General features: G+C 41.9%; 1 protein-coding gene across 1 annotated transcript; it reads left to right on the top strand.

The window, feature by feature from the left end:
• The first annotated feature begins 23,309 nt into the window (after positions 1-23,309).
• On the top strand, positions 23,310-54,321 carry LOC140492178 (alpha-1A adrenergic receptor-like). Its single transcript, XM_072591035.1, has 2 exons — positions 23,310-24,554; positions 53,050-54,321. Exons 1-2 carry the CDS (start codon positions 23,594-23,596, stop codon positions 53,607-53,609), a joined length of 1,521 nt encoding a protein of 506 aa, XP_072447136.1. The 5' UTR covers positions 23,310-23,593; the 3' UTR covers positions 53,610-54,321.
• The last annotated feature ends 17,768 nt before the right edge of the window (positions 54,322-72,089 follow it).

Below are 72,089 nucleotides of genomic sequence, written 5' to 3'. Positions count from 1 at the left end.
CTGCAGCCCTGCCATGTTTTTACCATCCCACCCAGATCTCTCCTTCACTGAGGATGAATGATCAGTCCTCCATAAAGGCCTTACCTTCATCCCCGAATCCTCCCAGATCAATGAATTCAATACGCGTTGCAACCTCAAACTTTGATCAACAATGTCCTCTAGGGCATCTCCTCCACTTCCCACACCTGTGCCCTTGAACCCCACCCCTTCAATTATAACAAAGACAGAACCCCCCGGTCCTCAACTTCTATTTCACCAACCTCCAGATACAACGCATCATTTTCTAACATTTACACCACCTGCAAACAGACCCCACCACCAGAGATATATTCACCTTCCCCCCCATCCGCATTCTGGAGGGACCATTCCCTCCACAACTCCCTTGTTAGGTCTACAACCCCCACCAACCCACCCTCCACTCCTGGCACCTTCCCCTGCCACTTCAAGAAGTGCAAAACCTGCACTCACATCTTGCCCTGTACCTCAGTGCAGGGCCCCAAAGGTTCCTTCCACATCTGACAGAGATTTACCTGTATTTCCACACACATTATCTACTGTGTCCGTTGCTCTCCTCTGCATCAGGGAGACAGGATGCCAACTTGTGGAAAGTTTCAGAGAAAATCTCTAAAACACCACATGAGGCAATCCCACCGCCCTGTGGCCGAACACTTTCACTCTCCCTCCAACTCTGCCATGGACATGCAAGTCCTGGGCCTCTTCCACCGCCGAACTCTAGTCTGGAGGAAGAAATACTGGATTAGTGGTGCTGAAAGAGCACAGCAGTTCAGGCACCATCCAACGAGCAGCGAAATCGACATTTCGGGCAAAAGCCCTTCATCAGGAATAAAAAAAGCCTCTGGAGGCTTTTACCTCTGGAGGAAGAAAGCTTCATCTTCCACCTTGGGACCCTCCAACCAAATGGGATCAATGTGGATTTCACCAGTTTCCTCATTGCCCCTTCTCCCACCTTATCCCAGATCCAACCTTTCAATTTGGCACCACCCACTTGAACTGTCCTATCTGTCCATTTTCCTTCCCACCTATCCATGCCACCCTCCTCTCCAACTTATCACCTTTACTCCTATCTTCATCTACCTATCACATTCCCAGCTACGTTCCCCCCAGCCCCACCCCCTCTCATTTATCTCTCATCACCCTCTTGGGTCACCCACTCATTCCTGATGAAGAGCTCATGCGGGATGCTCCCAGACTGGCTATGCTTTTCCAGCACCCACACTCTTTACCTCATGGTCTGATATTGTCAGCCATGACTGGAAGTCTTTCCAGGAAATTTAAAACCTTTGTGGCTCTTCCAGTGGCAGGTGTATCTGCCAGCGGAAGATGGCTCAAGCCATCTACATTTGCTACTTGATCTCCCTAACGGTGTCCCAAACTGTAATCATACGAACTTAGTATATTGGACCCCACCACTAAATTCAGCCTGAAGCTATGGGCAGCACTGCATTGTCCTCTTTAAGTATACCTAACAGGTTTATGGTCCATTATTATTACAAATTTACATCCATAAAGGTATTGGTGGAGCTTCCAAACTCCAAATATGAAGGCCAAACCTTCCTTCTCTATCTGAGCTCCACATTAGCATACGCTATTGTGCACTCCTCTCTGGTGGACCGCCTGTGAACTAATCCGACCTGATGCCATACAGAAAGGCATTGCATATCAATAGCAGAACCCGGCTGCAATCATCGTATGCCAACACCCAAGAGATGATGGCTGTTTCTTCACTTCCATGAAAGCTATAGCTTGGCTACACAACTGTTTCCAAAGCTTACCCTTTTTTAGGATTTAATGCAAAGGTGCCAGGATGGGAGGCCAGATTCTGTATGAACATTCCATAATAGTTCATCAGCCCAAAGAAAGACCTAAACTTCAGTACAGATGTGGGAGCCAGGTATACTTTGATCACCCTGACATTATCTTCCAATGCATGTAATCTGTTCTTGTTGATTCTAGCCCATGTATGTCACTTAAGGAGCCTGGGACACACAGTTTTCCCTTCTTATGTGAATGTCTGACTGGAAGGACTGACTAAGGTTATGTCCAAGTTCTCTAAGTGCTCCTTATTGGTCTTCCCTGTAATTAGTATGTAATCTGGATAAATGGCAACCTGGAGTAGACGTTGTAAAATGTTCTCCATCGTCTGCTGAAAAATTGCACATGCTGATGATACCCCAAATGGCGGACTCATATATTGGTGAAAAAACCTTATGGGTATTAATTGTAACATACTTCTGTGAATCTTCATCTAACTGCAATTGCAAGTATGTATGGCTCAAGACAAGCTTCATGAAGAACAGACCCCTGCCAGATATGCACATAAATTCTCTATGCAAAAGATTGGGTATTTATCCAACTGAGAAAGGCAGTTTACCATTTAATCCATCAAGCTTCATAACCAGTACTGTCCATTTCACAAACTGGGCTGGTTTGATGATTCCTTCACTATCCAGCCTTCTCATTTCTGCCTCTACTTTTGCTCATAATGCAAATGACACTGAGCAGACCTTGCAGAATTGTGGAATTGCTTCCTGGTCAACTTGCAACATGAATTTGTCTCCTGTGATAGTTCCTCAACTTTGTTGAAAAATTTCCAGGTATTTACTTAGGACCAGCTATTCCTCATAGGAAACCAAAACTGAAGTTCTACACTTAATCTGTAAAGATTTCCCAGTATAGGTTCTCAGTCCAGCCAAGGTCTTAAGCAAACTTAAGGATAGGAGTCCAGAGCAAATTCTGTTCAAGAGCGGTTCTATGATGACTGAAAAGGCTTGTTGACCTCCATTTGAACAAGGTGACCATTTAACCAGATTGGTTCTGAATTGGCTGTTGCTAAACAATTCAACTGTTCTAAATCAGATGTGGGTGAACTTTCAAGAGCGTCAGCCTATAAGTTCTCTTGTTCAATTTAGGTCCAGTGGGACTCTTTCGCTAACTCAAGTCCACACACCAACAGCAACTACAATGGTTTACTGGACAGATCCTGAAGAAAATGTTAACAATTTATTTTGGGGTTTTGCTGTGGGCTGACTTAAAGTCCCTCTGTCCAGGATATGTCCTGAGTGAGGCTGTGTAATTGCCTTCACTCAAGTGGTGTTCTCCAAGCTCAGTCAGACTGGCAAGTGTGCACTTCTATTGGAACTCACATGCCCCACTGCCACGTTTACCAATTACAAAGCCAGTTTTAGTGCCTGCTTGAAGTCCAGTTGGGCTTCAGCTAGTGGGCACTTTTGCATGGTTACATCATTAATCCCACATTCCAAACTGTCTCTCAGCATCTCATTAAGATTGAAAGCAAAATCACATGCTTCTGCCAGTCATCCTAACCTTGCCAAAAATCCAAAAAACAAATTGCCCTGGTTCTTCAATTGCTGAATAAAGCTGGTGGGCGGCGCGGTGGCACAGTGGTTAGCACTGCTGCCTCACACCGCCAGAGACCCAGGTTCAATTCCTGACTCAGGCGACTGACTGTGTGGAGTTTGCACATTCTCCCTGTGTCTGCGTGGGTTTCCTTTGGGTGCTCCGGTTTCCTCCCACAGTCCAAAGATGTGTACGTCAGGTGAATTGGCCATGCTAAATTGCCCGTAGTGTTAGGTAAAGGGTAAATGTACAGGAACGGGTGGGTTACGGGTCGGTGTGGACTTTTTGGGCCGAAGGGCCTGTTTCCACACTGTAAGTAATCTAATCTCAGAATTAGTGGAGACTTAGGGTCATAATATTCCTCAAGTAAATCTGTCACCTCTTGAAATGTTCTAGTATCTGGTGCCTCAGGGAAAATTTGGTTTCGAATAACTGAAAGGCTGTGGGTCCACAAGCTCTCAGAGGAATTACTTGTTGCTTTTCATCTACTCCAATGTCATTTGCCCAGAAAGAAATACACATAGCTTCCACGTATTGGGCCCAGTCTTCAGTGGCAGGATTCAACAAGTCAAGTTCCTAAGTAACGGCATAATGCCAGAAATGCTTACCCCAACTCAAAGACAAATGTTGTGAGCGAATTTCTTCAGGAACATACTTTTCTCTTGTCATCACTGAAATAACTCCATGGAGGTTGGTATCCCATCACCCCTTATTTATACTCCCGAACGCTCTCGGTCAGATCCACCGACGTCAAGCCAGTGTTTTTCTCTGACCACTGCCTCCTGCTGGCCGACTGTCACCTACAGGACGAACAGCGGGCGGGCAAGGGAACGTGGAAACTGAACACTAAGCTGTTGACCCCGGGAAACATCGAAGAGCTCAAGAGGGATTACGCAGGTTGGAGAACCGTGAAGCCCCTCTTTGAGTCTCCAGCAGACTGGTGGGAAACGGTAAAAGGGAACATCGAGAGGTTCTTTATCCTCAAAGGTGTTCAGGAGGTGAGAGAGAGGCAGGGAAAACTGTCCCAGCTCCAGGAATGTATGCAGAACCTGCTCCTGCTGCAGACGATGGGGGTCAATGTCACGGAGGACCTCAAGGAGGTGAAGGGCCAGCAAGCCTCACTCTTTTTCTCGGAGGCCTCCAAGATAATCTTCCAGTCCAGGGTCCGCTCGGTGGAGCAGGACGAAACGTGCTCATGTTTCTTCTTCCAGAAGGTGCACAAAGAGAGCTCCGTGCTCAGCAGCCTGAAGAAAGAAGATGGCTCGGTAACGTCATCTCAGGCTGACATCATGAGAATCAGCAAATCCTTCTATGCCAGCCTGTATGACTCAAAGCCAACTGACAGCGCGGCCTCCCAGTCGTTCCTGTCCTCTATCACGGAGGTCCTAGATGACGGAACACGAGAGAGGCTGGACCAGCCGCTATCTCTGGATGAGCTGACCAAGGCCCTCGAGTCCTTCGAAAAGAATAAAACTCCCGGAAGCGACGGCTTACAGGTCGAGATTTATTCCGCTCTTTGGGACTTGATCGGCCAGGACCTGCTGGAGGTGTATGTCAGTATGCTTCGGGCAGGTACCATGAGTGAGTCCATGAGGAAAGGCACCATCACCCTCATCTACAAGCGGAAGGGGGAGAGGGAGGAAATTAGATATTGGAGACCGATCTCACTGTTAAATACAGACTACAAAATCTTGTCAAATGTCATCGCCAACCGGGTCAGGTCTGCTCTGGGATCGGTGATCCACCCGGACCAAACCTGTGCTGTACCGGGCAGGAAGATCTCTGAGAGTCTTGCACTCCTCAGGGATACGATCGCCTACGTGCAGGACAGGGGGGTGGACACCTGCCTCATCAGCCTGGACCAGGAGAAAGCCTTTGACAGGATATCGCACACATATATGAGGGATGTCCTCTCCAAAATGGGCTTTGGGGAGGGAATCGGAAATTGGATCAGACTGCTCTACACCAACATTGTCAGTGCAGTCTCAATCAATGGGTGGGAATCAGATAGCTTCCCTGTAAGACCTGGAGTCAGGCAGGGATGCCCCCTCTCACCCGCCTTGTTTGTGTGTTGCATAGAGCCATTTGCCGAATCCATCAGGAAGGATGGGAGCCTGAGAGGGGTGACTATTCCTGGCAGCGGGGGCCTGCAGGTTAAGGCCTCCCTGTACATGGATGACGTCGCTGTTTTCTGCTCGGATCCGCTGTCCGTGCACAGACTCGTGTGCATCTGTGACCAGTTCGAACGGGCCTCGGGGGCCAAGGTAAACCGAGGCAAGAGCGAGGCCATGCTCTTCGGGAACTGGGCCGACCAATCCTCTATGCCCTTCACCGTCAGGACTGACCACCTGAAGGTGCTGGGTATTTGGTTCGGGGGGGCTGGGGCGTGCGCCAAGACCTGGGCGGAGCGGATCAGGAAGGTGAGACAGAAACTAGGCAGATGGGGGCAACGGTCGCTCTCCATCGCGGGAAAAAAACTGGTCATCAGGTGTGAGGTACTTTCAGTATTGCTATATGTGGCACATGTCTGGCCTATCCCCAGGACCTGTGCCGCCGCAGTCACCCGGGCCATCTTCCAATTCATTTGGAGATCAAAGATGGACCGGGTCCGAAGAGACACAATGTACAAAGACCAGTGCAATGGGGGAAAAAACACGCCCAATGCCACCCTCACCCTGATGGCCACCTTTGTGTGTGGCTGCATCAAGCTGTGCGTGGATCCCCGGTACGTAAACACCAAGTGTCACTACGTACTGAGGTTCTACCTGTCCCAGGTGTTGCGAAGGATGGGCCTGGCCTCGCTGCCGCGGAACACTCCGAGTAGTTGGACCGTTCCGTATCACCTGTCCTTCGTGGAGACATTTATTAGGAAAAACACCTTTGACCACAAGTCCATCAGGAAGTGGTCAGCACGTAGTGTCCTTGAGACCCTTCGGGAAAAGGAGAGGGCGGATCCTGTCGAGCGGTTCCCTGAGCAGACTGACAAAGCCATTTGGCAGAATGCCTCATCGCCAGAACTTTCCAACAAGCACCAAGACGTGGCTTGGCTGGTGGTGAGAAGGGAGATCTCCTGTGAGATCCTTCATGCACGCCGGACTCTCTGCCGCACCGCAAGCTGCCCTTGAAGTGGCTGCGGGGGGGACGAGACTGTCACACACCTCCTTCTGGAATGTGCCTGTGCAGAGGAAGTCTGGAGAGGAATGCAGTGGTGTCTGTCGACGTTCGTCCCGAGCAGCGCCGTGACGCGGGACTCTGTGCTGTACGGCCTGTTCCCCGGGACTCACACCGAGACAAACATTAACTGCGCCTGGAGGATCATCAACTCGGTGAAGGACGCTCTCTGGGCAGTCCGAAACCTGTTGATCTTCCAGCTGGAGGAGTTGAACCCGACTGAGTGTTGCAGACTGGCACATTCCAAGGTCCAAGACTACGTGTTGAGGGACGCGCTGAAGCTTGGGGCAGCTGCCGCCAAGGCGCGGTGGGGAAAGACCACCGTGTAAGATCAGCCTGCCTAAAGAAGAACAGGGGGCCCATGCGGACATTTTTTGGGCTCTGCTGATGCCTCAGCCAAATATATGTATAAGATTGAGACATGCACAGACCTGTATATGACATTGATAAATTCGAATCTGTGTTTGTAAATGTGGACATATGTATGGCATGACCAAATGTACAGACCATCAAATCATTTTATGAATAAAGTATATTTTTGAAATATAAAAAAAAATCACCCCTTATTTATACTTGCACAGTACTTGACACTGATCCAGCTTCTCAGAGCCAGCTCTCAGGTTGAACAGAACCTCTGACACTCCTGTTTTGTTTTGTGGACAGAAAAACAGGCAAGAGAGTGTACAACCTCAAAACTGGAGTCAAATCTTTAACTAAATTGCCCCAATAGAATTGCATGATAACCACATGGAAAGAGGGCACAACAGTGGGATGATATCCTGACATTGTATAGCCCTGAGGTACTGAAATAACTCCACAAAAGCATCACTGAGTCCGCTTTATTTATATATAAATAGTATTTAACACTGGTCTGCTCCCTCAGAGCCAGCTCTCAGAGTGAACAGAACCCTTGACACTCCTTTTTTAAGGTGTACAAATCTTTATTCAAGACACTCCTGTTTATATCTGTAAGCCACGGCTCTCTGATTGGACCAGATTAACAGCTTCTATCTGGAAACTCATATTCAATGAGATCTGTCTCGCTAACCTGGTTACGAACACTTTCAGGAGGATTCCTTGTCTCTATTTGGCCAGATGTCATGAAATTTCATGAACAATGCATTTCCAGAAATAAAGTTGAGGACTGTCAGGGCAACTTACTTTTCACCATTATGTCACCATCTGTAAGTCAGTTCTGCCAAAGGGGCAGGACACAAGAAGGGAAAGTGATGTTTATATCTCGGCCACAATTTGTAAGGTATACTTTGAGAGTATGACTATGTCAGGGTGTTGCTTGTCACATCTGCTCTCTCAATTTTGTTGGTAGAGAATGGTTGATATGGCCAGGTGTACCATTGCTGTTTCCAGTGTCTATGTCAAGTAGGCTGTCTGATACAATTTTCATTTTAACATTCCTTACTAGCTTAATACAATTGAAAAGCTTATGTTTCAGACGGTATTTAGAATTCACCTTTTTTGCTGAAGATTTGGAATCACATTTTGGTCCTATTAGGTAAGGATGACAAATTTCCTTCTTTAAGAAAAAGTGTAGTAAATGAGATGAGCTTTTACAACAATCATGGTCATCATTAGTCTCAATTTAAATTCCAGATGCTTTATTAATTAAATTCAAATTCAATGATTTGCCATTTGAACTCATCCTGTTACCCACAAAGCATTAGCACGGGCCTTGGAATGTTTGTTTAGTGGCATTCCCACTATGTCACTGCCTCCTCCTCCTTTCCCAGGATTGATTCTCGATTAATACATATTGTGCCAATTTTTTGGTGTTGAATTGTACACCTTTTTTTGTATCAAACTAATAGACTAAACAACTAATGGACTGTTAATAATGATCCTGCTTGCTGGTTTAAATTTGGAATTTCACATTAGATATAGAAGCTTACAGGAAATTATTATTTTTAAAACATATTTGTTCATTGTTCATTCCAACTGAATTTTTTTTCAATTATCTGTTGGGATCTCAAGAAGCTGTATTCATATTTTATGATGCCATTCTACCATCTGGAATATATTCTAGCAAGGAGCCATGTGAATTAGAGTATGTTTACATCAACATTCTGAGGTTATTATATATCCAGTTGTACGCATACACACACACATCTTAGAAGTATGTACATTCCTAACTATGGTTCATGAAGTCATTGCACATCCTGGTTTGCATGCTGCTTGTGAGAGAAATGTATCTTGACATTCAGACTTCTTGGCATGAGTGTGTTTGTGTTGGGAGTGATACAGGTCAGAGCCAAGGCAGCTTGTTTGGCCTTAGTTTCTGGGAGTTTGTTGCACTTTGGGGTAATGACTCTAGTTTTCCTATCCATTATTTGCTGAATGTTGTTTTATTTTATCAGCTGTGGCATGTTACAAACAGTAGAATTATATTGCTGAAGAATATTTGGAGTGGTTAAATGGGTATAAATATAAACAGGGGTTAACCAGTTCTTCAATCTAATGAAGGAACTAATTTAAGAAATGTTATTCCACAATACTATGCCTCTTATACACTGAAAACAAATCAGTATATATAACCCAGTTTGTTGTAATTAGGAATCATTCCAGAGAATGTCCCTTCATTGATTCTGCAATGTTGTTTTGCTTAACTAAGTCCTGAATTCTTTGTTTAAAGTAAAGCAATCACTGGCACACAAATTTTACTGATTCAATCTGTTAATTATTTTTGTATGTCATGAAGTTCTAAAAGCAGAAAGCTAGAAGGAGCAGCAGAAATTGATGTGCAATGATAAAAATGAATTAATGACATTCTGCAGAGGATTACAGCTGTTACGGCACTGAGATTCCAGAAGATCACCTTGATTATGAATCTTAAATGAAGCATTTCAATGTTTCTTTGGTCTTGAAATCTGATGAAAAAAACTTACCTATGCCACCAACAATAATTTTAATATGCATAATTTGTCAATGAAATTGAGTGAACTCAACAAAATGTTTGAAATTGGAAATGTGTATCAACTTGATGGTTACAGATTTCAATATTGTTGAGTACAATATTTTGTGTACATTTTGTGGTTTTGATCAGAAAATGAACATTGCAGAAAGAATGCATTCAACTCTTGACAGATGGTCACAAGACAATATTTAAACTCACCACAGTCTTACCAGATCATTGGGTTACTTACTTATTAGACAAGGGTAACTGATGGTGGTTTAACCTGAGGACCACCACACCTTAACTGAGGGGAGAGATTGAGAAAGAGAGCTCTTCCTGGCAACCTCAGCTGGTGTGGGATTTAAACCCATGTTGTTGGCATCATTCTGCATTTCAAAGCAACTGCCCAGCCAATTGAGTTATCAAGCTTACTGCACTTTCTAAATTCATAGAACATTAAATCAAAATGCCAACTGAAACACAAATGACTGATGTGGATTCTGTTTAACTGAACATCTCTGGCGGGTTTATTTCTGGCTAAACTGTTGCAGCCATTACTGGGTGATCTCTAGATTCTGTATCCAGGATATTACAATGTAAAATGATAATGACCTTTTGCTTCATGATAACATCCAGCATCAGGCTCATTTGCATGTGCATCACTTAAAGGGACATCACACCTTAAGTAATAATACAATAACTAATTTCAATTTTCTCTGAGATTGCGCTTGTATGCTAAAAGTGACAGGACATAAGCATTGGTTAATAAAAATGAGTTTTACAAAACCAAGATCATAAAATTTACAAGTACAGAAGTCTAAGAGTGCGTACATTGTTCAGTGGCTTAACAACTCTTCCAGATCTTCTTATTGTCTAACTGTATGGAAGTATAGATTTCCATCTTGGCTGTCTTTAGATGTCAGAAGTGTCATCAATCTTTTGATGATGCCCTGGTGTTCCATTCTACTGTCAGTGTCTATATGTATTCATTCATGTTTATTATGTACAGTTGGTGTGTTGTATATTTCCATGACTTGCTTCTGCTACTTCACAATACGACTCTGTTAGATGTTGTGACTTCATAAGACCTGGGCTCACTGTGCATTTTGGAAGCATCTCTGAATTACCATGTTCCCATTGTGGAGCCTGTGACTCCAATCTACTGGCCTCCATGTACTTCAGGTAATTCCACACCTGCATGCCAGTTATGCATCATTTTCAATCTCCCTTATTTGTTGAGAAGTATGTCCTGCACCTTGCAGAATGTGGATTGGTGGTGGCTTGGCAAGGTTCTCACTTACCTTCTGAATTTGATTAGCAACCAAATATCCAGAGGTTTTGCTCTGAGACATAATATGATGACTTGTAATATGAGACATATGAACTTTGTTTTGTCCTACAGAATGAGAAATTTAATGGTGCAAACTATTTATTCAGTGAGACTATTTGATCTGAGGTATTATGGTTCACACCCTATTTGACACACATCCCTGGAAGGTCTGTCTGTTGACTACAATCTATTGTCAAAAATGATTTAATCAGATGCATCGAACAAACTGAATATAGCACTCATGGTGTCTGTTATGGACACACTTGAAATGTTTTTTACCTGACAATTTACAAGAAAATAGATAATGGTGATCTTGGACTAATGGACTGATGGAATCTCATGCAGGTCTCCATGTTGTTGAGACTGAAATGCCTTACCCATCATCACTAAGTTTTTTGATGTCACTGTCCAATAGACTGTGTCACGTGCTAATCGTTTCATCTGCTTTCTGCACATATGTTCCTGGTTTCATCGCAACAGTGTATCCTGACAAATGGCTTCAAACATGATATTTCTTTTCCTTTGAACTTAACACCTCTTGCTGTGCCGAGATCACCTCTGTGAGGTCGAAAGCAGTTGACTGTGCCTGGCACTTTTCTCATCATGTGACACCAACTTTCAACGATAACCTTTCACAGTGCCTTTACATGCAAGTAATTTGCCATTTCCAATTGAACACAGTCACATTTATGCTGACCAAATGCAATAGAGTGATTTTGAGATTATCTCAGTGTCTTTGCAGCTGATTTGTAAATCCAGTGGAACGTTTTTAGCCCTAATTGAGCTTGACAATCTGCTTAGAATATTCAATGTTTCTGTGTGATGATGTATACACATCTAGAGGCTACAGCAGGGAACAATAAAACATAACACAGAAAAAATATGGCAAGAATAGCAAAGTGCATGGCAGAGTCATAGAGTCATAGAGATGTACAGCACAGAAACAGATCCTTCAGTCCAACCTGTCCATGCCGACCAAATATCCCAACCCAATCTAGTCCCACCTGCCAGCACCCAGCCCATATCCCTCCAAACCCTTCCTATTCATATACCCATCAAAATGCCTCTTAAATGTTGCAATTGTACCAGTCTCCACCGCATCCTCTGGCAGCTCATTCCATACATGTACCACCATCTGTGTGAAAAGGTTGCCCCGTAGGTCTCTTTTATATCTTTCCCCTCTCACCCTGAACCTATGCCCTCTAGTTCTGGACTCCCCGATCCCAGGGATATGACTTTGCCTATTTACCCTATCCATGCCCCTCACAATTTTGTAAATCTCTATAAGGTCACCCCTCAGCCTCCGACGGTCCAGGGAAAACAGCCCCAGCCTGTTCAGTCTCTCCCTGTAGCTCAAATCCTCCAACCCTGGCAACATCCTTGTAAATCTTTTATGAACCCCTTCAAGTTTCACAACATCTATCTGATAGGAAGGAGACCAGAATTGCATGCAATATTCCAACAGTGGCCTAACCAATGTCCTGTACAGCTACTACATGACCTCCCAACTCCTGTACTCAATACTCTGACCAATAAAAGAAAGCATACCAAATGCCTTCTTCACTATCCTATCCACCTGCGACACCACTTTCAAGGAGCTATGAACCTGCACTCCAAGGTCTCTGTTCAGCAACACTCCCTTGGATCTTACCATTAAGTGTATAAGTCCTGCTAAGATTTGCTTTCCCAAAATGCAGCACCTCGCATTTATCTGAATTAAACTCCATCTGCCACTTCTCAGCCCATTGGCCCATCTGATCAAGATCCTGTTGTAATCTGAGGTAACCCTCTTCGCTGTCCACTACACCTCCAATTTTGGTGTCATCTGCAAACTTACTAACTATACCTCTTATGCTCGCATCCAAATCATTTATATAAATGACAAAAAGTAGAGGACCCAGCAGCAATCCTTGTGGCACTCCACTGGTCACAGGCCTCCAGTCTGGAAAACAACCCTCCACCACCACCTTTGAACCAGTTCTGTATCCAAATGGCTCGGTCTCCCTGTATTCCGTGAGATCTAACCTTGCTAATCAGTCTCCCTGGAGAACCTTGTCAAATGCCTTACTGAAATCTATATAGATCACATCTACTGCTCTGCCCTCATCAATCCTCTTTGTTACTTCTTCAAAAAACTCAATCAAGTTTGTGAGACATCATTTCCCAAGCACAAGGCCATGCTGACTATCCCTAATCAGGATTAGTGGTGCTGGAAGAGCACAGCAGTTCAGGCAGCATCCAACGAGCAGCTCGTTGGATGCTTCCTGAACTGCTGTGCTCTTCCAGCACCACTAATCCAGAATTTGGTTTCCAGCATCTGCAGTTATTGTTTTTACCTCGTTGATTTTATCCCTAATCAGTCCTTGCCTTTCCAAACACATGTACATCCTGTCCCTCAGGATTCCCTCCAACAACTTATCCACCACCAACGTCAGGCTCACTGGTCTATAGTTCCCTGGCTTGTCCTACCACCTTTCTTAAATAGTGGCACCATGTTAGCCAACCTCCAGTCTTCCGGCACCTCACCTGTGACTATCGATGATACAAATATCTCAGCAAGAGACTCAGCAATCACTCCTCTAGCTTCCCACAGAGTTCTAGGGTACACCTGATCAGGCCCTGGGGATTTATCCACTTTTATGCGTTTCAAGACACTCAGCACTTCCTCCTCTATAATATGGACATTTTGCAAGGTGTCACCATCTATTTCCCTACAGTCCATATCTTCCACATCCTTTTCCACAGTAAATACTGATGCAAAATACTCATTTAGTATCTCTCCCATTTTCTGCAGCTCCACACAAAGGCTGCCTTGCTGATCTTTGAGGGGCCCTATTCTCTCCCTCGTTACCCTTTTGTCCTTAATTTGTAAAAACTCTTTAGATTCTCCTTAATTCTATTTGCCAAAGATATCTCATGTCCCCTTTTTGCCCTCCTGTTTTCCCTCTTAAATATACTCCTATTACCTTTATACTCTTCTAATTGATTCACTCGATCTATCCTGTGTATACCTTACATATGCTTCCTTCTTTTTTTTAACCAACCCCTCAATTTAGATTACTTACAGTGTGGAAACAGGCCCTTCGGCCCAACAAGTCCACAACCTGAAGCGCAACCCACCAAGACCCATTCTCCTACATTTACCCCTTTGCCTAACACTACGGATAATTTAGCATGGCCAATTCACCTAACCTGCACATTTTTGGACTGTGGGAGGAGACCGGAGCACCCAGAGGAAACCCACGCAAACACGGGGAGAATGTGCAAACTCCACACAGTCAGCCGCCTGAGGCGGGAATTGAACCCGGGTGTCTGGCACTGTAAGGCAGCAGTGCTAACCACTGTGCCACCGTGCCGCCCACAAATTTCTTTAGTCATCCAGCATTCCCTATACATACCATTCTTCCTTTCACCCTAACAGGAATATACTTTCTCTGGATTCTCGTTATCTCATTTCTGAAGGCTTCCCATTTTCCAGCCGTCCCTTTACCTGCGAACATCTGCCCCCAATCAGCTTTCGAAAGTTCTTGCCTAATACCGTCAAAATTGGCCTTTCTCCAATTTAGAACTTCAACTTTTAGATCTGGTCTATCCTTTTCCATCATTATTTTAAATCTAATAGAATTAGGGTCGCTGGCCCCAAAGTGCTCCCCCACTGACACCTCAGTCACCTGCCCTGTCTTATTTCCCAAGAGTAAGTCAAGTTTTGCACCTTCTCTAGTAGGTACATCCACATACTGAATCAGAAAACTGTCTTGTACATACTTAACAAATTCTTCTCCATCAGCACCCTTAACACTATAGCAGTCCCAGTCGATGTCTGGAAAGTTAAAATCCCCTACCATAACCACCCTATTTTTCTTCCAGATATCTGAGATCTCCTTACAAGTTTGTTTCTCAATTTCCCTCTGACTATTAGGGGTTTATAATACAATCTCAATAAGGTTATCATCTCTCAGTTCCACCCAAATAACTTCCCTGGATGTATTTCTGGGAATATCTTCCCTCAGCACAGCTGTAATGCTATCCCTTATCAAAAATGTCACACACAACTCCACCCCCCCCCCACCCCCCCGGCCCCCACCACCCACCCCACCCCTTCTCTCTAACATCCCTTTCTATCCTTCCTGTAGCATTTGCATCCTCTAACATTAAGCTGCCAGTCCTGCCCATCCCTGAGCCATGTTTCTGTAGTTGCTATGATATCCCAGTCCCATCTTCCTAACCATGCCCTGAATTCATCTGCCTTCCCTGTTAGGCCCCTTGCATTGAAATAAATGCAGTTTAATTTATTAGTCCTACCTTGTCCCTGACTGTTTGACTCACTTTTGTTCTCAACTGTACCAGTCTCAGATTGATCTCTTTCCTCACTATCTCCCTGATACCCCCCCCCCACCTTACTAATTTAAATCCTCCCGAGCAGCTCTTGCAAATCTCCCTGCTCATATATTAGTCCCCTTCCACTTTAGGTCAGTTCTACCCCAAAAGAGATTCCAATGATCAAAAAATGTGAATCCTTCCCCCATACACCAGCTCCTCAGTCAATAATTCATCTGCTCTATTCCTGCCCTCACTACCTCATAGCACTGGGAGTAATCCAGATATTACTACTCTCGAGGATACCTTTTTAAATTCCTGCCTAACTCTCTGTAATCTCCCTTCAGAGTCTCAACCTTTTCCCTTCCAACGTCATTGGGTCCAATGTGGACAATGACTTCTTGCTGGCCCCTCTCCCCCGTGAGAACATTCTGCATCCTCTCTGAGACATCCTTGATCCTGGCATCAGGGAAGCAACAAACCATTCTGATTTTTCACTGCTGGTCACAGAAATGTCTGTCTGTACCTCGAACTAGAGAATCCCCTAACACAATTGATCTCTTGGAACTCAACGTACCCCTCATTGCATTAGAATCAGTCTCCATACCAGAAACTTGGCTGTTCGTGCTACATTCCCCGGAGAATCCATCACGCCCTACATTTTCCAAAACAGCATAACTGTTTGAAATGGGTATATCCACAAAAGACTCCTGCACTAGCTGCCTGCCTCTCTTACCTTTCCTGGAGTTAACCCATGTATATGACGGTACCTGAGACTCTCCCCACTTCCTACAACTGCCATCCATCACATACTGTTGCTGTTGCAAATTCCTCATTGCTTCTAACTGTCTCTCCAACCGATCCACTCGATCTGATAAGATTCGCAGCGAGCAGCATTTATGGCAGATATAGAACGGAACAATCTCAACCTGAGCTCAAACAAATGCACAGTGTGAATGTAACATATCGAACGTACAAAGTCAGAAGCTTTTGCCATGATCAACATAATTTGCCCAAAGAAGCCTGGCAAACACAAACTCAAAACCCACTAACATGAAAGCTAGTGCAAATATCCTGCCATTGCCACCATGTAATAAGATTCTTGTGTTAGCTATATTTAACGCAAATTAGGTGTACAGATTTGTTTTACTTGAATATCTTTGGTGATTTTATTTTCAGCTAATCCAATACAAACATTATAGAGTGATCTCCAGGCACACCCTGTGCCCAAGGTGTTACCATGCAGAGCGTGGCCTTTGATCACATTATGACATCTAGGTGCATGCTCATTTGCATGTCCGGTTTCATGTAGGGTCATCATTCTTTAAGCAATAACAAAACATCATCTGTGTAATCAGTCACTGGTCATTGTTCTGTCTAACACATACACTCATGTGCCTGACATTTATCTGCTAAAAAGTTAATATAAATTTTACCTTACCGTAACATTTTAGAATTGTGATCTCTTGCTTTTCAAACTGATTTGAAGAAAAGCTGCTGAGCAGTGTTAAGAGGTAAAGCAAAATGTTTAATCAGTTTAGCAGTAGTGATGCAACTTGGATAGAACTGCACCTGAATGCAGAAGGAGATCTGAGTATAAGCATCCAAATTCCAGATGCAGACTACGGTCTTCAAGTAAAACCTTCAATGATGCCATTTAATGACACCCAAGGACGTTAAATAAATGATTCTAACGGTGTTAATGGAAAATATTTTATGTTCAGTTTATTTAAAGTCTTACTTTCAACACAAATATGTTTCCTTGCAAAGGAAATAAACTGGTTGATAAAGAAAACTATAAAACATTTTGGAACAAGGTAGTGGAAAGAGAAATTTTCAATTGGTATCAGGAAAGTCTATTGCACAAATAAACATACAAGTTTCTGGCAAGGACAAATAATTGATAGAGAGTGTGACAAATATGTAGGAACAAGAAGCCATGTTACATGGATAGGAAATCTCTGTGTGCGTGCATATTTCTAGTGTGCTCGATATGAAATGAGAATTTAGGGTGTAGTTTTGCTCGCTGAGCTGTAGGTTTGATTTCCAGACATTTCATTACCTGGCTAGGTAACATCATCAGTGGCAACCTCCAAGTGAAGAGAAGCTGTTGTCTCCTGTTTTCTATTTATATCTTTCTCCTGGATGGGGTTCCTGGGGTTTGTGGTGATGTCATTTCCTGTTCATTTTCTGAGGGGTTGATGGATGGCATCTAGATCTATGTGTTTGTTTATGGCGCTGTGGTTGGAGTGCCAGACCTCTAGGAATTCTCTGGCATGTCTTTGCTTAGCCTGTCCCAGGATAGATGTGTTGTCCCAGTCGAAATGGTGGTTTTTCTTCATCCGTGTGTAGAGCTATGAGGGAGAGAGGGTCATGTCTTTTTGTGGCTAGCTGGTGTTCGTATATCCTGGTGGCTAACTTTTTTCCTGTTTGTCCTACGTAGTGTTTGTGGCAGTCCTTGCATGGAATTGCACCAGCTAGCCACAAAAAGACATGACCCTCTCTCCCTCGTAGCCCTACACATGGATGAAAAAAACCACCATTTCGACTGGGACAACACATCTATCCTGAGACAGGCTAAGCAAAGACATGCCGCCAGAGAATTCCTAGAGGCCTGGCACTCCAACCACAACGCCATAAACAAACACATAGATCTAGATGCCATCTATCAACCCCTCAGAAAAGGAACAGGAAATGACATCACCACAAACCCCAGGATCCCCAAACAGGAAAAAGATATAAATAGAAAGCAGGAGACAACAGCTTCACTTCACTTGGAGGTCGCCACTGATGATGTTACCTAGCCAGGTAATGAAACGTCTGGATATCAAACCTACTGCTCAGTGAGCAAACCTACACCCTAAACCTCAACCTGAGCTACAAACCTTCACAAACCTTGCAAAAATGAAATGAGAATGTTCATATTCTATACCATATTGTTGCACCTGCCACACAATGTGTTTTGACCCTGAAATTCAGCAAAGAACTGCAAGTCCACTCTCAACAGTAATAAGAAATTATCCTTATCTATTTCAACACAACTAATACCAAAATAACAAATACACTGCAAACTAACAATTAAAACTACAAATCTAATTAACTATCTTTTATTTTAACTTAACTTTGAATGTTCAAATACCACCACACTAGATTTTGGCCTTGATCCATGTGGCGATGATTGTCTGGTCTTCGTCTTCCGATGGTCCCCGGGTCCTTTCCACTTTACAGTTGTTGGTCCAGAGTTACCACTCACAAGGGGGGGTGTTGCAGCTACTCTCTTACCTGGAAGCTTTTGTGCCTTCCACAGGAGGGTCTTCGATTCCTACCAATAGATGGATCCAATCAGGCATTGATGTGGATTGGTCCTTGGGCCTCCATTCCTGAAGGTGCTAGAGCCACATAGGTCAGGTAGCCTTTCCCAATAAGGGTGTGAGGCACCCCTTTGTTCTAGAAAACGCAATGTTTTCTTTTGTCCTGGGAATGGGCTGGGTCAATTGTATATTGTGCTGTCTGCAGCTGCAGCCTGTTTGGGTCTGTAGTTTGTTTATTTCAGTGTTTTTAGTAGAGGTACTTTTGGCAAATGCTTGGCTCGTTTTCCCAGCATGCTTTATTTATTATCCAGTTTGTCATAAGTCTGCCATTTTGTGTGGCCATCTGGCCACAGTCCCTCCTCTTGATCCTGAACGTGAAGCAATTGCCCCAAACAGCATATTATTGCTGTGTGTTTTTCAAGTTTGGACACCTGCTTCACTTGAATTTTCCTCAAATCCTCCCAATATTTTTGTCCTAGGAATCCTGATCCTGTTTCATAATTACAGCAAACTTTTGTCCACATGGGATACTGTTTCTTACTGATATTGTCATCAGTTCTATTTCCATATGGGACAATTCTCTACTCTGGCATCATTCTCTGTCATTCTTGATTAAACTAAGGGTATAGTGGTTGGATCAAACTAATGGAGACAGTGAGGTCTGCAGATGCAGGAGATCAGAGTTGAGAGTGTGTTGCTGGAAAAGCACAGCAGGTCAGGCAGCATCCTAGAAGCAGGAAAATTGACGTTTCGGGCCAGAACCCTTCCTGATGAAGGGCTCCAGTCTGAAATGTTGATTTTCCTGCTCCTTGGATGCTGCCTGTGTGCTTTTCCAGCAACACACTCTCAACTCTGATCTCCAGCATGTGCATACCTCACTGTCTCCCAGATCAAACTGATGGTACGACTTTTGCTATCTTCCAGTCCTAATCCCACCGGGTCTTTACCTACCTTACCTATCCCATAAAGGATCCCACATACACACACACACAAAGAAATCGTCACTTGCTTGATTTGGAGTAAACACTTGTTGGCTTTATCCTTTAAAGAACAGTCCAATGTAGATCTTTATATTCCCTTCAATTTACTTGAATTCCTGGCTGTCTTGTAGGACTCTGTCCTCTTAATTCAGGCTCAGGAAAAATTTTAAGAAATATGGGGTTCTGTAGAATTTGATTTTGGAGCAACAAAGTCACCTTTCATCAAGTCCTGTCTAGGGTGCCAATTTGTTGCGCCTGCCAAACAATGTGTTTTAATTCTCATATTCAGCAAAAGACTGTGAGTCAACTCTTAACAGTAATAAGAAACTATTTTCATTTCAACACAATGAATACTATAATAACAAATACACTACAAACTAACAATTAACATTATAAATGAAATTAACCATCTTATCCTTTAACTTAACTTTTAATGATCAAATACCACCATACCAGATCTTGGCCTTGATCCATTTGGCGATAATCATCTGCTCTTCTTCTTCCAATAGTCCCAGGGTCCTCTCCTCTTTATAGCTGTTGATCTAGAGTTACCATTCATGAGGGTGGTGTTGCGGTGATTCTTATTCCTGCAAGATTTTGCGTTTCTTTGAGAGGGTCTTCGAATACTAGGAATGGATAATCAGGGCTTGATCACTCTGTTCGATCGGACCCCATCAGGCATTGATGTGTTGGATGGTGGAGTGGTTCTTAGGCCTCCACTCTGAAGGTTTTGGGGCACGCAAGTCAGGTAACCTTTCCCAAATAAAGGTGTGATGCATCCTTTGTTCTGGAAAACAACTCAGTGTTTCCTGTTGTCCTGGGAATGGGCTGGGTCAATGTACTGTATTCTGGATTAGTGGTGCTGGAAGAGCACAGCAGTTCAGGCAGAATCCAAGGAGCAGTAAAATCGACGTTTCGGGCACAAGTCCTTCATCAGCAATAAAGGCAGAGAGCCTGAAGCATGGAGAGATAAGCTAGAGGAGGGTGGGGTGGGGAGAAAGTAGCATAAAGTACAATAGGTGAGCGGGGGAGGGGATGAAGGTGATAGGTCGGGGCCGGGGGAGGGTGGAGTGGATAGGTGGAAAAGAAGATAGGCAGGTAGGACAAGTCATGACTGTGCTGAGCTGGAAGTTTGGAACTAGGGTGAGGTGGGGAAAGGGGAAATGAGGAAACTGTTGAAGTCTACATTGATGCCCTGGGGTTGAAGTGTTCCGATGCGGAAGATGAGGCGTTCTTCCTTCAGGCGTCTGGTGGTGAGGGAGCGGCGGTGAAGGAGGCCCAGGACCTCCATGTCCTCGGCAGAGTGGGAGGGGGAGTTGAAATGTTGGGCCACGGGGCGGTTTGGTTGATTGGTGCAGGTGTCCCGGAGATGTTCCCTAAAGCACTCTTCTAGGAGGCGTCCAGTCTCCCCAATGTAGAGGAGACCACATCAGGAGCAACGGATACAATAAATGATATTAGTGGATGTGCAGGTAAAACTTTGATGGATGTGGAAGGCTCCTTTAGGGCCTTGGATGGAGGTGAGGGAGGAGGTGTGGGCACAGGTTTTACAGTTCCTGCGGTGGCAGGGGAAGGTGCCAGGATTGGAGGATGGGTTGTAGGGACCTGACCGGGTAGTCACAGAGGGAACGGTCTTTGCGGAAGGTGGAAAGGGGTGGGGAGGGATATATATCCCTGGTGGTGGGGTCTTTTTGGAGGTGGCAGAAATGTCAGCAGATGATTTGGTTTATGCGAAGGTTGGTAGGGTGGAAGGTGAGCACCAGGGGCGTTCTGTCCTTGTTACGGTTGGAGGGGTGGAGTCTGAGGGCGGAGGTGCGGGCTGTGGACAAGATGGGTTGGAGGGCATCTTTAACCACGTGGGAAGGGAAATTGCGGACTCTAAAGAGGGAGGCCATCTGGTGTGTTCTGTGGTGGAACTGGTCCTCCTGGGAGCAGATGCTGCTGAGGCTGAGGAATTGAGAATACGGGATGGCATTTTTGCAAGAGGTAGGGTGGGAAGAGGTGTAATCCAGATAGCTGTGGGAGTCAGTGGGTTTTTAAAAAAAATGTCAGTGACAAGTCGGTCGTCATTAATGGAGATGGAGAGGTCCAGGAAGGGGAGGGAGGTGTCAGAGATGGTCCAGGTAAATTTAAGGTCAGGGTGGAATGTGTTGGTGAAGTTGATGAATTGCTCAACCTCCTCGCTGGAGCACGAGGTTGCTCCAATGCAGTCATCAATGTAGCGGAGGAAGAGGTGGGGAGTGGTGCCGGTATATTGTGCTGTCTGCAGCTATAGCCTGTCTGGGTCGGTAACTTGGCAAAAGTGAGGACTGCAGATGGGTTTGTAGCTGGTTTATTTCAGTGCTTTTAGCCGAAGTACTTTTGACCAATGCTTGGCTCCATTTCCCAGCATGCTTTACTTATCGTACGGTTTTTTTTGTAAATCTGCCATTTTGAGCGGCCCGTCTGCCCACAATATTAAAAACTGCTTCACCGTAAAGGATTAATACCGTAATTTTCTGAGTTAATGCATGCAGAGGATTCTAACTCTAGCTCCCTGCTTGGACTGTAACTACTGTTCATTACACGCTGCAAATGACCTGGTTTAAAATTCAGTGTATTTACTTTAAAGGCTTGTGCGAAAGTTATCCAATGACAGAATCAGTTTGAATTCTGAAGAATAATTATTGCTTGACTTTAAGAACTCGGCATGGTTTTCTTTGAGGGAGAAAGTTGTTAATACTGTATTCGGAAGCAGCGCGCTGGAGATGCCAAGTCTGGCATTTTTTCTCTGGGTTGAACGGCTGAGTAAAAACAGCAACAATTATGAACTCTCCCTGATAATTTAAGAAGGTTTGAGCATCTTCAAAATTATTTCTAATTTACAGACTGGTGAAGTAGTTTTAAGAATGAACTGTCATGGTGTGAACAGTGTGCAAAGCAAGGCGTAGTTTAAAACGATAACGATGTAGATATTTATTGATTTAATTTGGGATACGGACGACCTCATCCACACTTAACTGCACTTTTCGATTATTGTAAAACTCTTTAAATAATATCATTTGTATTGATTGTAACAAATGAAAATGCACTCGTGATAAGTGAATAACATATTTCTACGCCATGCAATCCTGTCAGACACATGCTGTCAAAAAATATTCAAAAAGGCAATCTCCTGGAATATAATATTTATCCTGTTGTATTTCTTCATTTTTCTTTCAGGATTGTGAACTAGTCCTTTTTACAGAGAAAAAAAAAATCTGAAACCTTCGGGACGCTGTTTTCTGAAGATAATTTATTAGAATATTAAAAACTTTAACCCTTGGTTTAATGAGCGATTGCTACTTCGTTTGGCAGAATGTGCAAAACTCAGTATAGGCCTTCCCTCAGCGCCGCTCTTTACAGCGTTATTCTGCAAAAGCCACACCACCTCGTCCTTCTCAAATCGTCTGTTTTATATCCACCCTCCAATCTACCCCGTTAATAATGAATTGTACCTCACTGCGTCTATTTGTGTCTCAGTAACAACCTTTCAGTGTTATACACTCTCTGTCTACCATTGTGCCAACTCCTGCCCCACTATCACCCTGGTATCACTTTGCACCCACTGTCTATCCTCCCACACCCACCTGCATACACCCCCCTCCCCCCCATCCCCATTCCCGAGCAATCTGTCAGTAGTATTAGTCCACATTGTCTATATCCCCCATTGCGGTTACTGCTGACCCAGGAACACCCTGTCAGTGTTATACACCCATTCTGTCTGTCTATGCCTCACGAACATCCTGCCAGTGTGACACCCACGCTGTGTCTTTCTCGCCCACCCCTCATTCCCACAATGAGTGCTGACCCTCCTCCTCGGTTTGGGTCTTGCTCTGATCTTTCACAAAATGTTCAGTGATTATTTCAACCGGATCCTGACGTCAGCCAGCACCTTTGACATGTTTGTGTGTGTGTGTTGTTTTGCTTGAAGCGGTGAATATAAAAAGCGGAGAGCAGGAGGGAGGCGCTAACACAGAGACATACTCTCGGGTTCTCTCCAGATGACTGTGAGACTGCTGTGCTGTTGCGAACTCCCTGGTGATAAGTGTAGCTTGCCAGAAAGGCAACTGGAGCCTCTTCTGTGCCGGACAGCTCTCTCCCTCCCGAGTCCTGACTGCGGATGCTATGTTTGTGATGGGACTTCGGCGCTTGGCTGTCACATGAGCTGAAATGGAGAATGGTCGTTAACATGAATTCTGTGCACTCTGCTGGCGGTGGAGGCGACAACCGGTCAGCTCCGGAGCCCCTTTTCTACGACACCAACTTTACCAGTAATCTCTCAAACGGGACTTCCCAGAACGGCACCTCGCTGAGCCCGAGTAAAGGCGCTGTGCTCGGGCTGGTCCTGGTTCTCTTCATTTTATTCGCGTTGGTCGGTAACATTTTAGTCATCCTCTCGGTAGCTTTCAACCGGCACTTACAGACAACCACCAACTACTTTATCATCAACCTAGCAATCGCAGACTTGCTCCTCAGCACCACCGTGTTGCCTTTCTCAGCGACACTGGAGATCATAGGCTACTGGATATTCGGAAGGATTTTCTGCGATATTTGGGCTGCAGTTGACGTGCTCTGTTGCACTGCCTCCATTATGAGCCTGTGTGCCATTTCAATAGACCGTTATATCGGGGTACGGTACTCCCTGCGCTACCCTTCCATTGTCACCGAGAAGAAAGCAGTGCTGGTCGTGGTTGGGGTCTGGGTCTTGTCCATAGTCATCTCCATCGGCCCCCTCTTGGGTTGGAAGCAGCCCGCGCCTCCTGACGAGACGGAGTGCCAAATCACGGAAGATGCTGGCTACGCTCTCTTCTCGTCCCTTGGCTCATTTTATATCCCTTTGACTGTCATCCTGGTGATGTATGCCAGGGTGTACGTTGTAGCCAAGCGGACAACCAAGAACCTCGAGGCTGGGGTGATGAGGGAGACATCAAACTCCAGCGAGCGAGCTTTGCGCATCCATTGCAGGAATATTCAGGACGAGTCCATCGTCTCCCGGTCCAAAGGGCACCACATTAGAAGTTCCCTCTCTATCCGCCTTCTCAAGTTCTCCAGAGAGAAGAAGGCCGCGAAGACGCTTGGCATTGTCATGGGCATGTTCATCTTGTGCTGGCTGCCATTCTTCATCGCTCTTCCCCTTGGTGAGTAGAAGCTCACATTGCAGACTAACCTCGCCAGCATTTGCATAGCTATGATTCACTTTTGTTCTTCATTGAATTGTGAAGAAAATCCAATGCCTATCACTTAAATTATTCTGGAGATAAGCTATCAGTACGCTTCCCAACTTTTAATATTTGAAATAGCGACTTACAGGTTTGACCTTGCTGACCGATGTCGGCCCAGTACATGTAAGTATTGCAGTCGCTCCCTTACACTTTAGGGATGAGCGCTTATTGTACAGCATCGATTTTTGAATGTTAGCGCATTTCAGGGGAGGCTTTATTTTAGGGGTTAGCTAATCCGTTGAACAGTTTAAACCCTCAAAATGTCGGTGAATTTTCTCTCTATCGATATCATTTCTTTTTGTCTCCAAGTTTCTAATCGCACTTTGTTTTTCGAAGTTGAATCCTGCCGTGTACCCACTTCCGGCTCGTTCATCGGACCATGGGTTTTGGCATCACAACAATTGGCTCAGGGGCCAAAATTAGGTTCCGTACGGTGCTACACCTCTCCCATTGATACGCCCCGGGCTTTAATCAAATTACATTTACTTTCTGACGTTAATTAAGCATTTAGTTCATTTAAAAAAAAAGAAAGTTTTAGAAAAGGTAAAAAGGTCATAAGTGTGGGGACGGAAGCGGAGAGGTTTGCATCCGCTACCGAAATCAATGAACAGTATGGATCATCTCACCAGGCCAGGCAGCATCAATGGAGAGAAACAGAGATAATGTTTCAGGTCGGTGACCTTTTATATGGATCTGAGTTCTTCAAGCTTCTCTGTTTTCAGATTTCCAGCAACTGCAGTATGTGGCGTATGTCTTTTGACACGTGTAAGGGTTATTCGACCATATTGTTGAGTCCTGTTCAGGGTAATAGACGACAGATTCGTCCTTTATCACTTTAAACAAGTTGTTTCGGGTGCTCATGGAACTCGCTTCTGTCGATACAGGGGACGTGATCGTCATTGGAGCGGCACTTTCGTTAAAATAGCGTTAGCTCGGGCAAGTTACAGTCACAGTTGTTTGGTGAGAGGCAGTCAAACCAGACGGACAAAACCTTCTGAAAATAACTGTCCTTGAAGTTGCTAATTTCAACATGACAAGTTTCATTTCAAAATGTTGCATTAAATTTCCCTTCGTTCCATATTCTCTATCCAAATTATGGTGGAAAATACACATTCTGAAGACAATGAAGATATGTTTACATATATTGCTAATGCACGGAGGAGGGGATTCTAAGGGGGGAAAAAAACAGGTTGAAGCTGCGTTAATGTTGATACGGAACTGGATCGGAATTGAGAACTGTTTCGGTAGAATTATGAGGCCAATAATAATACATTCTAAAAGTTGATACCTTGCTATTATTTAACCAGAATATATTACAGAAGAAGAAATAAGAATTATGTAAAATAATAACAAGTTTTAGAAAATGCTTAAGCATTGACTGGATTTTCAATCAAGAGAATTTCCAGTTGAAAACAATACTTATATATCTGCAATTATGTTTCCAAGTTAGCTTCAAGAGGTCAACAGCATCGTATCAAATACATTCCCATCAAAGCAGGTAGGTGGCCATGTATCCCTTCTTGGCTTTTTAGATTTAGGTTTCAGTTATTCCGATACACCTGTGCTGGGCAGGATGACACACACTTCCAGAAGCTGAACCTGGACCTTCGGGCATAGAGGTACGGATAGCATCACTGGACCCTCAAGATCGTTTTCATATGCAGAGTTAATTCCGGTGTTTCCTAAGAGAGGCAAATTGCATTTGTCACAAAGGAATGTTTTGTTTCCAGCTCAGGGTAACGTGAGCTCAAATATTTCACACAATCGGATGATGCTAATTGCGTGATTCTGGCATGAGGAAGGTATTAAACTAATCACTCTGTCAGTTCTACTGGAATAACCGTACTGAACTCAGTGATACCCATTCTGTTTAACACGCTAAGCACGGACACAAATTTAACTGATACATGCAGAGACATAAGTAAAGAGTCTGAGCAAAAGTTGGGGAAAAAACTGCGCAATCTGAATGTCTGAAGCGTGAACAGGGGAACAAAAGGAATCCACGGTTCAAACAGTATTTGGGAAGAGAACAGAGGCGTTTGCAATTTGGAAAGAATGCTTGTCGAAACAACTCTATTAAACCCAAACAGCATTGTAAGAGGAACAAGGCAAAGGAAAAGAGTTGTTTTGGCGGTGGCAGGTGAAAGTGCACCCACTTAATAAAGGGATATAATAACTTGTTAATGGCTTGAGTGAGAAACGGAAGATGGTGAAATGGCAGATCTAAGCTGAATACGGCAGTGCGGGACGCAATGAGAGAATTTAATGTACAGTATAAACATAAAGGTAAAGTGTGAATTACTGTAGGAGGCAGGAAAGTGGTAGAGAGATAAACACAGCAATCCTGAATCTCAACAATTGCAATCTCAATTTGCAGCACTGAATTTCTTCATTACATACAATTGATTGCATTCCTGATAAAACTAAAAATCACACAACACCAGGTTATAGTACAACAGGTTTAATGGAAGCACACTAGCTTTCGGAGCGACACTCCTTCATCAGGTGGTAGTGCAGGGCTCAATCCTAACACACAGAATTTATAGCAAAAATTTATAGTGTGATGTAACTCAAATTATACATTGAAAAATTGATTGTCTGTTAAGCCTTTCATCTGTTAGAATACAGTGATAGTTTCACTTCTTTCATGTGTAAATCACAAAACCTTTTTTAAAAAGTTTTTTTCTCGGGTTAGCTGTTAACAATGGTGATAGCCAGACAATATGTTGAAGGTGTTGGCCCTCTGTGTTCTTTGTCTATGATATAATCAACATAATGTCTAGCTATCACCATTGTTCACAGCTAAACCGAGAAAGCAACTTTTAAAAAAAGGTTTTGTGATTTATACATGAAAGAAATGAAACTATCACTGTATTCTAACAGATGAAAGGCTTAACAGACAATCAATTTTTCAATGTATAATTTGAGTTACATCACACTGTAAATTTTTGCTAGATAAATTCTGTTAGGATTGAGCCCTCCACTATCACCTGATAAAGGAGCGTCGCTCCGAAAGCTAGTGTGCTTCCAATTAAACCTGCTGGACTATAACCTGGTGTTGTATGATTTTTAACTTTGTACACCCCAGTCCAACACCGGCATCTCCAAATCAGGACTATAACCTGGTATTAGGTGATTTTTAACTTTGTACATCCCAGTCCAACATCGGCGCCTCCAAATCATTATATCGTTTTGCACCGATTAGTAGCTTGTTTGATAAATATTAACAGCGCATGTGAAAATTTTCACGTGAGAATGTCAAAGTTATATTTAACAATTAAAAATGCCAGTTAAGACTATACATTCCTGTGTTTTTGCATGAACACTTGAAATTAATGAACTTTGCTTTGTCGCATTGTCCAGTCTCCATAAATCTTAGTCCATCCAAAATGCTATGCCAACACCACGTCCGTCATTCCAATGTTCTTGACCTACAATTCCTGGCAGTTTCCCCAAACCGCAAACACAATGTTGGCCTTCTGATGTTCACAGTCTTCCACAGCGTTTCTCCTTCCTTTATCTGGAGCCCCCTGCTCCGCTACAAACGTATCAAAGTCTCTGTTTTTCGGCTTCCTTTAAATATCATGTTGTTTGTCAATATTTCACATAAGGTGCACGATAAAGTATACCAAAGGTGTTTGTTCAAATATACGTACGTATGCAATGAAGCGTCTTCTTACTTTCCTCAATTTACACTTTTCATGAACAGAGGGGGAAAAAAATCTCCTAGTCTATAATTGCATTTATTTTACAGTCTGAGTCATCACCAGGTAACCTTACGAAGTTTCATTTGTAACTCCTGACGAGAGGACTGACTTTAACTTTCTCAGCAACAGCAGAAACAGAAGTTGCTGAAGAAACCCAGCAGGGTCTGACAGCATCTGTGGAAAGAGATAAACAGAGTTGACATTTTGTGAACAGTTCTGGAGAAGCGTCACGAGACTGGGAAGGTTAGCTCCGTTTATTTCTCGCCACAGATGCTGCAAGACCTGCTGAGTTCCTCCGGCAATTTCTGTTTTTGTTTCAGATTTCCAGCGTCTGCAGTTCTTTATTTTCGTTACGATTCACATCTTCGTAGTCATCCTCTTTAGCCTCACACCTTCCTACGCCTGAAAAATACTTCAGACCCCTGGCCATGTTGCACTCTGTTCCTACTGCACAAGCCTAACATTTGTCTCCTGCTCCACCGTCTTTCCCCGAGTTGGTAGTCGATTAGCTCACTTGGCTGGATGGCTGATTTGCTTGGCAGAGTGATGGTAATAGCATGTGATTCAATTCTCGCAGCAGGTGAGGTCTTCATGAAAATTCTACCTTGCCTTAGGTTTGGTGACCTTACCTTCTCAACCGTGCCCCTTGCCTGAGGTTTGGTCACCCTCGGGTTAAACTCACCACCAATTGTCTCTATGAGAGTGGGATGATGGTGACTTTATATACTTGTTCTCCAGAATTCTCTCTCAATATATTCTATTTGTATTCTCGAATACAACCAGAAGATCACTGTTTTACTGCTAAGTGGGTTCCACACCACTCCCTTTGTCTCACTGATGAATGTTATCCAAAAACCCTGTAGACAATCAAGCTGATCAGACATATAATGACAGCCTCTGGAGGATGTAGAACTCAGCCCAGAGACAGGGACACTACCACTGCATCATATGAATCCATTCATCACCCCGTAGGCAAATATAAAATGATCAAATGACAGAATTACTTCTCTGTTGTTAGAATACTGAATGGACTCACAAACTCTAAACATTTGCCTGTACTTGTGTTTTTGTCTTTGCCGCTGTTTACCTTATTCACTTATCTACGCTACTTAATTCCATGATCTGCTGTATTGCTCGCAAGACAAAGCTTTTTCACTGTGCCTCGATACATGTGACAATCAATTCAATTCAAGTCCCATTGAGATCAGATGGTGATCCGATGGAGCTATTTAAAATGACAAAGCAACTCAGTGAAGTAGATCCAGAGAAAGTGGCAGATTGAGTTTGCTAGATTTGGCAATATATAAAGCATTATGGAACAAAAAAAGAGATCAGTCATAATTTAATGGTAAGTTGGCTGGAACTGCTGGATGGTCTCCTATTCCAAACTTCAATTATTTTTGATTTGTGTTTTGTTACTCTTATCTCAAGTATAGGTACTTTAATCTTGAGAATAATCACACTCCAACACAACAGGGATGTAAAAAGTAAGCAGGCATGTTTATGAAATTAAATGGGAATGAAGTAATTGTAGTAAGTGGGCAAATGTATTTCTGTAGAGACCTTAAATTATTATATTAATGGAGAAACGCAGCGGCTTTGGCTGCGTCTGTGTAGAGAGGAGCAGAGTTAACGCCCAATGTGCCTCTTCTTGGCAACTGATTGCCCCAGTACTGCCTACTCGTTATTCAGATCTCCAGCATCCGCAGTATCTTGCTGTTATTATATTACGAAATTGCCTTTGGACATGGCACAGAAATGTTGGAACTCGTTAAGGAAGATGTAACCATAAACTACATTTACATTAGACCGGTATGAACAGTTGAAAGTCAGAACTATTAAGAGTTGGGACTTTGGACCGAACCTCAGTAGTTCGGCGGAACCCTAGAAGGAATTCTGTCGATTTAACAGATTAGAAGGTTCGGAACCAAAACTCTACCAAGGCCTTTTTGGGTAAAAAAAAATCCGGCACCGGAGACTTCAATGTATTGATATATTTCTGATTTGGAGATGCTAGTGTTGGACTGGGGTGTACAAAGTTAAAAATCACACACCAGGTTATAGTCCAACAGGTTTATTTAGAAGCTTTCGGAGTGCCGCTCCTTCATCTTTATCACCTGATGAAGGAATAGTGCTCTGAAAGCTAGTGCGCTTCCAATTAAACCTGTTGGACTATAACCTGGTGTTGTGTGATTTTTAACTTTGATTTATTTCAGCTTTCATCCCATCCGTAGGAAGTTTTCTCACACATAACAGCGATAGAAATATAAATATAGTTGCCACGGAGATCATCAGTGATGTAATTCACTTCAAAATAGCGCTTATTTTACTTGATAATGCTTTATGTTACAAACAGGACGGGAGGTTTCCCAGCCTTTTTTTTATCTTGGTAGAGCCAACAGGCCGATACTGAATATGGGGGGGGGGGTGCGGTGGGAATAAAAAAACAAAATCAAAATGAGGATTTGGACACGAACCCAGGATACACGGGATATTCAAAAAATGTTGGCATTTGATTACTCGACTTTAGATCTTTATTTCTTTGGCGAGAACAAGTTTCTTTTATATTTAATACTTCACGCATTATTTTGCGGATAATTGCAGCCACTATGACGGATCTGGTCGGGTTCCGGCACCTGGGCCGATCTTAAGCGAGTTTCCCATTAGCTTCACATTCAATCATTTTGTAAAAACGCTTTCCCCTCTCTCCACCCACCCCACCCGACAACTTCAAGGTTGGTTCCTTCTTTTCTGTTTTTTTTAAAAAATCATAAATTCCTGGTTAATTTATGACAACAATTTCCGGTCAGAGGCAAATAGTTGGAAGTCCACTTCGCTAAGATCATTTTAAAAATTTGAAAACTGAAGTATCAGCAAAAAAATGTGAACTGTCGTTTTCTAAAGTCGGCCTACGGATTTTACCAGTGATGGACTATTTTATCCCTTCCCTGTCTTAGTTGCTGCAGCGATTTTTCCAGATGTTGCAAAACAGAACTCCCAGCCCCAAATTCGCACAATCGCCAGAAACACTGTAGTGTTTAGTTAGTAAAAGCGACACAGACCTCCCAAATTTAATATCATAATATCTGAATTTTGGTAAAATTTCTCTTCAGAGACCTTCAAACCAATAAGCTAGAAACAACATTTAGATCCCCCCTTACTAATGCTGGTATCTGTCACCTTGTTACAAGGCGTGCCAGACTATTTCCATGAATTGATCAATGTTCACTGAGCGATTTTTTTTTTATTAAAATGCAAGCCCATTCTGTCAAGTCACGATGGAGCTAATATAGAAAGCCCATTTGGGTTGGAGCTGTTCATTCATGGCACAAGAATGAGTGTTGAATTTCTGGGGATGAATCTTCAATCAAAGTGAGGATTAAGGAATTCAGGAAGAAGCTTCTTGCCCAGTGAGAGTAGAATGTGGAACTCACTGTGTGTGGAACATTTGAGGGAATCAACATCAATGTATTTAAGAAAAATCTAGACACATGCATGATAGAAAATGGAATAGACATGTATGCTTAAAGCATGACATTAACAGTTGTATAGACCAATTCGCCCAGTGGTCTGTTGCTGTGCCACAGACTGTGCTTTTACTTTTAAGAAAATAAACCGGCCCATGTCTAGGATGCTAGCAGACAAACACATATTAAAGACAAAGGTACACTTTAAATGGTGACAAATAGATTAAACCCAAATATTAATTTTCTTTCCTGGCACTGGAGCTTCTTGCTTTGTTCTATAATTCACTTGTCAGTTGTTAATACACACTAAGTATTGGATTCACGATAAAGCCACACTACATACTGTGATAACTTTGTTTTGTTTATGACATTCAATTCACAAAATAGTAAAGAAAGTAACCTTGTATTAGTCGTTATAAAAGTAGGTGTCACATAATATAATTTATGATGTGATTCAGTGATCTTTACAATTAACTTTTGAGCTTTAATCCAAACAATCCATTTACATCATAGCAAATTCTGTTACAAATGACCCCTAAGCATGAGAGTAAATGTTTGAAGTGTATATAGTTACAGTACAGAAATAGCATACAGCTGTTAAAGAGGAACAGGATGCCTTTCTGTATGAACCACAACTTGTGCCGTAAGTCAATCTATGTTGATAAGAAGATATGATTCTGTGTTTATGCAAATTAGAAAGCAAATTGTTCATAAAGACAGTGTTCACTTTAAGCAAAAGTAAAATTTATTTCATAAAAATGGATTTTTACTCATGATTATGTATATCTCTTTTCCCTCTTTCCATAATGCTGTTCTGAGACCATTTTAGACTGTGTTATTTTCGAAAAACTTAATGGTGACTATATACATGATCTGTTTGCAATATTCTTGTCTATTATTTTAATTTATGATTGTCATCATTTATATAATCATATTCTAGGCTTTTATTTTATTTCTCTTAACTTGTAAAGACATTTTTAGTATAGTTGTATCTGAAGCTGGTGGATAATTTAATAGAAGTAAATTAAGTTAAATCATTTCAAGTAGTTAACATGATTACATGGGTATGTTTGGTGCCATACAGGCTGATTGAAAGCTCTCAATGAAAATAATCCCAATTTAGATTTATTAAAGGGGGAGGAGATAAGCCTTTGTGGAACTAATGTCTTATAATAAACCTGACATTTCCTATCATAATATCCATCTTTGGCAAGTTCATTGCATTTGGAGTTAGATAGCAGCAACAGTTGTAATACAATTTGAATACAGTAAATCATTTCTTCCTTTTGTTCTGAAATGAAGGACAGATGACAGGTTAACAGATTGTTCACCACATGTCATAACTTACTCATTTTGTCACAAAGACGAATGTGTAAGAACACCTATCATCACACAGAAATACAGCAGAATATGAATTTCTCTAACAGTATGCATAGAAATATAATATATTGGTCAAGGATTTCTTTCCTTCAGTATTTTGAACAAAATCATGAGCATAATTTCAAATATTGTTATTATTCCTTGCCTATGAATGCTCGAAGGGAAATCTTCCAAAATACAATTACTCATTTACTATATGTTCAAATATATAACTGTGGAGTAAGTCTTTGTCACTGTGAGGCTAACTCTTTCCTGAGATATAATAATGAAGGCAATGCGTACATTTCTCTAACTGTAGAACAGTGTGGGATCAATATAAATGCTGCCAATACAGAACAGTGTCTATCAATAAATTATATTGGCATAATGTAATGTAGAAAGCATTAAATATAGAAAGCAGGATGTATTGTAATTTGATGTGTGACTATACTTCAGTCATGCAAAATATGTGAACATGTATATCAAAAATTATGCATTGTCCTAATTGTAATGTGCATATCTGTAATTATAGAGTTGTTTCTGCTATTACATGCTACTGCTAAATGAGTTTGAATGAAAGAATAAATCTTACTGCAGCACTACACCCATTATTATGAAAACATGTTTCGCTGTTACTTCAGGCAGATTCTTCACATTTTCAAAAATATATCCAAAAATGGGAGACATTCGTGTGGAGAAAGCCATGCTTAGATAGCTGACTGAATCTTCCAGAAATCAGGCACTTAACTGGTCACTGGTTGGCTTTCAACCAGGCTTAGGATAATTATTGAGGAACACCAGGATCTGCTGGCCAATCAGAAGCTGGCAGCTGTAGCACTCAGCAGTGCTACAAGGAGGTTTTGGCTGCTTCTTGTGCAAAAATTCTCCAGATTCCCAGGATAGAAATGTGACCTAGGGAACAGGTGTGTTTGTTCGACTTTCTTAAAGGATGGAGACCACAGGAATAGAGGGACCACTGGGGTCAGAATGAGCATGGAATAATTCTCACCCCACTGCTTCATATTCAAGCCCACAATCATGCATAGATCAATAAAGATCAGAGTTTGGAGATGCCGGTTGTTGGACTGGGGTGGACAGAGTTAAAAATTAAACCTGTTGGACTATAACCTGGTGTTGTGTGATCTTTAACTCTGAAAATCAGAGGACTGCCTCCCACCCCATATTGATTTACTAGTGACATGAGCTGATGATTTTTAACATCCTAGGCGGAGCTGAAATAATTGAAGCCTAGGTAGGAAATAACTTTGAAGAAATCCTTAAGTAGCTTCTCTGTGTTTCTGCATTACCTCAACCTTCCACATAATTATTTTTTATTATTTTGGGCATTGCTTCCAGGCCAAGAGTTCCCAGATCATGTGGACTAGTTTTTCTTATCATCCAACTTTGTAATTGATATTAACACTTAAAATCTTCTTCAAATATTTTAAAAACAATAATGGATCCCCAAAGATTTTAAAGTACCATATTTAAAGTACCATTAAATTTATGGGGTTGACAATTACATGGATATTACTTTTGAGGGGCTGAATTTCATGCTACAGTCCACAATGCTGTATCATAAACAGAAGCCCAATTGATCATGAAATGAATAAAAAACACAACAAATTACAGTAATTACCAGATAAAGACAATAGAAACAAGAAGAAATTACTAAGTTTTTATATATACAAAAAATGAAGTAGAAATATAATATGGCATTAAATTAGAATTACATGGTGCATCTTAAATTAAGTATATCAAAATGTTCATTAAACTCCTGCAAAATCACACTGTTAAACATCTTCAGCACTGAATAAAACTTCATAATCTGGAGGGCATTTTTATACAAAATGATGAAGACATTTCAAAACCTCATTTAGGTTTATGATTGTATTCCACTGGGAACTGAGCTCAGCTGAGCTGCACACAAAGGGAGGTTGTCACCTGACTCTGACCTGATGCGTCTTTTAAACTTTCATGCCAAAATGGTGTGAATTGTATATCAAAATACATAATAGCACAACAAAATATATTTCATCATCATAGCATTTATGTTCAGGATAATACCTTGACTCACAAATATTGATCTGTTATCTGTGAAGAACCAGGGTCGACATTTATATGAGATATATGGAAAATTCCAGAATATTTGGCCAAAAATAGGACGTCAACTGTTATATGAGATCACCTTTTACTCAGATATATACAGTAATTGCACTTTTTCCTTACTGTTGATGCTTTGTGATCAAAATTCATAATAATATATGTAATGTAACAATGGAATAGTTGCATTTCTTTAACCGTTATGAGCCCATTTTAAAGTGCTTACATCAACAATAGAAGATCTGAGAGCATAAATGATAAATGTACGTTACAGCATGAGTGAATAGCATTGGAAGTTTCTGGTACCAGCAAATGAATTCCATTTTGCCCTGTTATTTAAATTTTATGAGATTTTGCCTGGAAGTCACTGTAAATGGAGGTGGAAACAACCTCAGTAGTGTATTATGAGCCCATAAGACTTTAACTTCCTTAATATTGAATGGAACCTACTTAGTACAAATAGTTTGGACAAAGCAGTTTATTTCAGATGTGACAAGGAAGGGTTCCTGATGCAATATGTAATTAGGCCAACTACAGGGCAGGCCATATTGGATTCGGCCACCATGCCAGATGTCAAACCTTTCGGTGGGAGAGCATTTCGGTGATAGTGATCACAACTCCATGACCTTTAACCATATGCGTGGAGAAGGATATGAGCAGACGAAAGTATGTAATTTGAGGAAGGGGAATTGCAATGCTGTTAGGTAGGAACTGGAGTGCCTAAATTGGGAACAACTGTTCGCAGGGAAATGCATGACACAAATGTGGAGGTTGCTTAGAAGCCATCTGCTGATAGTGCTAGACAGGTTTGTCCCACTGAGGCAAGGAAGGGATGGTAGGGTGAAAGAACCTTGGGTAACAAGGGATGTGGAATATCTAGTCAAGAGGGGTAAGGAAGCTTACTTAAGGTTGAGGAAACAAAGATCAGACAGGTCTTTTGAGGGTTACAAGGTAGCCAGGAAGGAACTGAAGAATGGACTTAGGAGAGCTAGAAGGGGGCATGAAAGAGCTTTAGCAGGTAGAATTAAGGAAAATCCTAAGGCATTCTACATTTATGTTAGGAACAAGAGGATGGTCAGAGTAAGGGATAATGGAGGGACCTTGCGCCTGGAGTCAGGGTAGGTAGGGGAGGTCCTTAATGAATACTTTGCTTCAGTGTTCACCACTAAAAGGGATCTTGACATTTCTGAAGTCAGTGAGAAACAGACTGATATGCTGGAACAGGTTAATGTTACAAAGGAGGATGCACTCAAAATTTTGAAAAACACATTTATAGATAAATCCCCTGGGGTGACAGGATATACCTTAGGTTACTACAGGAAGCAAGGGAAGAGATTGCTAAGCCATTGCCAATGATCTTTGCATCCTCGCTGTCCACTAGAGTGGTAGGGTGGGTAGCAAATGTTATTCCCTTGTTCAAGAAAGGGTATAGGGATAATCCTGGGAATTACAGACCAGTCAGTCTTACATTAGTGGTGGGCAAAGTATTGGAGAGGATTCTGAGCGACAAAATTTATGATGATTTCGAAAATCATTAGAGATAGTCCGCATGGCTTTGTGAGGGGAAGGTCGTGCCTCACAAACCTTATTGAATTCTTTGAGGAGGCAACAAAACACATTGATAAAGGTTGAGCAGTGGATGTGGTGTACATAGGTTTTAGCAAGGCTTTTGATAAGGTTCCCCATGGTAGGCTCATTCAGAAAGTAAGGAGGCATGGGATACAGGGAAACCTGTCTGTGTGGATACAGAATTGGCTGGCTCATAGAAGACAGAGAGTGGTGGTAGATGGGTATATAGTCTGGAGCTCAATGACAAGTCATGTTCTACAGGGATATGTTCTGGGTCCTCTGCTCTTTTTGATTATTATAAATGACTTGGATGACGAAGTGGAAGGGTGGATTAGTAAGTTTGTTGATGACACAACAGTCGATGGAGTTGTGGATAGTGTGGAGAGCTGTTGTAGGTTGCAATGAGACATTTACAGGATGCAGAACTGGGCTGATAAGTGGCAGATGGAGTTCAATCTGTCAAAGTATGAAGCCATTCATTTTGGAAGGTCGAATTTGAATGCAGAAAACAGTGCTAAAGGCAGGATTCCTGGCAGTGTGGAGGAAGAGAGGAATCTTGGTGTCTATATCCATAGATCCCTCAAAGTTGCCACCCAAGTTGATAAGGTTGTTAAGAAGGCATACATTAATTAGATTAGATTAGATTAGATTACTTACAGTGTGGAAACAGGTCCTTTGGCCCAACAAGTCCACACCGACCCGCCGAAGCGTAACCCACCCATTCCCGTACATTTACCCTTTACCTCACACTATGGGCAATTTAGCATGGCCAATTCACCTGACTTCTATTAGCAGGGTGATTGAGTTTAAGAGCTGCGAAGTTATTCTGCAGCTCTATAAAGCTTTGGTTAGACCACACTTGGAATATTGTGTTCAGTTCTGGTTGTCTCATTATAGGAAAGATGTGGAAGCTTTAGAAAGGGTGCAGAGAAAATTTGCCAGGATGCTGCCTGGACTGGAGGACATATCTTATGAAGAAAGGTTGAGGGAACTAGGGCTTTTCTTATTGGAGCAAAGAAGGATGAGAGGTGACTTGATAGAAGTGTACAAGATGATGAGAGGCATAGATAGAATGCATTGCCAGAGACATTTTCCCAGGGCAGAATTGGCTATCATGAGGGGGCATAATTTGAAAGTGATTGGAAGAAGGATTAGGGGAGATGTCAGAGGTTCATTCTTTACACAGAGTGGTGGATACATGGAATGAATCGCCAGCAGTGGTAGCAGAGTCAGAGACATTAGGATATTTAAGCAATTCTTGGACAGGCACATGGATGGTAGCAAAATGTAGCGTATGCAGGTTAATTTGATTTTAGAATAGGATAAAAGGTTGGCACAGTATTGAGGGCCAAAGGGCCTGTAATGTGCTATGTTGTTCTATGTTCTATATTCCTTAAACATTAAATAGACACAATTGTTCTAAAATAATGTGAATGTGTTGAGCAGATAATATTTTTCACTCACATATACAACATTAGACAACTAAATTCTAGTTGTCATCTGTTGGTTGAATATTTAATTAGCCAATGGAGCTGTTAACAAACATATTGCTTACTTTTGCAAGGATTCTTGATTAATTTTCACTATTTTTGTGGTAATCATTCCACTGTTTGAAATGTTTTATCTGGTCTGCATTGTTTCTCCTCTCCTCTCTTTGAGGTAGTCACTTAAAATGAACTATAATATTGTTTTCATTCTATCATGGATTATGGGGATTGCTAACAAGGCCAAAATTTGTTGTTCATCCCTAACTGCCCTTCATCTGGTGGTGAGTTGACTTCTTGAAGTACACACAGACTATCAACAGAAATGAAATTCCACAATTTTGATCCAGCAACAATAAAGGAACATTGATATAGTTCCAAGTCAGAATGGTTTGCAGCTTAGAAGGTAACACTTTCACGTGAAAGTGTTCCCATCCTTTTGCTGCTCCTGCCCTTGCCAGTGGTAGAGGTCTGTGATTTGGAAGGTACTGTTGAGGAAATTCTGATGAGTTGCTGCAGTCCAACTTGCAGATAGTATACACTACTTCACAAGGTAAGGGATATTGCTTGGGTGAATAAAGATCTGCACCTAAGACTGGAGACATTGAGTATTTTGCATCAGTGTTTACTGTGGAAAAGGACATGCAAGATATAGAATTTAGGGAAATAGATGGTGAAATCTTGAAAAATGTCCATATTACAGAGGAGGAAGTGCTGGATGTCTTCAAACACATAAAAGTGGATAAATCCCCAGGGCCTGATCAGGTGTACCCTAGAACTCTGTGGGAAACTAGGGAAGTGATTGCTGGGTCTCTTGCTGATATATTTGTATCATTGATAGTCACAGGTGAGGTGCTGGAAGACTGGAGGTTGGCTAATGTGGTACCACTGTTTAAGAAAGGTGGTAAAGACAAGCCAAGGAATTATAGACCAGCGAGCCTGATGTCAGTGTTGGGCAAGTTGTTGGAGGGCATTCTGAGGGACAATATGTACATGTATTTGGAAAGGCAAGGACTGATTAGGGATAGTCAACATGGCTTTGTGTGTGGGAATCATGTCTCACAAACTTGATTGAGGTTTTTGAAGAAGTAACAAAGAGGATTGATGAGGGCAGAGCGGTGGACGTGATCTATATAGACTTCAGTAAGGCGTTCGACAAAGTTCCCCATGAGAGACTTGTTAGCAAAGGTAGATCTCATGGAATACAAGGAGAACTCGCCATTTGGATACAGAACTGGCTCAAAGGTAGAAGACAGAGGGCGGTGGTGGAAGATTGCCTTTCAGACTGGAGGCCTGTGACTAGTGGAGTGCCACAACGATGGGTGCTGGGTCCATTACTTTTCGTCATTTATACAAATTATTTGGATGTGAGCATAAGAGAGTAGTAAGTTTGCAGGTGGCATCAAATTGGAAGGGTAGTGGACAGCAAAGAAGAATACACCAGAGGAAAACAGGATCTTGATCAGATGGGCAAATGAGCTGAGCAGTGGCAGATGGAGTTTAATTTAGATAAATGTGATGTGCTGCAGTTTAGGAACGCAAATCAGAACAGGACTTACACACTTAATGGTAAGATTCTGGGGAGTGTTGCTGGACAAAGAGACCTGGGAGTGTAGGTTCATAGCTCTTTGAAGGTAGAGTGAAGAAGGTGTTTAATATGCTTTCCTTTACTGGAGTGTCAGAGGCTGAGGGGTGACCTTATAGAGGTTTATAAAATCATGAGGAGCATGGATAGGATAAATAGACAAAGTCTTTTCCCTGGGGTGGGGGAGTCCAGAACTAGAAGGTATAGGTTTCGGGTGAGAGGGGAAAGTTATAATAGAGACCTAAGGGACAGCTTTTTTACACAGAGGGTGGTACGGGTATGGAATGAGCTGCCAGAGGAAATGGTGGAGGCTCAAGAAATTGCAACATTTAAAAGGCATCTGGAAGGGTTTATGAATAGGAATGGTTTGGAGGGATATGGCCGGGTGCTGGCAGGTGGGACTAGATTGGGTTGGGATATCTGGTCGGCATGGACGATTTGGATTGAAGGGTCTGTTTCCATGCTGCACATCTCCATGACTCTATGACTATCTGTTGCACTGACAAAGTTTGAATAACTATGTGCAAACATGAGTAAAGGTGTATAACTGTGATGAATTAGTGATGAAGATTATGCTTGGGTACCAATCATGGACACTGCTTTGTCCTGGATGGCAGTGAATTTCTGGAGTGCTGTTTGCATTTTTATGATTCATTCAAGTGAAAAATCTTCAGTTGTGAATCTTTGCAGTTCATGTTCCAAATCACAGACTATTAAACTAGATGGGATTGAAGTTCACAAGGAGGAGGTGTTAGAAATTCTGGAAAGTGTGAAAATAGATAAATCCCCTTGGCTGGAAGCTAGAATTCTCTGGGAAGCCAGGTAGGAGATACTGAGCCTTTCGGCTTTGCTCTTTATGTCATCATTGTCTGCAGGAATAGCACTAGAAGACTGGAGGGTAGCAAATGTTGTTCCCTTGTTCAAGAGGGGGAGTAGAGGCAATGCTGGTAATTATAGACCAGTGAGTCTTACTCTGTTGTGGGTAAAGTGTTGGAAAAGGTTATAAGAAATAAGATTTATAATCATTTCAATAGGAATTAGTTGATTAAGAATAGTCAGCACGGTTTTGTGAACGGTTGGTTGGCCTCACAAACTTTATTGAGTACTTTGAGGAGGTGACCAAACAGGTGGATGAGGATAAAGCCATTGATGTGGTGTATATGGTTTTCAGTAAGGCATTTGATAAGGTTCCCTATGGTAGGTTACTGTACAAAATACAGAAGCATGAGATTGAGGGCGATTTAATGGTTTGGATCAGAAATTGTCTGGCTGAAAGAAGCCAGAGGGTGGTGTTTGATGGGAAATGTTCATCCTAGTGTCCAGCTACTAGTGGTGTATTGCAAGGATCTGTTTTGGGTTCACTGCTGTTTGTTATTTCTTTAAACTACTTGGATGAGGATGTAAAAGGATAGGTTAGTAAATTTGCAGCTCACACTAAGATCAGTACAGTTGTGGATGGTGCCGAAGGATGTTGTAGGTTACAGAGGGACATAGATAAACTGCAGAGCTGGGCTGAGAGGTGGCAAATGAAATGTAATGCAGAAAAGTGTGAGGTGATTCACTTTGGAAGGAGTAACAGGGATGCAGCGTACTGGGCTAATGGTAAGATTTTTGGTAAGCAGAGCAGAGAGACCTCAGCATTCATGTACATAGATCCCTCAAAGTTGCCACCTAGGTTAATCGAGCTGTTAAGAAGGTATATGATGTGTTAGCTATTATTGGTAGAAGGTTTGAGTTTTGGAACCATGAGGTCATGTTACAGCTGTACAAAACTTTGGTGCAGCCACACGTGGAATATTGCATACAGTTCTGGTCACCACATTATAGGAAAGATGTGGAAGCTTTGGAAAGGGTTCAGAGGAGATTTATAAGGATGTTGCCTAGTATGTAGGGAAAGTCTTTCAAAGAAAGGTTGAGAGACTTGAGGCTGTTTTCGTCAGAGAGAAGAAGGTTGACAGATGACTTAATTGAGGCTTACAAGATAATCAGATTGGGTGGACAGTGAGAGCCTAGTATCCTTACATACAGATAAGGAAGGACACCACTTTAACTGGGACAGCACATCCGTCTGAGGACAAGTCAATCAGAGACATGCATGAGAATTCCTAGAAGCATGGCATTCCAACCAGATCTCTATCAACAAACAAATCGAGTCACACCCAATCTACCACCCCCTGAGAAAAAGAACAGAAAATGATGTCACTACAGGAAATGACATCACCAACCCAAAGAAACCCAAACCTATAAATAGAAAGCAGGAATTATCAGCAGTGCTTTGCTCTGAGACCCACTGAAGATGTTACCTAGTAGGGTAACGATACGTCTGGAAATGAACCTTCCAGCTCAGCGAGCAAACCTACATCCATACATTCTAATATTTTAAAATGATCGATATAGATTAAAATGACCTGTACTTCTGTTTTATCTCTCCCTCCTTTCTCAAATGGTTAGACCTTTGGCATGCAACTGTTATACCTATCATGTTATTCCAGCTGTTCAGTTTACATCCAGCACCACCTTTTTAAATGTTTTATAAGTATCTCTCTGCCTCAATTAATCAGATTATGCATCATCACTACACTTGCTAGTCAGCTGTTGACACTTTATTCACACTGACACTAAATTGAATCAAATTGAATTTATTGTCACTTGTACCGAGGCACAGTGAAAAGCTTTGTCTTGCGAACAATACAGGCAGATCACAGCGTTATGCAGTATAAATAAGTAAATAAAAGGGAACAGCAGCAAAAACAAAAACACAGGTACAGGTGAATGTTAAGAGTTTGTGAGTCCATTCAGTATTCTAACAACAGGAGGGTAGAGATTGTTTTGAAACTAGCTGGTGCATGTGTTTAGGTTTCTGTACCTTCTCCCTGGTGGTAGAGGCTGTAGAAAAACATTGCCAGGGTGGTATGGTCTTTGAGGTTGCTGGCGGCCTTCCCTTGACAATGGACCTGGTAGAACAGAGTCTATAGACCGGAGGTTGGCCTTTATGATTGTCCAGGACAAGTTTACCACTCTCTGTAACCGTGTCCGATCTTGAATGGTACAGTTGCTATACCAGATAGTGATACATCCAGACAGACAATCCTGATGGCGCACCTATAAAAGTTGGCAAGAGTATCTGTCATCATGCCAAATTTCCTCAGCTGCCTGAGGAAGAAGAGGCATTGTTGGGCCTTTGTAACCAGTGCATCCGCATAAAGAGTCCAAGAAAGCTTGTTGTGGATGACCGCTCCCAGGAACTTAACAGTCTCCACTCGTTCCACCTTTGTGCTGTTAATGTGTAGGGGAGCATGAATAACATCCTGCCAAAAGTCAATAATGGGTTCCTTAATTTTGCCAGCATTGAGAGCTTGGTTGTTGTCAGTGCACCATTTTTGCAGGTCTTCCACCTCCCATCTGTAGTCTGTTTCGGCGCCATCTGAGATTCGACCAACTATGTTGGTGTCATCAGTGAACTTGTAAATGGCATTAGTCTGGTATTTGGCGACGCAGTCATGAATATACAGTGAATACAGTAGGGCGCTGTGTACGCACCCCTGGGAGGGTCCAGTGTTAAGTGTTAGTGAGGATGAAATGTCCCCAATCTTCACTGATTGTGACCTGTGGGTCAGGAAACTGAGGATCTAGGTGCAGAGAGTAAGGGCTTAGTCCGAGATCACTAAGCTTATTAATCAGTCTCGAGGGGATAATAGTGTTGAAGGCTGAATTGTAGTCAGTAAGTAGGATTCGTACATCGCTGTTCTTGTTGTCAAGATGTTCTAGGGAGGGGTGCAGGGCAAATGATATTGCATCTGATGTTGATCTGTTAGTCTGATCGGCAAATTGGAGTGGGTCAAGAGTAGTGGAGAGGCTGGAGTTGATTAATGCCATGACCAGTCTTTCAAAGTACTTCATGACTACCAAAGTTAAGGCCACTGGGCGGTCGTCATGGAGACATGCTGCATGAGCCTTCTTAGGCACAGGGGTGATGTTGGCCCTCTTGAAACAGGCACTTTTCGTTACCTGCAGAGACTTATTATTCAGCCTGTCAACACTCCAATCACACCATTTGTATGATCTTTTGATCTCTTTGGTTAAATAAATTATGTGCCTATGTGCTTCTCTTCCCTCCACATGATGAAGGAGCAGCACTCCGAAAGTTTGTGATTTCAAATAAACCTGCTGGACATAATCTGGTGTCATGTGACTTCTGATCCTTTCTCAATTAGCAGCATTACGTTAACTTTCTTCCAACCTACTGGAGTCATTCCTAAAACTATGGAATTATAGAAAATCAAAACCAGGGTATTCAATATCTCTTCAGCTATATTTTTAGGATGTAAGCCAGCACGTTTTTAGAAATTTATCAACTTTTAGTTTTTTTAAATTTCACCTGTAATCTTCTCTCATTGTAATTATTTTGAATTCCTCTATTACAAATCTTCTGAAGAGTCTTTACATTTCATTTGCTTCTCTGCCCTCTTCAATTTGCTTTTCTTTTCAGAACCCTTGGCACTAGCATTCAATATTCAAATACATACTGATGTTCCAAATCAGAGTTTCATTATCCATTTGCAGTACCTCATTCTTTGGCTTTCCTGTGCATTGTCTTTTGCGCAGTGTCAATTCTCTATCTAGACACTCAATAACATCTTGAGTCAATCTACTGAGGCTGCTGAGTGTCAGTGAAGGGGTGAATGACAAAGTAGGCAAATAGCTGCTGTACATGTCAAAAATGGAAAAAAAATGGTGGTAAAAAAGTTCTGTTTTAAGTTTCTTTGGATGCTTTCCATTGTCTTACTTCTGTTCACATAAAGATAGCAGGCACACAATTAATTTTCAAATGTTCTATTTAGTTACTGTTCAGCTCATTTAAGTATCTCATTTAAAAACCAAAATTATGAATAATTCAGTGCAAGTATATACCCATTGTGAATGAAGATTTGGCACATTTCCATTACTAGGTTCATTAAATGAGCGCCCAGAATCATAATTGCCTCTTTCCTGTTGGATCTGTTGTTTCTCCTCCTGTTGCCTGGCATTTGCTTGTATGGTAGCTGTTCGTTCTCATTTGATTATATGTTTTATCTTACAATTAATCACATTGTCTAATATCTGTTTATTTTTGTTCAGTTTCGAAACTATTGCAAAGATATAATACATGTTGCTAGAAATTACAACATTTTTCCAACAAATGTTTGATATTAATATTGTAATTTAATACTATGATTTGAGAGCATGCAATCTGGAAATTTTGGAAAAGATTAACAAGACGTGAAAACTTTGTTTTAATATACTTTAATTTGAAATACAAGTCCCTTGTATCTCATTTACCTTTTTGCTTTATGATGGAAAGATATCTCAACCCATGCCATGATTTGCAAAATTCTCTCTGTTCCTCTTGTCCTCAACTGAGTTTGGACTAATAAATCGTAATAACTCCAATGATGTTGGCAATGAATCTGAAATTGGACATTCCATGTGTTAGTAATCTTGAACAAAATGTTGTGCCTCTGTTCAACATTAGGCCTTAGAGATGGTGCAGGTTAAGTTTACTAGACTGGTAGTTGAGATGATGGATAGCAGTTATAGGGAGAGACTTAAGAAACTGAGATTGTTCTCTCAAAACATAAAGAGTTATAGGGAGATTTAATAAAGATGTTTTAAATTATAAAGTTATGAATACTTTCAGTAGAGTGAACAGGAAGGAACTCTTTCCATTGGCAAGAGAATTGATAATAAGAAGACATAGATTTAAATAATTGGTAAAATAATCAGAGGCAAGATGAGGAGAGTTTTAATGTAGCAAGTAGCTAGATTATATGGAAGAATTGTAGGTCAGAAGTCACACGACACCAAGTTAAAGTCCAACAAGTTTATTTGAAATCACAAGCTTTTGGAGGACTGCTTGTTTGTCAGGTAAAGAGAAGCACACAGGCACAGCATGTATAGGCAGAGAGATCAGGAGATCATATGAATGGTGTGAGTGGAGTGTACAGGCTTAATAACAAGTCTCTGCAGGTGACCGAAAGTGTCAGGTGGTGTGAGTAAAGTATCAACAGCTGAATAGCAAGTGATGGGATGACCTATGATCCCATGAATTGAGGCATAGAGATGATTACAAAATATTTAAAATAAGATGGTGCTGAAGACAAACCAAATGGCTGGAATAACAAGAGTCGCATTCCAAGGATGTAATCAAAGTAGCAAGTAATCCAAATCTGTACAAACTAATGAAGGTAGAGAGATCATAACAAGTTATCAAGGTGATGGTGTCAAAAAAGGATAGTAGGGCGGATCTTACAAATATAGAACAGTATACCAGGGTTTTATGTATGTATAAAGAAATTAAAAGAAAGTTTTAAATGGAAACTGAATATATATATTTTATATATATGTATATATATAAAGATTTGCAGAATTATGGGAAGAGAACAGCAGAGTTGAACTAGTTGGACAACTCTTTCAGAAAGCCAGTATTGGAAGATGAGCTAACTAGCCTCCTCTGCCGAACAATTCAATAATTTCATGATTATTCCTCCAAAGGTTCAATATTTTGTTCTTAATGTATAATATCCTCACTGAAATGAAGTATCCTAGCAGTAGTTAAAACATTAGTATGTGACTTCCAAATAGTAATAGGTAACCTTGCCATAATGCTGTAGGTGGCACAGGTCTGATATGTCACAGATCAAGTAAAACTTAAAAGTTTTGCATATGGGTTGAGTATCAACACCAATAAGCCAAATTAATGGTAGTCAGGAAAAGTGCATTAGACAAAAATAGAGTGAAGATTGAAGTGGATGGCATCACACTGAAACAAATCAAAAACTTATTCTATATAGCACATAGTTAAAGATCACTCAACACCAGGTTATAGTCGTCATTTTTTCCAGGTTATCATCTAACAGGTTTATTTGGTAGTACAAGCTGCTCCTTCATCAAGGAGCTAGTTGATGTGTGCGATCTTCTTGGAGATTCTCTCCACTTTGAGCTAGCAGTTGGTAGTGTTCATGCTCGACATCATATGTATGACATGTAATTACAGGAAGTGATAGATGTAATGCAGAAGTTAGAAAAAGGATAGAGATAACCGATAGTAATTTTATGAAAATAAATAATGTGTTCACAAGAAAACTCAAACAAACAACAAGGAATATAACCACAAAACATTTTACATTCTATACATTATGTATGCCTCAGAAACCTGGACAAAAAATAAAGATAGAGTCATAGAGTTTTAGAACCCAAAAGAGAAAATGCTGGAAAATCTCAGCAGGTCTAGCAGCATCTGTAAGGAGAGAAAAGAGCTGACGTTTCGAGTCTAACTGACACTTTGTCAAAGAGTTTTAGAGATGTACAGCACGGAAACAGACCCTTTGATCCAACTCATCCATGCCAACCAGATACCAAAATTAATATTTGCTAGCACTTGGCCCATATCCTTGGCCCTGCCTATTCATATACCCATCGAGATGTCTTTTAAATATTGTAGTTGTACCAGCCTCGTTCACTTCCTCTGGCAGCTCATTCCATACACACACCACCCTTTGCGTGAAAATGTTGCCCCTTTGGTCCCTTATAAGTCTTTCCCCTCTCACCCTAAACCTCTGCCCTCTAGTTCTGGACTCCCCCATGCCAGGGAAAAGACCTTGTCTATTTAACCTATCCATGCCCAACATGATTTTATAAACCTCTATAAGGTCACCCCGAGCCTCTGACGCTCCAGGGAAAACAGCTTATTCAGCCTCTCTAACCCTTGCAAAATCCTTGCAAATCTTTTCTGAACCCTTTTAAGTTTCACAACATTCTTCATATAGGAGGGAGACCAGAATTGGACACATTGTGCCAAAAGTGGCCTAACTAATGTCCTGTATAGCTGCAAATGACCTCCCAACTCCTATACTCAATGCTCTGACAAATAAATGAAAGCATACCAAATGCCTTCTTCACTATCCTATCTAACTGAGACTCCATTTTAAGGAACTATGAACCTGCACTCCAAAGTCTCTTTGTTCAGCAACACTCCCCAGGACCTTACCATTAAGTGTATAAAGTCTTGTCCTGATTTGCCTTTCCAAAATGCAGCACCTTATATTTATCTAAATTAAAATCCATCTGCCACTCCTCAACCCATTGGCTCACCTGATCAAGATCCCGTTGTACTCTGAGGTAACCTTCTTCACTGTCCACTACATCTCCAATTTTGGTGTAATCTGCAAACTTACTAGCTATACCTCCTATGTTCACATTCAAATCATTTATGTAAATGACAAAAAGCACTGGGCCCAGCACCAATCCTTGAGGCACACCACCAACCACAGACCTCCAGTCTGAAAAGCAACCGTTCATTACCACCTTCTATCTTCTACTTTTGAGCCAGTTCTGTAACCAAATAGCTAGTTCTCCCTGTATTCTATGTTATCTAATCTTGCTAATCAGTCTACCATGAGGAACTTTGTCGAATTCTCACTGAAGTGCTTATAGATCACATCCACCGATGTGCACTCATCAATCCTCTTCATTATTTCTTCAAGAAACTCAAACAAGTTTGTGAGACATGATTTCCCATGCACAAAGCCATGTTAACTACCTCTAATCATTCCTACCTATCCAAGTACATAGGAGAAAGTGAGGACTGCAGATGCTGGAGATCAGAGCTGAAGAATGTGTTGCTGGAAAAGCGCAGCAGATCAGGCAGCATCCAAGGAGCAGGAGAATTGATGTTTCAGGCATAAGCCCTTCTTCAGGAATGTACATGTAAATATCCAAGTACATGTAAATCCTGTTCATTAGGATTTAACGTAAGGATCTATAAAGAAAGCAGACGCTTTTCAAATATAAATGTTATGACGTATGCTAAAAGTTACATGTACAAACACAACAAAAATTAAAAATTACTCAAAACTGCAAGCACAAAATTAACTTTTAAAACACCACACTGAGAAAAGAAATATCACTATTTGGCCATTTGATCAGAGCTAAAAAGCTGCAGAGATCTCTTCCAGAAGACAAGGTAGAAATCAGCATAAAGAGGAGTTGATCAATTTGACTGAAGCCGCAGAACAATTACAAACAACCTGCAGTGAATGTGTGAGGATGGCGCAAAGCATAAGAACATACAGACATATCATGTCAGTAGATCTCCTTATAGGGAATAACTATAGGCATCAGTATCAGAAATGGGTACAGTATTGTTTCCGATAGCTGTGGCTCACTGATAAATTAAGAGATCTGGCTATTTGAAGCAATAGCACCCTCCACTGGAAATTATTACATTTTAAATATGCCTGAACTGACTGGACCAATCAATTAAGCAATCAGCCCAACGTAAGGCAATCGGGTATATGGCATCATGCAGTCATCCAGTCACAGATGATCATGTTTAAAATTTATTGTTACATTATTTGAAATGCTTATGTGTTAACCAATACAAGGGCAGAGCTATGAATTAAAGTTGACCACTAATGAATCCTTATAGAAGATTTGATTCCTTCACCCATCTATTTTTGGATGCATTATCTTCAAAATCTAGTATTCTAACAGCATTTAACTCACGTGAAACCAGAGATTATAATTGCATTGTTTAACAATTTCCACTTGACTTTCATTTTGTTTGCCTACATGCTTTTGTGCTGCTCTCTATGCTATTATTTGGATACATTGTGACTGTAAACAGCTGTTCCAAATTCCAACAGAACACAGCAACCAGCTGTCAGCATAAACACAAGGCATTTACAATAAACTCAAGGACAAATCAGTGGACTACACGCGAAATGTAATTTATCTCAGCATACTTTTTTCTCAAAATTCAATGTGCAGCATAAATGTCAGCTTTAAATTGTGGTGCAATAGTTCCTACATTCTGAGTACATCTAAAAACAAGGAGAGTAACATCAGAGGCACCATACATTTTTTAAAATCCTGTTTTAGCGTACATATTCAGTATGACAGTCAGTGGGTAATTTTAACACTGATGTTATCACATGACTTCATATGTCAAGCTCCAACATTACTGAATGGAAAATCTTTGATTTGTGTCAGACTGCAGTCTTTGTTGTCAATCTTAAAGTTTCTTTGTGAGTGATTGGGTATGGAATGTAATAAAATTTTGAAAGTCGTGAAGCATATGGTTCTGAGGCTCTTTGGTTTGATTTTACATGTCAGTCAGTGAGCTATTTTGCATATTTCATTATCTCTACTAATTAGAGAGGTATATGTTTTGATAAGCATGAACAAATTTCATGCTAATTCAGGTTATAATTGAGATGGACATGTGTTTGGGGGTGGGCTGGCAAAGCTGGGGAAGTTGGAGTAGTGTTGTTCAGGAAAACTAAAATTCATGAAAAGTTTTGGTGGCCAACTCAGGGAGTAAGCAATTCTCAGGATCCTAAATTACACCTTTCAGTGAATGCAATATTAAAATTGGCAAGATTCAGGAGAGTGGAATCAGTTGGAGGAGCTGATTTTCCATAGTAAGATCTCACATGAGAAATGGGAGAGGAATCTCCAAACAGTTATGATTAAGAATGGCCCAAAACCATTTCTTTGTGACCATATTTTTGGTAAAGAGGGATCTTCAATCAATAATTTCCACAGCAAATCTAATCTTTGGCCCCTGCCAGGTAAGTATACTTGGCCTGGAAGATTGCTGAGTTGCAGGCTGACCAACTTTGGAAAATGTCACAGGATGAAATTATCAGAGCTGATTAATAAACAGATCAGCTTTTAAATAATGTCAGCTGAATAGAGACTCATTTCAGCCACGCATATTTAGATTTCATTTCTCTTTGTAATATTATTTTTTCAGCTCTATGTTAATGGTAAATGATAATCACAGTCTCATATATATACACACACACACATATATATATATATATATATATATATATATGTGTGTGCTGACACCTAATGGCTCTAATCTCAAATTGCAAGGCTGATTCCCAGACCCATAGCATCATATCAGCTTTTCATTACTTTGACAGTTATTTAACACTGTAAATGCCCATTACCATGCCACCTACAAGTACAACAGGTACATGTTGACACTGTAAAAACATGTTCTTACCATCAACAAGAGTCAGATATAGAAAGTTTCAAAGCATTTCAAAGCATTAGTGGGGCGGCACGGTGGCACAGTGGTTAGCACTGCTGCCTCACAGCGCCAGAGACCTGGGTTCAATTCCCACCTCAAGCGACTGTCTGTGTGGAGTTTGCACCTTCTCCCTGTGTCTGCGTGGGTTTCCTCCGGGTGTTCCGGTTTCCTCCCACAGTCCAAAGATGTGCAGGTCAGGTGAATTGGCCATTCTAAATTGCCCGTAGTGTTAGGTTAGGGGTATGGGTGGGTTGTGCTTCGGCGGGGCGGTGTGGACTTGTTGGACCGAAGGGCCTGTTTCCACACTGTAAGTAATCTAATCTAATTCCCCTCAGGGAATCCTGAGGGACAGCATATACATGTATTTGGAAAAGCAAGGATTGATTAGGGATAGTCAACATGGCTTTGTGTGTGGGAAATCATGTCTCACTAATTTGATTGAGCTTTTTGAAAAGGTAACAAAGAGGATTGATGAGGTCAGACATGGTCTATATGGATTTCAGTAAGGTATTCAACAAGGTTCCACTGGTTAACACGGTTAGATCACATGGAATACAGGGAGAACTAGCCATTTGGTTACAGAACTGGCTTGAAGATAGAATTTGGTCATGAATGGTTGCTTTTCAGACTGGAGGCCTGTGACCAGTGATGTGTCACAAGGATCGTTGCTGGGTCCACTGCTTTTCATCATTAATATAACTGATTTGAATATGAACATAGGAGATATAGTTAGTAAGTTTGCAGATAACACCAAAATTGGAGGTGTAGTGGAAAGCGAAGAAGGTTACCTCAGAGTACAACTGGATCTTGATCAGATGGGCCAATGGGCTGAGAAGTGTCAGATGGATTTTAATTTAGATAAATGTGAGGTGCTGCATTTTGGAAAGGCAAATCTGAGCAGGATTTATATACTTAATGATAAGGTCCTGGGGGTGTTGCTGAACAAGGAGATCTTGGATTGCAGGTTCATAGTTCCTTGAAATGGAGTCTCAGGTAGATAGGATAGTGATGAAGGCATTTGGTATACGTTCCTTTATTGGTCAGAACATTGAGTATAGGAGTTGGGAGGTCATGTTGCAGCTGTACAGGACATTGGTTAGGCTGCTTTTGGAATAATGTGTGCAAGTCTGGTCTGGGAGAAAGTGAGGACTGCAGATGTTGGAGATCAGAGTTGAGAGTATGGTGCTGGAAAAGCACAGCAGGTCAGGCAGCATCCGAGGAGCAGGAGAATCGACGTTTCAGGCAAAAGTCCTTCATTAGGAATGAAAGTCTGGTCTTCCTCCTTTAGGAAGGATGTTGTGAAACTTAAAAGGGTTCAGAAAAGATTGACAAGCATGATGCCAGGATTGGAGGGTTTGCGATATAGGCAGAGGCTGAATAGGCTGGGCCTGTTTTTCCTGGAGCATCAGAAGCTGAGGAGTGATGTTATAGAGGTTTATAAAATCATGAGGGACATGGGTTGCAGGAGTCCAGAACTACAGGTCATAAGTTTAGGGTGAGGGGAAAGATTTAAAAGGGACCTAAGGCGCAAGTTTTCACACAAAGGATGGTGCGTGTATGGAATGGGTTGCCAGAGGAAGTGGTGGAAGCTAATATAATTACAACATTTAAAAGACATCTGGATGGGTACATGAATAGGAAGGGTTGACAGGGATATGGGCCAAGAGTGGCAAATGAGACTAGATTAATTTAGGATATCTGGTCGGCATGGACAAGTTGGACCGAAGGGTCTGTTTCCGTGCTGTACATCTCTTTCACTCTATGACTCTATTTACCTTTGGATGTTTAAAGAGATTTGTAAGTCCCCACCCTAAGATAGGACAAAATTAATGCAGAACACAAAATGTTTCAACTCATGAATGCCAAAGATGAATGCCAAACATTAAACAAATTTCATGATGAAAAAAGTAAGCTAAAAAGGGAATGCAATTTCAGGTTGCAACTTAAGTGCTATATAACTCTAGTTTAACTTTAAAGGTTGACTATCCAGTATTAATTATTAATTTGCTTATTTACTATTATGGGAATATAATTTCTATCTACTTTTTTTCTTGTAGGTTCCTTCTTTCCGTCCTTGAGGCCAACTGAAACTGTCTTCAAAGTAGTATTTTGGCTGGGTTACTCGAACAGTTGCGTAAACCCTATTATTTACTCTTGTAATAGTAAAGAATTTAAACGTGCTTTTATCCGGATTCTGAAATGCCAGTGTCATCGCAGGAGGCGACCAGCTTGGAGGGTTTACAATTACAACTGGAAGATTAATTCTCTTGATCAGCAAAGGAAAGACTCAGTGGATGGTGGCTCTGATATTTTCAATGGCAATGACAGAAGGTCATCATTGAATTCCAATCCCTGCTTCAGTGATAAGAGTAAGGCACAGAGCTTAGAGATGTGGAACCTAAGGGACTGGAAGCTGTTCCCTACCTTTGGCCATTCTTCCTTGCAGGCCAATGGACCAAAAGAACAATATGAATCACCCAGAAATATAATCAATGGAGAGTACGGAGTCTGTGCTACTTCAACTACACTTACAACGCAAAACATGAATTTTGGACAACAAGCAATAGCAGAAGAATTTCAACAGAATGTTCAGAGTCATGACATAACAGATATTTAACAAAAGCCAACATTTCCATTTGTAATGACTTGTGATAATGCTGTGTTGCTGTATGTTATATTGTTTACAGTGGTATAAATGCACGTAATATAATTGCTACATAAACGTTTTATTCTCAGTCCGATATGTGTACTTATTTATTATTTCAGATGTATATTACCATGGAAGCCTTATATCCTCAGGAAGATGCTTATTGCCTACAATGCATAGTTTGCATTTGAACTAAAGTGTTTTGTTTGTAATAGGTCAGTGATTAAGTCTATATTTCAGTCTATGTATTATAGGCCATGTTGAATAAAGAGTGTCCCCTAGAAAATTGGAAATGGACGTTATTGGAGAATTGGGTTGAAACAAGGACTTTTGCAGATGACCAAAATGCGTCTGTAGAATGACTGGTGTTAGATCATAATGTTTTGTCTTCACAATTCCTCCTTTCACCAGATGAATTTGAATTTCACATGAAGCCATATTGTGTGCGTGTGTTGTTACAGAGAGTGATGAATGGAAACCAGGCCAGAAAGAAATAGACAGACATTGAATCACCTTGCGCACCATTGCCTGTAGTTGGCTACTGATTGTTAATGGTAGAGGCTGGAGAGAAGAAGCAGGTCATCTGTACATTTTAATCAGAGTCAAGAATGAACAGGAGGGACAATTCAATATAGCTTTATAATGAGAATAACAATGAACGAAGGTTTTTAAACATCGATCTGACAGAATTTTCGTCGTCATAAAACCTGGCAAGCTTATGATGCATCATGTTTTTCTGTGAAAATCATTAAACAACTGTTTTTTTTAAAAAAAACCTTCTCCAAAATGAATGATCAGTTTTGTTTTGATTTGGGTTCTTTGCAGTAGACTGCACTGGCACTGACTCGACTATATAATAGTTGAGATAGCAAGATTAGAGTCATAGAGTCATAGATATGTACAGCATGGAAACAGATCCTTCGGTCCAACCCATCCATGTCAACCAGATATCCCAACCCAATCTAGTCCCACCTGCCAACATCTGGCCCATATCCTTCCGAACCCTTCCAATTCATGTACCCATCCAAATGCTTTTTAAAGGTTACATTCCATATACATACCACCCTCTACTTGAAAAGTTGCCCCTTAGGTCTCTTTTATATCTTTTCCCTCTCACAGTATACCAATGTCCTCTAGTTCTGGACTCACCCACCCCAGGGAAAAGACTTTGCTGATTTACCCTATCCATGCCCTTCATGATTTTGTAAACCTCTATAAGGTCACTCCTCAGCCGATGATGTTCCAGGGAAAATAGCCCCAACCTGTACAGGCTCAAATCTTTCAAACCTCGCAACATCCTTGTAAATCTTTTCTGAGCCCTTTCAAGTTTCACAACATTTTTCCGATAGGAAGGAGACCAGAATTGCTCGCTATATTCCAACACTGGCCTAATCAATGTCTGTACAGCTACAGCATGACTTCCCAACTCCTGTACTCAATACTCTGGCCAATAAAAGAAAGCACACCAAATGCCTTCTTCACTATCCTATCTACCTGCGACTCCACTTCCAAGGAGCTATGAACCTGCATTCCAAGGTCTCTTTGTTCAGCAACACTCCCTAGGATGTTACCAATAATTGTATAAGTTCTGCCAAGATTTGCTTTCCCAAAATACAGCACTTCGCAGTTATTTGAATTAAACTCCATCTGCCACTTCTCATCCCATTGGCCCATCTGATCAAGATCCTGTTGTAATCTGAGGTAACCTTCTTTGCTGTCCACTACACCTCCAATTTTGGTGTCATCTGCAAGCTTACTAACTCTACCTCTTATGCTCACATCCAATTCATTTATGTAAATGATGAAACATCGTGGACCCAGCACTGATCCTTATGGCACTCCACTGGTCACAGGCCTCCAGTCTGAGAAATAACCCTCCAACATTACTCTCTGTCTTCTATCTTTGAGCCAGTTCTGTATCCAAATGGCTAGTTCTCCCTGTATTCCATGCGATTTAACCTTGCTAATTAGTCTCCCATGGGGAACCTTGTCAAACGCCTTAATGAAGTCCAATATAGATCATGTCTACCACTCTGCCCTCATCAATTCCCTTTGTCATTTCTTCAAAAAACTCAATCAAGTTTGTGAGAAATGATTTCCCATGCATAAAGTCATGTTGACTATCCCTAATCAGTCCTTATCTTTCCAAATACATATACATCCTGTCCCTCAGGATTCCCTCCAACAACTTGCCCACCACCGATGTCAGGGCTCACTTGTCTATAGTTCCCTGGCTTGTCCTTACCACCCTTCATGAACAATGGCACCACGTTCGCCAACCTCCAGTCTTCCGGCACCTCAGCTGTGACTATCAATGATACAAATATTTCAGCAAGAGGCCCAGCGATCACTTCCTTAGCTTTCCACAGAGTTCTAGGGTACACCTGATCAGGTCCTGGGGATTTATCCACTTTTATGTGCTTCAAGACATCCAGCACTTTCTCCTCTGGAATATGGACATTTTTCAAGATGTCACCATCTATTTCCCCACATTCTATATCTTCCATGTCTTTTTGCACAGTAGATACTATCAAAACTACTCGTTTAGTATCTCCCCCATTTTCTGCAGCTCCACACAAAGGCTGCCTTGCCAATCTTTGAGGGGCCCTATTCTCTCCCTAGTTAACCTTTTGTCCTTAATGCATTTATAATATCCCTTTGGATTCTCCTTAACTCTACTTGCCAAAGCTCTCTCATGTCCCCTTTCTGCCCTCCTGATATCTCTCTTAAGTATCCTCCTACTGCCTTTATACTCTTCTAAGAATTCACTTGATCTGTCCTGACATATGCTTCCCTCTTTTTCTTAACCAAACCCTCAATTTCTTTAGTCGCCCAACATTCCCTATACCTACCAGCCTTTCCTTTCACCCTAACAAGAATATACTTTCTCTGGACTCTCGTTATCTCATTAATGGAGAAAGAAGTAAGTGAACAAAAAAATTCTGTTTTATAAGCCACAAGATGTTTGGAAAATCCACATACAGCATGCAAATGTATTTTTTGTATATAAGCTAGGTGTTATGGTATGAACACATCTTAGAGCAGTACCTCTGGATGTCCATGTGCTCAATAACTCCAGGCAGAGCTTTGTGAACAATGAAATCAATCGAATCACCCTTGGTATGTGTTCAATGGATCGGCTGCCCTTGTCTTTCTATATGCTAAAAGTTTCTGGCGTGATGGTGCTGTTCTAGGAAATGTGACAAGTTGTTGTGGTACTTCTTGTATAAAGTACACAGAGCAGTCACTATACACCCTGTTGGGGGGGACAAAGTGAATGTTTAAGATGATGGATGAGCTCCACTGAGCTGTATTGTCCTGGAGTTTAGATCAGACTCGTGCTGGAAAGGCACAGCAGGTCAGGCAGCATCCGAGGAGCAGGAAAATCGACATTTCGGGCAAAAGCCCTTAATCTCTGTATTGTCCTGGAGACTGTTGAGCATCTTTAGTTTTGCGGAGACTGCATTACTCCAAATCAGCAGAGGGTATTTCATCACACTCTAGCCTTGCATTTTAGAGACTGTAGACAGGCTTTGGGGAATCAAGAGGTGAGTTACATATTTGTCCAGCTTTTTTCCAAAGGAACTGATTGATTTATCATTTTCTGCCTCTTCTGTAACAATTACGTGAATTGTTTTCTCAATTCAATTCAGATCCCCTTTTTGTACTTGCAATGTCTATTTTATAATCATAGGCTGGAACTTTGCCAGTACAAGGCAAGTTCCTACAATGAAATGTGGGTTCCAGACCAGGAATAACTAAACGCCCATTATTGGGTCCTCCATGCTGACAGCTCAATCTGTTCAGTTCTCTTTTTTTAATTCATTCATGAGATGGAAACATCATTGGCAAGGCCAGCATTTATTGTCTGTTCCCAATTGCCTAGAGGGCAGTTGAAAGTCAACTTCGTTGCTGTGGGCCTGGAGTCACATGTAAATCAGACAAAGTTTCCTTCCCTAAAGGAAGTAAGCCAGATGAGTTTTTCCAGCAATCAATCCATGATCATCATTAGATTCTTAATTCCAGGTTTATATTGAATTCAAATTCCACTATCTGCCATGGTGGGATTTGAACCTGGGCACCCAGAATATTCGGTGAGTTTCTGGATCAACAATAATATCACTAGGTCATCGAATCCCACAGATTATTTTCTGTGTCTTGGCTAGTAGGTGGTCCTAGAAATCAGAGGGAAATCTCTCCAGCAATGGCATCAATGCTGCTAACCGTGTTTTGTGACCTAGGGCTCCCTTCTTGGACCTTGAAAACAAAGGTCATACACCCTCCCTGTGGATACTGAGAAGTCACTGGAGGGCTGTGTCTGGTAAATGGTGGCCTTCTCATGCTTTGAGGGCAGGTCACATAGCCATTTGTTTTTTGCTCATGGTCTGGTTAATAAACCCCAAAAATGGCTCTTTATAAGGCTTTCTGGCTTGTGTTCAGTGGGTGACCAAGTTATGGCTGTTCCTCCTGCTGTTAAAATGGTCCAGCAAAGACAGGGAGCATTTCCTTTGCAGCTCCCTGACATTATACTGCAGCTACTTCTTTTGCCCTTTGGTAAAATCTTAGCAATAGTCTAACCATTAAGTTCTTAACTTTCATCAACCTTATAAAAACTTTCAGAATTATAATCATCTTTATAATTTTCCTTCTAGATTTTCTTCTTCCAATGGCAGCAGATGCAATTTTATGAGTAACTTGAACTGTTGAATCCTTCAGACAGTGATCCTTTAAATAGACCTGTATGAAACAAGTGGCATTCAAACAACATTTCTATGTGTGAAGATATTCCAAAGTATTTTACAGATGTGAAAAACAATAAAGCAGACAAGTTGGGGTGAGAGACTATAGGTATGGAAGAAGAGAAAGGACTTTGGAGGAGAAGGGAGAAATAGAAAGGCAAAGGATTTATGAACATTACAGGGACTAAGATAATTGAGAGCTCTATCATTGATTGTCGGTGATGAGCAGGAACAGAAATGGATTGCCCAGTTGCTGTTGAGGGTAGCACTTTCTGTCCCTTCGGATCTCTTTAAGGCCATCCCCAGTGTATTGCTGCTACGAGCACTTGTTCATAAGAGTGGGGTGGAAGGGATTGCAGAAGGCTGAGTATGTCCCCTGATTAAATTCACCCCTTAAAGAGGTTACTAGAACACTTTGCTTCAGTTGCAGCTCAGAACTGTGGAGAACCGGGTTGAAATCAGTCAAAAAGGGGTAGTGAGATCCAGGAAATGGAAGACCTTAATTTCAAGGACAGGGGATGAAATGGTAGGAATGACACATTAATGTATGAAAGCGTTTCAGATCCAGTAAAGAAAAATATGATGAATTTGGAACAACCAGGCAAGAAAGAACAATAGGAGCAGGAATAGTCACCTGGAAATAGGAGGGAGATAATCCTAAAACCTGATGAGTACTAAGAGACAGTGCCAAACTGCAGGTTGCCAAGACATAAAGTGTCTTCAAAATAAGGGGACAACATAATTCCAATTAGAAACCAAGAATTCAAAGAACCAAAGACTAGGACAAAGCTCGTCTAGGGAAGAGTCAATGAAACAGCTGTCTGCAGTCACAGAGTTCATGGAAAAGTGGGGAGATACTGAAAAGTTAATGTTACCATGGAAATAGGACTCTCAGGAGAACATCAGGAAGGCAGTGAGCAGAAATGAAGGTGTTGCTCCTGGCCATAGTACCTCTTGAGATCAAATGGAAATGCATATTGATGATTACCACAAAATTGGAATGGAAATGTTAGAGACCTATTGGCTTAGTAGCAATGGCGTTAGTTAGATTTTAGTTAAATATGTCTATGTCAAAATGTGGGGAATAGGTATTATTTCTGGATTCATCCTTGTTTATTGTCTAAGATTACCTTAAATGGATCCCCCTATACCCTGCCCCATAGCTATTCTGAAGGCGTTGAAGGCACGCAGTTCTGTAGGTGTAAAATTTTGGGATTGACTCTAATTGTGAGATTCAAATCAACTACAATCATAGACTGAGTTAAGACAGCCACAGTAAAGGTTGATTGGTTCTGATTAATCACAAGAACTGTTTCAGATGCATGTCTGTTTTTGTAAATTTCACAAGTTTATTACATGTTTTAAAACAAGGAAATAGATTTTTTTATTTCAAAAGTATGTTTTATTCAGAAATCAGCTATAATTCCAAACAGATGTTCTAAATCCATTCTGTGTAGTTTTTGCAGGAGAAAAGAAACTAAATATTAGAATTTTGACACTTGAGCTTTGCTTTGATTGCAAAAAAAAGGCATTTTCTTCTTACGCAGGACACTATTTATGTTCATTTGTGACACCGAGAGGGTCTGACAAGTTAATGGGCCCTTGTTATACTTTGGCAAAAAAGACCCTATGTGGCAGTTTTTCCATACTGTGCCTTGACAGCAGTTGCGCCCAAACTTTAGTGCACCCCTCAGCACCTGGTCTTGAACATTGCCCTCTTATCCTTTTAGTCCATAGTCCTCTTCATCATGGCTTATTTCATTATCTTTTTCTCATAGTTTACAATGTATTCTTAGTCATTATTTCAGAATAGCAGGATGCATGTCATCATGTTCTCATGACTGATACTCTGAGGTCACTGTCTTCAATTTACTTAATTGGTGAGAGTTCCTGATTATATCAAACACCTTATCAGTGACTATTTGGTTTTAAAAGCCATCTGTTAGCAAGTGTATTTTTTACTACTGTCTATAAATATTGGGATAAGTTACTTTTTAACAAATGATAAATATTCATGACCTTAAAACTATACAATAGAAAACAAATTCAAAAGATTACGATGTAAAGTAATATCACAAACCATGCAGAGTGTGCCCAAAATATTTCAAAAAATATTATGTATAAAAGTACGTAACATCAAGCAATGTGTGCCATCAGTTGATACAGTCTTAAAATTGTCGAATGAAAGTCAAAAGGGACTACTTCATTACAAATCTATTCAGAGTCGAGAATGTGTTGTTGGAAAAGCACAGCAGGTCAGGCAGCATTCGAGGAGCAGGAGAATTGACATTTCGGGCATAAGCCTTTCATCAGTAATGAGGCTGTGAGCCAAGGGGGTAGAGAGGTAAATGGGAGGAGGGTGGGGCTGGGGGGAAGGTTGCTCAAAGTACAATAGGCAGATGAAGGGGGGGGTAATGGTGATGGGTCGAAAAGGATGGTGGAGCGGATAGGTGGGAAGGAAGATGGACAGGTAGGACAGATCATGAGGGTGGTGCTGAGTTGGAAGGTTGGATCTGGGATAAGGTGGGGGGATGGGAAATGAGGATACTGGTAAAATCCACATTAATCCTATGAGGTTGGAGGGTCCCAAGGCGGAAGATGAGGTGTTCTTCCTCCAGGCAAAGGGTGGTTAGGGTTTGGTGATGGAGGAGGCCCAGCACCTGCATGTCTTTGGCAGAGTGGCAGGGGGAGTTAAAGGGTTTGGCCACAGGCCGGTGGGGTTGCTGGAGATGTTCTCTGAAGCGTTCTCCAAGTAGGCATCCTGTCTCCACAATGTAGAGGAAACTGCATCGGGAGCAATGGGTACAGTAAATGATATCTGTGGAAGTGCAAGCAAATCTCTGGTGAATGTGGAAGGCCTATTTGGGACCTTGGACAGAGATAAGGGGGGAGGTGTGGTTGGAGGTTTTGTAATTCTTGTAGTGGCAGGGGAAAATGCCGGGAGAGGAGGGTGGGTTGGTGACGGGCTGTGGACCTGACAAGAGAGCCGCGAGGGAGTGGGCTTTACGGAATGCAGTTAGGGGTGGGGAGGGAAATATATCTCTAGTAGAGGGGTCCGTTGGAGGTGGTGAAAGTGGCGGAGGATGATGCAATGTATCCGGAGGTTAGTGGGGTGAAAGCTGAGGACCAGGCGAGTCCTGTTGGGGCTGGCACAGGGTTGACGAGATTAAGCAGGTAAATGTGTGGCTCAAAGATTGGTGTGGGAGAAATGGGCTTGAATTCATGGGACATTGGCACCAGTACAGGGGAAGAAGGGACATGTTCCGAAGGATGGTCTTCAACTAAACTGCGCTAGGATGAGAGTCCAAGCAAATCGCATAACTATGGCTATAGACAGGGCTTTAAACTAAATGTAGAGGGGGAGGTGGGGGGTGGTAGGGCTCAGTTGTAGGGGAAATTAGAAAACCAAAATTAAAGGAGGAGGTAAGAGTGTAGAAATCAGGAGAGGTAATTAAAATCTCCAGCACCGACACAAATAGAACAGAGTGTATGAAAAGTGTTAGCAATCAAGCTTTAAGCAATGAAAAGAGGGAAAGTTAATGCAGGACTGAGGGTTTTATCTCTGAGTGCACACAATATAAGGAATAAGGTAAATGAGCTTGTGGCGCAAATCAAAATTGGCAAGTGTGATGTGGTGGGCATCATGGAGACATGGCTACAAAAGGAATCAGGATTGGGAGCTGAATATTCAAGGATATACATCCTATCGAAAAGATTGGCAGGTGGGCAGAGGGGTGGGATTGCCTTATGAGTAAGAAATGAAATTAAATCAGTGGTAAGAAACAAAGTAGGGTCAGATGGTGTAGAATCTGTGAGGGTAGAATTGAGGAACCACAATGATAAAAAAAGACCATAGTTGGAGTTATGGCCTTCAAACAGTAGTCAGGAACTGGGGTGCAAGATACACCAGGAGATAGAATGGATGAGAAGGAAAGGCAAAGTTACAGTAATCATGTGGGCTTTCAATATGCAGGCGGAGTGGGAAAATTAGGTTGGTAGTGGATTGCAAGAAAAGGAATTTGTGGCATGTCTACGAAATGGCTTTTTGGAGAAATTTGTGGTGGAGCCCACCAGGGAACAGACAATGCTGGATTTATGTTATGCAATGAGGCAGACTTGATAAGGGAGCTTAAGGCGAAGGAACACTTAGGGGGCAGTCTTCGCAATATGATTGAACTTACTCTGCAATTTGAGAGTGAGAAGATGGAATCAGAGGTAACAGTATTATAGCTGCATAAAGGCAACCACAGAGGCATAAGGGAGGAGCTGGGTAGAATTGACTGGGAGAGGAGCCTAGCAGGAAAGACAGTGGAACTATAATGGCAAGAGTTTCTGGGAATAATTAAGGAGACACAACAGAGATTCATCTGAGAAAGAGAAGCATAGTATAGGGAGGCTGAGGAAACAATGGCTGACTAGGGAATTCAGGGATAGCATAAAAGCAAAGAGAAAGCATATAATGTGGTGAAGGGCAGTGGGAAACCAGAAGATGAGGAGACCTATAAAGATCAACAGAGGGCAACAAAAAAAGAAATAAGGAGGGAGAAATTAAATACGAGAGTAAGCTAGCCAGTGATATACTAAGAATTTCTTTAGATATATAAAGGGCAAAAGAGAGGCAAAAGTGGAAATAGGGCCACAAGAAAATGATACTGGAGAGATAGTAGTGGGGAATAAGGAAATGGCTGAGAAACTGAATAATTATTTCGGCTTTGATGTCAAAGGCTATCACTCTCATCTCACCTCTGGAATTCAGTTCCTTTATCCCTGTTTGAACAAGGCTGTAATGAGGACAGGAGCTGAGTGGTGCTGGCGGAACCCAAACTAAGTGTCGCTGAGCAGGTGCTACTTGATAGCACTGTTGATGACATCTTCCACCATTTTACTGATGATCAAGAGTAGACTAATGGGGCAATAATTGGCTACATTGGATTTGTCCTGCTTTTTATGTAAGGGACATACCTGAGCAATTTTCCAATTGCCAGGTAGATGCCAGAGTTGCAACTGTACTGGGAGATGCTTGGCTAGGGGAGCAGCACTTTCTGGAGTATATGTCTTCAGTACTGTTGCCAAATATTGCCAGGGTCCATGTAGTTTTTGCAGTAGTCAGTGCGTCCAACTGTTTCTTAATATTATGTGGGGTGAATCGAATTGGCTGCAGACTGACATCTGTAATTTTGGAGGAGGCCAAGTTGGATTATCCAATTGGTACTTCTGGCTAAAGATTGCTGCAAAAGCTTCAGCCTTGTCTTTTGCACTGATCTGCTGAGCTCTTCCATCATTAAAGATGGGTATATTTGTGGAGCCTGCTCCTCCAGTGAGTTGTTTAATTGGCCGCCATTTATGGCTGGATGTAGTAGGACTGCAGAATACCAGATCTGATCCATTAATTATGGGATCACATAATTTGGTCTATCATTTATTGCTTAAGCTGTTTGGCGTGCAATTGGTCCTGTTTGGTGGCTTCACCAAGTTGACACCTCATTACCTCAGGTATTCCTGGTGCTGCTTTTGGCATGGCCTCCTGTACTCTCTATTGAACCAGCATTGATACTTGATGGTAAAAGTTGAATGGGTTATAGAACATAAGAACTAGGAGCAAGAGTAGACTATTCAACCCTTCATGCCTGATCTGCCACTCAATACCATCATGGCTAATCTTTTCGTGGACTCAGCTCCACTTACTGTGCTTTCACCATATCCCTTAATTCCTTTATTTTTCAAAAAAGTATCTACCTTAGCTTTAAAAGCGATTACTGAAGTAACGTCAACTACTTCCTTGGGCAGCGAATTCCATAGATGAATAATCCTATGGGTGATGAAGTTCCTTCTCAGTTCAGTTCTAAACCTGCTTCCTCTAATCTTGAGGCCATGTCCTCTTGTCGTCATCTCACCTACCAGTGGAAACATCCAATCTATTTCTATTTTATTGATTTTCTTTATGGTTTTAAATGTTTCTATAAGATCCCCCCACATTCTTCTGAATTCTAATGAGTATAATTCCAATCTACTCAGCCTGTCCTCATAAGCCAAACCCCTCAACTCAGGAATCAACCTAGTGAACCTCCTCTGCACCCCCTCCAGTGCCAGTACATCCTTTCTCAAGTAAGGAGACCAAATCTGCACACAGTACTCTAGGTGTGGCCTCACCAGCACCTTGTACAGCTGTAACATTACTCTCTGCTTTTAAACTCAACCCCTTTAGCAATGGAGGACAAAATTCCATTTGTTTTCCTAATTACTTGTTGTACCTGCAGACCAACCTTCTGTGATTCATGCACAAGGACACTCAGGTCCCTCTGCATAGCAGCATGCTGCAACATTTTACCATTCAAGTAATTATCTATTTTGCTGTTACTTCTAGCAAAATGTATGACTTCACATTCACTAACATTGTATTCCATCTGCCAGACCCTTGCCCATCACTCAATGTATCTATGTTCCTCTGCAAAGTTTCACAGTCTTCTGCACACTTTGCTCTGCCACTGATCTTAGTGTCATCGGCAAATTTTGACACCGTACATGTGGTCCCCAACTCCAAATCATCTACATAAATTGGAACTAATTGTGGTCCCAACACCAATCCCTGAGGTGCACCACTAGTCACTGATTGCCAGCCAGAATAGCACTCACTTATCTCCACTCTTTGCTTCCTGTCAGTCAACCAATCCTCTATCCACGCTAATACTTTACCCAAACACCATGCATCTGCATCTTATGCAGCAGCCTCATGTGTGGCACCTTGCAAAAGCCTTTTAGAAATCTAGGTACATCACATCCACAGGGTCCCCATTGTCCACCTTGCTTGAAATGTCTTCATAGAATTCCAAAAGATTTGTGAAGCATGACCTGCCCTTCATGAACCCAAGCAGCATCTGCACAATGGGACAATTTATTTTGAGATGCGCTATTTCTTTCATGATAATAGACTCAAACATCTTCCCCATTATAGAACTCACTAGTTTTTAATTCCCCACCTTTTGTCTACTTCCCTTTTTAAGCAGTGGTATCACAGTCGCTATTTTCTAATCTGCTGAGACTGTCCCAGAATCCAGCGAATTTTGGAAAATTACCGTCAGTCCATCTGGTATTTCTCCCTCCAATTCTTTTAGTACCAGCAGGACCAAGAGGGGTATCTATCCTTAGCTCCATTAGGTTCCCAACACTAACTTTTCCTTAAAAATAATTGTTTCCAGGTCCTCACCTACCTTCGTCTCTTTGTCACCTATTGGCATGGACCAGGTATGAATGAATCTGTATGACTCTGCCAGGTCATGAGGCTACATGCTGAAAACAAAAAGTGCTGGAGATTCCAGTGAGTCCATGTGGAGAAAGCAAGCTAAGTAGGTGATTCCATCCTCTCTCCACTTGTCCAGATCCTGCCCACCTACATCAACTATTCCACTGATGCCCGCCACCATATTGACAGTTTTCAGTTCTCTGGCCCTAACTGTCTTCTGTTCACCGTGGATGTCCAATCTCTTGAGACTTCCATTCCCTAGTAGGATGGTCTGAGGGCTCTTGGCTTCTTCCTCGACCAGAGACCTGAACAATCCCCATCAACTACCATTCTCCTCCATTTGGCTGAACTTGTTCTCTAGCTGAACATTTTCTACTTTTATGCATCTCACTCTGCCAAGTCAAAGGAGTGGCTATGGGCACCCATTTCGGTCCCATACCTGCTCTTAATGAAGTATGTGGAATTATCCTTTTTCCAGTCCTACAGTAGGCCCCTCCCACAACTCTTTCTTTGGTACATTGATGACTGTTTCGTTGATGCTTCATGCTCCTGCCTCAACCTTGAACATTTTTTATCATACTACCTCCAATTTCCACCCCACTATGACTTTCACATCATCCATTTCCAACACTTCCCTTCCTTTCCTTGATCTCTCTGTCTCCATTTCAGAGAATAAATTGTCCACCACCATCCACTACAAAGCCACTGACTCCCATACCTTCCTTCACTACAGCTCTTTCCACCCCATATCCTGCAAGGATTCAATCCCATTCTTCCAGTTCCTTCCCCTACATCATATCAGTTTGTATGATGCCACCTTCCAGAACAGCGCTGATGACTTGGCTTCCTTATTCCATAACCGTGGTTTCCCACCTACTGTGGTTGACAGGGCCCTCAATTGCTTCCAAACTATTAACTGTGCTTCTGCCCTTGCTCCTTCCTATCACTCCCAACAGAGTGATCACGTCCCCCTTGTTCTCATTTTTCACCCCACCAGCCTCCATGTTCAAAGGATCACTCTCTGCCATTTCAGAGAACACCAGTAGAATGCCACCACCAAATACATTCTCCCCTCACACCTACTGTCTGCATTTCGCAGGGATCATTCCCTCTGAGACACCCTAGTTCAGTCCTTGACCACCAGCACCACTATCCCTTCCTATAACATCTTCCCATGTAACCGAATATGCAACACCTACCCCTTTCACCTCCTCCCTGCTAAACATCCAATGGACGAAACAATCTTTCCAGATGAAGCAGCATTTCACCTGTACTACTTCCAATCTTGTGTATTGTATTCACTGCACCCCATGTGGCCAACTCTACATTGAAGAAACAAATGTAGACTGGGTGCCTGCTTTGCAGAACACCTAGGTCTGTCCACAAGCAAGACCCCAACATTCCCATAGCCAGTTGTTTGAACACAGCATCTTGCTCCTATGCCCACTTGTCTGTTTGGCATGATGCAATGCTCCAGTGAACCACAGCGCAAACTGGAGGAGATACATTTCATCTTCAAACTAAGCAGTTTACAATCTTCTGAGCTCAATATTGAGGTCAACAACTTCGAATTGTGACCTCATTCCTTCACTTTTAGCTTTGCTTGTTGCATTCTCAGAACAAAATTAAATCTATGGTATTGAATGACATAGCGTCGGATGATGTGGAGTCTGTGTGGGTGGAATTGAGGAACCACAAAGGCAAAAAAACCATAATTGGAGTTGTGTACAGACCTCCTAACAGTGGTCAGGACCAGGGACGCAACATGTACCGGGAAATAGAGAAGGCATGTCAGAAAGGCAAGGTTACATTGATCATGGGTGACTTCAATATGCAGGTGGACTGGGTAAATAATGTTGCTAGTGGATCTAAAGAAAGGGAATTCATGGAATGCTTACAGGATGGCTTTTTGGAACAGCTTGTCATGGAGCCCACAAGAGAGCAGGCTATTCTGGACCTAGTGCTTTGCAATGAACCAGACTCTATAAAAGATCTTAAAGTAAGGGAACCCTTAGGAAGTAGCGACCATAATATGGTAGAGTTCAGTCTGGAGTTTGAAAGGGAGAAGGCGAAATCTGATGTAATGGTGTTACAGTTGAATAAAGGTAATTATGAGGGCATGAGAGAGGAACTGACTAAAATAGACTGGAAGCAGAGGCTAACCGGGAAGACACTAGAGCAAAAATGGCACGAGTTTGTAGGTATAATTGAGGACACTGTACAGAGGTTCATTCCCAAGAAAAGAAAGATTAACCGGGGAGGGATTAGACAACCTTGGCTGACAAAGGAAGTCAGGAAATGTATTAAATAAAAAGAGAGATCCTATAAAGTGGCTAAGAACAGTGGGAAATCAGAAGATTGGGAAGGATACAAAAGCAAACAGAGGATAACAAAGAGTGTAATAAGAAATGAGAGGATCAAATATGAAGGTAGGCTAGCCAGTAATATTAGAAATAATAGTAAAAGTTTCTTTCAGTACATAAGAAACAAACGACAGGCAAAAGTAGACATTGGGCCACTTCAAACTGATGCAGGGAGCCTAGTGATGGGAGATAAGGAAATAGCAGGAGAACTTAACAAGTACTTTGCGTCAGTTTTCACAGTGGAAGACATGAGTAATATCCCAAAAATTAAAGGGTGTCACGGGGCTGAGTTGAGTATGGTTGCCATTACGAAAGAGATAGTGCTAGAAAAGTTAAAAAGTCTTAAAATTGATAAATCTCCTGGCCCCGATGGGATACACCCTAGAGTTCTGAGAGAGGTTGCTGAGGAAATAGCAGAGGCATTGGTTGAGATCTTTCAAGAGTCACTGGAGTCAGGAAAGGTCCCGGATGATTGGAAGATGGCTGTAGTAACCCCCTTGTTCAAGAAAGGATCAAGGCAAAAGATGGAAAATTATAGGCCAATCAGCTTAACCTCGGTTGTTGGTAAAATTCTAGAATCCATCATTAAGGATGAGGTTTCTAAATTCTTGGAAGAGCAGAGTCTGATTAGAACAAGTCAATATGGATTTAGTAAAGGGAGGTCATGCCTGACAAACCTGTTGGAATTTTTTGAAGAGGTAACAAGTAGGTTAGACCAGGGGAACCCAGTGGATGTGGTCTATCTAGACTTTCAAAAGGCCTTTGATAAGGTGCCACACGGGAGACTGCTGAGCAAGGTGAGGGCCCATGGTGTTCGAGGTGAGCTGCTGGGATGGATTGAGGATTGGCTATCTAACAGAAGGCAGAGAGTTGGGATAAAAGGTTCTTTTTCAGAATGGCAGCCGGTGACGAGCGGTGTCCCGCAGGGTTCGGTGCTGGGGCCACAGCTGTTCGCATTATATATTAATGATTTGGATGAGGGAACCGGGGGCATTCTAGCGAAGTTTGCCGATGATACAAAGTTAGGTAGACAGGCAGGTAGTACTGAGGAAGTGGGGAGGCTACAGAAGGATCTAGACAGGTTGGGAGAGTGGTCCAGGAAATGGCTGATGGAATTTAACGTGAGCAAGTGCGAGGTCTTGCACTTTGGCAAAAAGAATATAGGAATGGACTACTTTCTAAATGGTGAGAAACTTAATAAAGCCAAAGCACAAAGGGATCTGGGAATGCTAGTCGAGGATTCTCTAAAGGTAAACATGCAGGTTGAGTCTGTGATTAAGAAAGCGAATGCAATGTTGTCTCTTATCTCAAGAGGGTTGGAATATAAAAGCAGAGATGTACTACTAAGACTTTATAAAGCTCTGGTTAGGCCCCATTTGGAGTACTGTGTCCAGTTTTGGTCCCCACACCTCAGGAAGGACATACTGGCACTGGAACGTGTCCAGCGGAGATTCACACGGATGATCCCTGGAATGACAGGTCTAGCATATGAGGAACGGCTGAGGATACTGGGATTGTATTCGTTGGAGTTTAGAAGATTAAGGGGAGATCTAATAGAGACGTACAAAATAATACATGGCTTTGAAAAGGTGGATGCTAGAAAATTGTTTCTGTTAGGCGAGGAGACTAGGACCCGTGGACACAGCCTTAGAATTAGAGGGGGTCATTTCAGAACGGAAATGCGGAGACATTTCTTCAGCCAGAGAGTGGTGGGCCTGTGGAATTCATTGCCACGGAGTGCAGTGGAAGCCGGGACGCTAAATGTCTTCAAGGCCGAGATTGATAGGTTCTTGTTGTCTAGAGGAATTAAGGGCTACGGGGAGAACGCTGGCAAGTGGAGCTGAAATGCGCATCAGCCATGATTGAATGGCGGAGTGGACTCGATGGGCCGAATGGCCTTACTTCCACTCCTATGTCTTATGGTCTTATGGTCTTATCCTCTCTCCATTCTCTCTACCCCAGTGGGACTGTCTATTTTTTCCACTCTGGCAGTTAGACACACCATTGTTCTACCATCCTCTCATTCCAATCACTTAATCTGAACTATCAACATAATTTCTCCCCCAGCACTCCAAACACTGCATCCCCCCACTTTTGCAGAAATGCTACCCCCTCCACACTTCACTTCAGCTCTGATGAGCAGTCATCTAGCCTCGAAAGGTTAGCTTACTTTTTCTTCATGGAAGCTGCCTGACCTGTTGTGATCTCCAGCACTTTTTCTTTTCAGTTCAGATTCCAGCATCTGTAGAACTTTGCTCCGAGATTACAATTCCATTGCTGTTGATGACGCAAAGCACCTCAAGTGTGCCCAGACTTTGAGTTCCTTTATCTATCCAAACTCTGTCCCATTTAGCATGGTGGCATTGTCACAAAGCACAATGGAGATTATTCTCAATATGAAGGACTTCATTTCCATAAGGAAAGTTTGATGGTAACTTACCAATACTATCTGGGACAGATGCATCGACAGCTGGCAAGTTGGAAGGATGAGTCAAGTATGTCTTTGTCTCCTGTTGGATCCCTCACCACCTGCTGCAGACCCAGTCTGTCAGCTATGTCCTTTAGGACCCAACCAGCTTGATCAGTAGTACTACTACCAAACCACTTGGTGGTGGGCATTGAAAGGCTCCTCATGGGAGACTGATTAACAAGGTTAGAAAACATGGAATACTGGGAGAACTAGCCATTTGGATACAGAATTAACCCGAAGGTAGAAGACAGAAGGTGGTGGTGGAGGGTTGTTTTTCAGACTGGAAGCCTGTGACCACTGAATGTGCCACAAGGATCAGTGCTGGGCTCACTGCTTTTCATCACTTACATAAATGATTTGGATGTGAACATAGGAGGCATAGTTAGTAAGTTTGCAGATGACACCAAAATAGGATTATAGTGGACAGCCAAGAAGGTTACCTCAAAGTACAATGGGATCTTGATCAGATGAGCCAATAGGCTGAGGAGTGGCAGATGAGTTTAATTTAGATAAAGGTGTGGTGCTGCATTTTGGAAAGGCAAATCAGGACAGTACTTACATACTTAGTGGCAAGGTCCTGGGGAGTGCTAGTTGCTAAACGAAAAGACTTTGGGGTGAAGGTTCACAGTTCCTTGAAAGTGGAGTCATAGGTAGATAGGATAGTGAAGAAGGTGATTGGTATACTTGCCTTTTTTGTCAGAGCATTGAATAAAGGAGTTGGGAGATCATGTTGCAGCTGTACAGGACATTGGTTAGGCCACTTTTGGAATATTGTGTGTAATTCTGATCTCCCTCCTACAGGAAGGAAGTTGTGAAATTTGAAAGAGTTAAAAAAAGATATACAAGGATGTTGCCAGGATTGGAGCGTCTGAGCTATACGGAGAGGCTGGATAGGCTGGGGCTGTTTTCCCTGGAGCACGAAAGGCTGAGGGGTGACCTTATAGAGGTTTATAACATCATGAGGGACATAGATAAGGTACATAGATGGGGCCCTTTCTCTAGGAGAAGTATAAAATAGAGGGCATAGGTGTAAGGTGAGAGGAGAAAGATTTAAAAGTGACATAAAGGGCAACTTTTTCATGTATGGTGGTGCATGTATGGAATAAACTGCCAGAGGAATTGGTAGAGGCTGATACAATTACAACGTTTAAAAGTCATCTGGAAGAGTATATAAATAGGAAGGGTTTAGAGGGATGTGGACCAAGTGCTGGCAAATGGGTCTAGATTAATCTATTTCCATGCTGTACTCCTCTATCAATCTATAAAATCCCAGTCCAGAGTCCATTTTGTATCCTTGCCATCCTCAGTGCTTCCTCTAAGTGTTGTTCAACAAAGGGGAATATCATCAGCCGAGGTAGGGTGTTACATGATTATCAGAAAATTTCTTTGCCCATGTATTTCCATATTACAGTCGCCACACACTCAGGATCATCCTCAGTTTTCTTCTCTTATAAGGTTGACAATTGCATGCGTGATGCCTACTTGTCGTTTCACAAACTGTATTGTTCTGACACTGGCCATGGTTTATCCTCTCATGGATGTGCTCCTTCATTATCATGGACAAGCAAAATAGTGCAAATGCTAGAAATCTGAAGTAAAAACAAAGTATTGCAGTAGTTCAGCAAGTCTGTTCTTCAG

Source organism: Chiloscyllium punctatum, chromosome 20 (genome assembly GCF_047496795.1).
Source record: "Chiloscyllium punctatum isolate Juve2018m chromosome 20, sChiPun1.3, whole genome shotgun sequence".
Classification (NCBI taxonomy): Eukaryota; Metazoa; Chordata; class Chondrichthyes; order Orectolobiformes; family Hemiscylliidae; genus Chiloscyllium; species Chiloscyllium punctatum.
This window is presented reverse-complemented; position numbering and strand designations above follow the sequence as displayed.

Excerpts from the sequence above, each read along its gene's own strand:
- LOC140492178 (XM_072591035.1), top strand. The coding sequence starts at position 23,594 with ATGGTCGTTAACATGAATTCTGTGCACTCTGCTGGCGGTGGAGGCGAC. Across the intron at positions 24,555-53,049 it reads CTTCATCGCTCTTCCCCTTG|GTTCCTTCTTTCCGTCCTTG; the intron begins GTGAGTAGAAGC and ends TTTTTCTTGTAG.